At 39.0% G+C, this 72,089-nt stretch overlaps 1 protein-coding gene and 1 pseudogene across 3 annotated transcripts; both read right to left on the bottom strand.

Moving 5' to 3' along the window:
• Positions 1-17,142: 17,142 nt before the first annotated feature.
• SEPSECS (Sep (O-phosphoserine) tRNA:Sec (selenocysteine) tRNA synthase) lies at positions 17,143-52,120 on the bottom strand. Of its 2 annotated transcripts, XM_082462059.1 has the most exons (11): positions 51,770-52,120; positions 50,787-50,941; positions 48,821-48,939; positions 48,313-48,471; positions 45,866-46,019; positions 41,924-42,026; positions 35,624-35,753; positions 35,399-35,490; positions 22,419-22,512; positions 20,882-20,972; positions 17,143-19,153 (listed from the first exon to the last, which is right to left on the bottom strand). In XM_082462059.1, the coding sequence occupies exons 1-11, from the start codon at positions 51,881-51,883 to the stop codon at positions 18,850-18,852; spliced, it is 1,515 nt and encodes a 504-aa protein (XP_082318185.1). In that variant the 5' UTR covers positions 51,884-52,120; the 3' UTR covers positions 17,143-18,849. The 2 variants fall into 2 exon arrangements, with proteins under 2 accessions (XP_082318185.1, XP_082318186.1); XM_082462060.1 differs by lacking the exons at positions 48,821-48,939; positions 51,770-52,120 and having other exon boundaries at positions 50,787-50,852.
• Positions 52,121-54,154: 2,034 nt separating this feature from the next.
• LOC309660939 (tumor suppressor candidate 2 pseudogene) lies at positions 54,155-68,316 on the bottom strand (annotated as a pseudogene). The gene is made up of 2 exons (XR_014268398.1): positions 54,668-68,316; positions 54,155-54,603 (listed from the first exon to the last, which is right to left on the bottom strand). The product of XR_014268398.1 is annotated as a tumor suppressor candidate 2 pseudogene (transcript).
• Positions 68,317-72,089: the final 3,773 nt, after the last annotated feature.

Genomic DNA, 72,089 nt, shown 5'->3' with positions numbered 1-72,089 from the left:
ATTTAATTGAGCCTTGGGAATGGCACTAATCTAAAGTAGCTCAATATACTCTCTCTGTCCTCCTGCCTGTAAGGATCCTTTCACTCCTTTCCTGAACACTTGTTTAAAGGTGAGCCTTTCTGAAGAAGCTAGAAGTAAACTAAGTGTGGTCATGGTCTGTTCAGGGCTCCCACACATGCTAACATTCTATATAATAACAGCTACATTTACTGAAGAACATACTGTGTGTTCAACATTGTTCCAAGGGCTTTACTCACAGACTCACAGTGATTCTTGGAACAACTCGATGAAGTAGCTATTAACCACCTTGTGTGGATGAGAAAACTGAAGCACAGAAAGGGTGAGTAATTTCTCCAAGGTCACACAGCTAAGTGGCAGAGCTGGCATTCAAACCCATGTCCTGAATCACTGTACTACACTGATCTGTCCATTCTTTGTCACTTTTTCTGAACTTAACTTTAAAGACCCTTTGTAACATTATGGAATATGGGAGATTATTTTCAGTTTTCTGTTAATATTTTTTGCATCAGACGAGTAGTTGTTTTTAAAGCCCATTTACGTCACTCTAGCACCACTGTTTGGTCCTGACTTTATGGAAACTTAGCCTTCCTCCCACCAGCCCCCTGGTTTCCCTGCCTCTTTCGAGGTCCTCCTGGCCAAAGCCCCATCCCTGCTTTGCCCATCTCAGCTCATCACAGGCAAGGCTGCTGCCCTTCTCCATCCTTCACCAGGAAAGCCAGTCAGGCTCCTTTCCTGCCTCCTGATTCATTCCCCATCAGTCTTTTCAGGAGTCATAAGCCCAGACTAAGACGATGGTAGAGACGGAAATCTCTTCCCTGGAAGCATCATCCACAAGGAAAGACTTGGTGTTTGTTATGTGTTGAATTGTGTCATCCAAGTTCATATGTTGAAGTCCTAACCTCCAGTACCTCAGAATGTGACTTTATCTGGAAACAGGGTCATTTCAGATGTAATTAGTTAAGATGAAGTCATACTGGAGTACTGTGGGCCCTAATAGATTGTGACTGGTGTGCTTATACAAAGAGAAAATTTGGACACAGACACACAGGAAGAATGCTGTAAGGAGGCATGATGATGAAGGCAGCGATCAGGGTGATGCAACAGAAGCCAAGGGATGCAAAACACTGCCAGCAGACCACCAGAGGCTGGGGGAGGGTCACGGAACAGTCTTCCTCAAAGCCCTCAGAAGGAACCAACCCAGCTGACACTTTGATCTGGGACTTCTAGCTTCCAGAATTGGGAGACAATAAATTTCTGTTGTTTAAGCCACCCAGTGTGTGGTACTTTGTTACAGTAGCCCTAGGCAGTGAATACACTGAATATCAAATAATAAAGGGGAAACATGGCCATCCCAGCTAATGAAAGCCTCCGACTCCCCACTTAGATGTCCCTCTCTCAAGAAGCCTTCACGGATCCCCTGACAGTGGTCTACAGAAGAGAGGATGGCCAGGGGATGGGGTTGAGAGACTACTGTGCTATAAGTACCTTTACTTGTGGTGCTTTTGGGTGGAAGGATTGTGAAGCCGGGAGGGAATAAAGTGGCTTACCAGGCTCCATCCTGCCCCCACCCCAGTCTGGGTGAGTTGCTCCTTATCCTTCCCCTGTCCTCACTTCCGGACTGAAGCAGGACCCCGCCCACGTGGTCACCGTTGTATCTGTACCATCAACTGCGGGCTTGGCCCACAATGCATTTCTGTCAGGTGGATGGATGGGCACCTGTGTGCACAGAGAGCCAAACAGCTAAGAAGATGCAAAGGTAGGAAGGCAAGGAAAAGAAGAAACAGAGTATCTTTAAAAGCAGGACTTTTTTAAGGGAGAGTGGTAAGAGGGGGGAGAGAGGAGGGAGGAGGACAGAGATAGAAGGATGAGAAGGGTGTTCTCATTTTTCTCAGGCGGCTCCACAGTTTCTTACCTGATCTTCCTGCAACCAGAGGTTCTCCATATTTGGGATTCTGGGGGGGTCTTAAGAAAGGTACGATGGGGCATAGTCGTATTGGGGCAGCATCTTGTACAAAAACACACTGATATTTCTGCAGCAAAAATAGATGACAAGTCACACAAAGTGGGGTAAAGGAAGATGAAGAAGAGCTCCACATAGTTCAAGTCAGATTTTTTTCAGCTTTAGGTTTTCCAAGGTTTTGGGGTTGAGGGTAATGTTCACGGAGTGTGGCTCTGTGATGGAGCAAAGCCAAGCTGAGACGCAAATCTCTGCTCACCCGTCTCATTTCTGGGAAGGGAAGTATTCAGACAGAGAGCCTTTCCCCAGCCGTTGTGTTCTAAGGTCACAGCCACGGTGAGTTTGGGGCGCGGGTTCCCAAGAACTGCTGGGGACAAACCATTTGTTCAACGTATGAAAAGATGATGCTTTGCTCTCAGTCAAAGCCTGTTGGAGAATGAGAGGCAGAGAGAGAAGTCTTCTCATTGAAACTCAAATCCTTCCTTTAGTTCCAGGCTCCTTTCCACCTTTTCCCCACTAATAAGCCACATTTTCCTTTGTTCTCCTTTTCTGGGAATAGTTCTACAGGCATCTCCCCAGCTGCCCAGAGCCCTGCTGTCCCAAGCTGCAGATGGTCTGGGCAGTGCCTGGGTGGAACCCGACCCGTGGGGCCTCCAGGGCAACACCTGGGACCTGCTGAGCACGGAGAATTCTCCCCTCCTGTAGGACGTGTCCTTGACCAGGCCAAGCTTACTCTTGAATAACTCAAGGCAGCTGCAGAGCTATATCCACTGTCACTTAAGGATCTCAAGCTCGTCCACGCCTAATTTTCCCTCTGCCTCATCAACGTGTGAGGGTTAGAATAAGGCAGAGGAAGAAAAATAAGACACAGAACCAGGCAGGTTTGACTTTCCATCTTGTCCTTGCCGCTTGCTTTGTGACCTTAGGCATGTGACTTACTTCTTTCTGAGTATCTGTATCCCCCTCTGTAGAAGGGGGCTAATGGTGGTCTCTTGCAGGGTTGCAGTGAAGATTAAGCCAGATAACATATGATAATATATTTTTATAATACATGATAATATATATAATACATATATAATGTGTAATATATGATATAATATATGATAATACATATTCATTCCTATGTTTGCTATTCCATGAACCATCTAGTGACACCTCTTGGGGCCAGTGGCTCACCGTCTCCGAGGTGATATGAGGGAGGTGGAGGTGATGGGGTGGGAGGACTTGGAAGACTTTTGGAGCAGGATCCCAAGCTTCTCCTGCACTGGTCCATATTCCCCAAACCTCAGGCAATTCCACAGCTTTGGGGACTCTCCAGGGACTTACCTTGGAAGGTTGTCCTGGATTTGAGGCTGATTCCTATAAAGACAGGTTGATTTCAAAACCACCACTTCCAAGATGTCAATGATTCAGAACAGTCCACTGATGCTCCCACCAGCTCATCTATAAATGGTCTTGCTTATCTGGCCCTGCCCTGGTACAGACACTCCCCTGCGTCTGGGCACATCTAAATTGGACACAGCCCCTGTTATTCCCAAGTCAGGTGGTGCAATGGTTGGCAGTTCACAGGGCCCTCAGGAGAGTGAGGGGAATTCTGCCAGCACTGATCACTGGAATTGATGCCTGGGGCAGCACAGAGGCCTCCTCAGCATCCCAGATTCCAGAACCTAGCCATGTTAGGTTAGGTCTGGAAAGACTGACTGCACGCAGTCCCTATTATCTGTGCTGTGCTCTTGGCTCCTGGTGTCTCTCTGTGGAGTCTTCATGGCCCAAGATGGTTGCTTGAGTTCCAGTCATCACATCTGTGCTCTCCTTTCTTCCCAGGGGCCTCTCCAACCAGAGTGGCCATTACTGAGTGCATGCCTTATTGATATGTGTGGTGGTTTTAAACATGTCCACAGAGTCTATGACACTCCTATATAGAAAGGTAGAGGTCTAAATTTGGGCCAGTATTTGTGACTCACCTGTAACCAATAATATGCAATGGAAGAGAGGCAGCGTGACTCAGGTCAGAAAGGTCATGCAGCTTCCAGATGGTACTCTAAGGATGCTGGTTCTTAAGAAGTCTCACACCCCAGGACCACCATGCTGAAAACAGTATTGATATAAAGACCATTGGACGGGAATAAGAGGGCCTAATGCCAGCTGAGTGGGTTTCTCTCTTTAGCCTCTCAGGGGGCAGCAAGGCCCACTGTTAGACGGTGTCGGCTCTGGAGGCTAAGTGCTGGGATTCACATGCTGCTTCGTCCACTCACTGGCTGTGTGTCCTTACACAGGCCACTGTACAATGGGAATATTAATAGCCCCTAGCTCATAGAATTGGCATGAAAATTAATTTGGCTAATACATGTGACAGGCTCAGAATCATGTTTCACTCAATATTACCTTGTTTTCTGTACTTCATAGCACTGATTATTTCCTGGAATTATTGTGTTTCATCATTTGTGCTTCTCTCTCCACTAGAATGGGAGTATACAGGGCAGGTACCACATGTACCATCCTCACTGCTGTGTCACCATCACCTGAAAGAGTATCTGGCACACAGCAGGGTCTTGTATCAGTTTAGCTGCATGTAACAAATGAACTCATGATAATAAGAGTTTTAAAAGGTAGCAGTTTATCTACCTCTCATGAAAAATGTCTGCAGGTGTGCAACCTAGGGAAAGTTTTGTGGCACTGCCATCATCAGAGGCTCAAACTCCTTCTACCTAGCTACTCCACTAGGCTTAGTGTGCCTACTTCATGGTCGAAGATGGTTGCTTGAGCTCCAGCTATCACGTCTGAATTCTGCATTCAGAACAAGAAAGCACAGACATGTGTATTACTCCTCCCTTCAGGAAACTTTCCAGCAGTCCCACACAATACCTCAGCTTACATTTCATTGGCCTGACCTTACTAAGTGGCTACACTTAACTCCAAGGCAAGCTGGGAAATTTAATCCATTGGAAAGGTGCCGTTATTCCCAGTTAAAGTCAGGGTTCTAGAGGAGAGGTGGGAATGCTGAGAAGAAACTAGCAGGGCTCAGTAAATCTCAGACAGATAAATGGTCCAGAGAGGGCCTCTGCCCTTTCTGACTGTGCCATGGGGAGTCCCCCTGAACTGAAAGGCCAGTTGACCTGTCATTTTTGCCAGCCCTGCCTATATAAGACTGACTGAGTGGGAGTGGGAAGGTGGGAGGCTGGCTCTGGAGAGATGGACGGCCAGCTCCATCTTCAGTCTGCAGCTCCTCTTCAGTCTGCAGCAGCCCCCACCCCGTTCCCCTATGCAGGCCCCAAATCACTGCCAGTGCAGCCCCCCAGCCAGAAGGCATGACTGGCCAGCAATGAAGCTGTCTGAAGGGATAGCCAAGGACAGGGCTGACCTTCCTCATTTGTACCTCCCAGGACTTCATCTGCTTGGTTACCAACGGTCCTCACCATCCGTCACCGCAGGATGCAAAAGGTCACCTTGCAGCATGGTCAGTGCAAATGTCAGGAGTCCTCTGGGTGCGGGCCGAGATTCCCACTGACGGGCAGGGAACTTCAGGCCCAAGAGGGCAGACACCCTACTCGGCCTCTTGGGTCTCGAGAGCCCTGCTCTCGCCTCCAGACCTACCCTTCCTGCCTCAAGGGTGTAGCATTATCTGAGAAGGTCTGTCTATGGAGGCTTCCAGAAGCAGATGCCAAGTCACAAGCTTCTGCTTCTGAAGAGGGAGAGCAGGGAGCCAGATTTGGGCAAATCTAGGCCAGGTTGGCACACGCTGAGCGGACAGACTCGGCATTTTTTCCTGGATTCAGCTCCTCAGCTGCTTTCTGGGCTCACGGGCGTCTTCTTCCTGCTGCCCTCCCAGCCTCCCGTGGTGATGCCGGGGCCCCGCAGAACCATGACCCTAGTCCTGGGGCTGAATCCTCTAGGTGCCTGGAGCAAAGGGTTGCCAAAGATCTCAGTTTCTTTAATGCTCAGGAATAAAAGGTGCATATTCAGCTAACAGGCAATTCCCTCCCCACTTCACCACCACCATCAGCATCAACATTGGTCTCTTCAGAACCTGAGCTTGGAGGGGGGCGCCAGTGAGGCACAGAACATGAAGTCCACCTGCCCTGGAGGAGAGCTGACCCCGGGCTAAGCACCATGCTATGCCCTTGACACCTATTATCCTATTTCATCTTCTCCTCCATCCTATGAGGTAGAGACCATTGTTATTATCCCTATTTTACAGATGAAGAAACTAAGGCCAGAAAGCAGAAGCTCCTTATCCTGATTCTGTCAGCAGGCCGAACATGCAGCCTGTTTTCATTTCGTTTGGGCCTTTCTTGTCACTACGAGTTATTATTTTTTAAAGGTTTATCTTTGGCTTAAAAAAAAAAAGTATTTCTGTCCTGTGGACATATCTGGATTTCCCTTTAATACACAAATTTTCATTAGGACCAGGTGTGGAAAAGGCTGAGGTCGTTTGAGAGAGAGCAGAATCCCCTATCAGTATATTTTGGGAGGACAAATGGTTCCCTAGAATGTAGCATCATCAAATTATGACACCTCCCATCCACTGAGGGCTAACCGTATAAGTGATTTGCTAAACACTTTACAATTATTGCATTTCATCCTGTAGTCCCTGCAGGTGGAAATCATTATGACTTTTCCAATCTTGTCATTGAGGACTCTGAGGCTTACCTAGCTAATCTGCCCCAAATTACATGCTTAATAAGTGGCAGAACCAGCTCTAAAAGAGAGTCAGCCCACCATGGCCCATGAGCAAAACCGAACCAGCCTCCTATTTTTGTGTGGCCCATGAGCTAAGAATAGTTTTCACACTTTTAATGATTGAAAAAAAATCAAAAGGCGAATATTTCACAACTCTTAAAATTATATGAAATTCAAATTTCAGTGTCCATAAATAAAGTGTTAATGGAACACAGCCATGCCCATTCATTTACATATTGTCTGCGCAGATTTTGAGTAGTTGCAACAGAGGCCGTGTGGCTCACAAAGCCTAAAATATTTACTACCTGGCTCTTTACAGGACAAGTTTGCCTATCCCTCCTCCAAAGCACAGGATCTTAATCCTTGTTCCAAAGTTTCCAAGAAAGCTCCAAGGCCAGCATCAGAGCCCTGAGTGCCAGGGTTTCTAGACCCTCCTACCCCTTGGAATGAGGCCAGACAAGCCATCTAAATCACCAAACCTCTCTGGGGCTTAAATGCAAAATACACATCATCATCACGCCCTGCCCAGCTCCAGAGACTGACAGCAGATGAAAACAAAATAGTGTATGTGAAAGCATTTTGTAATCCGGAAAGCACTCTATAGAAATGGGAAGGATTACTAAATTATTTGATGGAAAGAAAGGAGGTTGGCATGAGGAAAATAAGCCAGTTTGGGGGAGGGGGGAGTTCTGCTTTGCTTTTGCATGATTCGTTAATGAAACAGACCAAACCTGCTAGAAATGGCCTTTGGTGTAAACCCTGTGCCCCTCGCTCATCTAGCAGTTTCTTTGGCCCTGCAGAGAAGAATCATCCCTCAAGCATTCATATTCCTATTTGGCCAGTGCCTCTGCCCCAGAGAAGTGGCTTACCGGGCCTTCCCAAGTTTGACCCACTTCCCAAGGAGCGGGCTTCCTCCCCGGGGAATCTCAGGGTGCTAGGAAGACTTCCCTATCCCCACATCCGCCCTGTCCTTTCTGCTCACTGATTTGCAAAAGATCACAGAGATTCATTTCTATCTTTATTCCGAACTCTTTAAAACATTTGTTTAAATATTTCTGGAATAGGCTGCCATTAAACCCTACTGGTTTTTTCTATAGTGTGAACAAGTTAGTTGATCACTGGACCAACAGATATTTACTAAGGTCCTCCAACGTGCCAAGGGAGGAGAATATAGTACGTAGATCGATGACCCCCCAGGAAGGAGGCAATTTGAGGGACCAGCAGGGGAAGCTAGGAGGGTGAAATTAAAGCTGGTGCCATCACCACAGTACTGAACCAACTCCATTTTTCAAAGTGTCTAAGAAAGTGAAAGGTGGAGAGGAAGGTACAGCAAGAGTTCCTGAGGTATAGAACAGTTTTGTCTAACAGAGAAGATTAAAGGTGTGAGGCACATCTCGAGTAGGAAGGGATATTTGGAGCTGCCGCCTGGTAGTTCCGGGGTGGGGTCCACTGCCGCAATGAACCCCCTCAACCACTTACAGGAAACCTGCTGTCCTCGGGGCTCTCAACACAAAAGCCAATCTGGAACCCGACGGCAGCCCTGCTCGCCTATATCCCGACCCGCCCAAGAGTCCCTGCTGGCACCAAGGATGCCTGATGCTCAGCCGATCTTTTAAAAGTAAGAGGCAAACAAAACTGTGTGCAGAATTGGATGTTTATTTCCACCATCTGCGTGGCAATACAAGTTCAAGTTACAATGGCATCCGCTCTCCATCAGTATTAGGGAACCATTTAAACATCCACAGCCATTTACTGATTATAAACACACACTAAAAAAAAAGCGGCAAGTGGCATGTGGCCCCGCACCTGCTGCCTTTGTGTGTCAGTCAATTTCATGCCTAGGAAGCACTGGGCTCCGTGGGAATGGCTATACAAGCAGCTTGGTCGGTTGTGGGTTTTCTTTTTTTCTTTTTGTTTCCTGGGGAACAGCATAAACCAAGTTGGCCCCAAAATGCACTTATTGCAAATAGATGGGAATAAATGGAAAATAGACAATGATCATAAATGCAAACAAAAATGCTGAATTTCCTAATGTTAAAAGGTCCATTTGCTTATAATTAGTAGATTAAAACTAATGAGTATTTTTAGTGGCTTTCAAGAAAACTTAGCAGAGGTCACTGTGCAAAAGGCTCCTATCTCCCACCTGCCACCACCTCCACCCCAGAAGGTTTGAGTCACCAGGTGATGACAAATAGGGCATAAATTGAACATGGTGAGAGCAGGCGTGGGAAATGGAAGGCACAAAGAGAAACTGATGCATTTTACAGGGGGAAAAAAAGAAAGTTTACCCAAAATCTGTGACAATGTTTTCTGGATCAACTCTTTATCTTGCAAAGGGTTTCTTCACCTCCTTCAGACCTGCCCCTGCCCTGTCATAGGCCGGTAGGTGGCTCCTGCCTCAGTTCTGACCTTAATTAGCTGTGTGACTTTGGGTAGTCAGCCATTCTCAGAACTTGTGTTCTTACTGGGGAAAGCTTAAAAGGGGGAGTTTCATTTCCAGGTTAACTTCTTCAAGGAGAGGTTTTGCTTTTGTTTTGTTTTGTTCTGTTCTCTTTTTGTTTTTGTTTTTTGATAGCTTTCTAGCTAAAAGTACTTTCTGCCTTTATGGTGTAAAGGACCAATTTATTGCCTATGAACACATTTTTTGGAGGGGGAAGTGTGGAAAAAACACTCTCTCAGCTTTTTATCTGGTCAAAAGCCCCAAGTACTTCCTAAAAGTTCCTGTCTCTCTAAAGTGGTCCATGAGATACATCAGACATTCTTCCCATTGAGTACCACACTCAGCTCCTCTGATCCATCCCGGAAGGGGGCCCTGTCTGCCTCCCTTCTCTGAAAACTGGTTTTGAGATGGTACTCAACCTTCCACTGCTCATTAAACCTGGCTGGCTGGAGCCCAACACAATGACTCAATTAGCCTTCAACACATTTATTTAGAATAAGGGTTCCCTCTATATATCTAGAATGATTACCCCCACTGCCTTATAGGCTTAATCTAATTTGGGGTTCTAATTCGCAGCCTTATGTTAAGGAAGTTGGCATTGAAATTGAATTGTTATACACGACTATGGACTGAAGTCCATTTCTTATGATAACCAGTGAAACCTGGAGCAGGTCAAATGGGAATTTCTCCAGCACCCTGGAAGATCTTTAGGAGCCCATTTGGAGTATATCCTTCATAAATCCAGTATTATTAATCCATGGGAAAGTCGTTAGAAAAACACCATCTCAAGCCTTCTTCTCTCTGCACTTGTCTAATTTTCTCTGGTTCCTCAAGCCATCTGTTTCTCACCTCTTCTCCCTTTTCCACTAAAATCTACCCTTAGGGGATCTTATTTGGATCATGACTCAAATGTAAAAAAAAACAGTAATTAGAGAAATGAACAATGATAGCATATTTGATGATATCAAGATATTATGTTAATCTGGGGGGGTGATAATAGTATTGTGACTTTTTAAAAAATGAGTCCTTTACTTAGGAGATCCATATTGAGATGTGATCTACACCTTGAAATCTCTGAGATTTGCTTTCAAATAAGAGGGTGGTAGAGGTGACATGAAATTGGACTTGACAAGTGCCAAAGATGAGTGATGAATACTGGGCCTCATTATATGGTTTGCTCTACTTTTGTATATGTTTGAAATTTTCTATAATAAGTTTTCTTTAATAACCCACTCTTAGGGAAACATCTGATAAACTCATACAAACTAAGATGTCACTAACTGATAAGGATAAAGAGCAGTTATCTATTTCCTGATGTATCTACATTTTAACAGGAGAAAGAAAGACTTGAGACAAAGAAATGAATCCAACATGGCAAATAAGATGGGAGCAAAGGGGAGAGGAGGGAGGGAAGGGGCCACAAGGAAAACAGCCACTTGAACCAAGAACTCAATACAGTTCCAGTCTCAATTTTCTTTTTTTCATCTGACCTAATAGGATTTAATCACGATCAGGCCAATAAACACAGCTACATTTTTTAAAATTGAAGTATAGATGATTTACAATGTTGTGTTACTTTCAGGTATACAACAAAGTGATTCAGTTTTATATAATATATATATTCTTTTTCAGATTCTTTTCCCTGTACTCAAAATATTGAGTATAGTTCCCTGTGCTGTACAGTAGGTCCTTGTTGGTTTTTATAGTAGTATGTATATGTTAATACCAAACTCCTAATTTATCCCTCCCCCCCTTCCCCTTTAATAACCATAAGTTTGTTGTCTCTGTTTAACACAGCTATATTTTTAAAAGACTATTTCTGGAGCTACTTTATTGAAAGTCTTCTCCATTTTTTTTGTTGTAGCTAACTGCCATGTAGCAATAGCTACTATCAAAAGCACTTGCTGTTTATCAGACTCCTTGCTAGGTACTTCACACACATGATTACATTTGATCTTTATTTCAACTTTTTTAGATATTATTATTCCCATTTTACAGATGAGTCAAAAGTAACTTGTGTACTGTCACTCAGCCCAGGTGGAAGTCTGGCCTCTTAATTACGTCACGGTCGCTATAGTACCTGGAACAGAACTCTTCCTAAAAGTTCAGTGGATGATTTACTTCTCTCACAATATACGAACCACTTATCGAAGGTGTGCTAAATCATTGTCTTGCCCCGTATTTAAAATTTAGTAATTAGTAATTAGTATTTTAAATTCTGAAATGCTAAAAATCTACGCCAGACTAAAACCACATCATAATCTCTGATGGCCAACAAATGAAAGATTTATTAAGCTAATGAGCAACTATAAATTAGATTTAAACATTATTATTTAAATAGTAGTAAGTGGGTGCACTCTGGGGTTTGGCGGGTCTGTTTGGAGCAAGGGAGAAGAGGCGTGGGAGATAAAGGAGACTAGAAAGGTAGGCAGGGGAGTGCAGCCCACCTCGGAGGCCACGAGTGTCGTAGGCTAGATTCTCCGGGAAGCAGATGCTGAGACAAGGTTAAGGGTTCACAAAGTTTACGGGGGAATAACGCTTGTAAAAGAAAAGGAAGGAAGCAGCCTGAGGCAGGGGAGCCATCAGGCTGCGATGCAGACACCACAAAGTTCAGCCAGCCCCGTCGTGGGCCCTGAAGCAAAGAGTGGCTTTTAGAGGAGTCCTGATTGGGGTGGAAATAGCCAGGTCCCTGAGCTTACCGCCTTGCTCAGAAATTGTCCAAAGGGTGTGACTTTGTCTCAAAAACTGAGGTTAGAGCTAACCTTGAAGGAGCAAACAGCAGGGAGGTTGTTCGCTAAGCACACTCCTGCAGCTGGGTAGCAAATCTTTTCTTGACGGCGAGATTGGAGCAGGACCTCTTTGTGTCTGCCACACCAAGTAGGGTTTTTGGAGTTTGTACTAGAAGCAACAGAAAACCACTGAATAGATTCAATCAGACATGATGGGATTTCACACATAGTTACATATTTAATAATGCCTACTGATTCATTCATACAACAAATATCTTGTCTGTCATGTGCCAGGTGCCGCGTAGGTACTTGGGAATACGTGAGAGGACAAAGACCCTGCCCTGGGGGAGCTTATGTTCTAGCCAGAGGGAGAGACATCAACAGTTGAACGTTAATAAATATGTAAGTTACATAGTATGCTAGATCTTCACTCTTCCGTGTGGTCCATGGGCCAATAGTATCTGTAACACCTGTGGGTTGGCTATAAATGCCAGCCTCACCCCAGATCTACTGAACTCAAATCTGCATTTTAACAAGAACCCCATGTGATTCTTAGGCAGAGTAAAATTGAGGCTCCACTTTCAACTTTAAGAAAAATTTTAAACAACGCTAAAGTGGGGGAGGTAACTAACAGTATGAAAAAGGGAGGGTAGTCTGGGTAGACCTCATCGGAAAGGGTAACTTTGGTTAAAACCGTGAAGGAGGTGAGTTAACCAAGCATCTGGGTTGAGATGTTCCCAGGCAGAGGGAATAGCTGGAACCAAGGCTCCGAGGCAAAGTGTGGCTAGCGTGTTTGAGGAACAGCAAGATGGCCAGTTTGGCTGGAGGAGGCAAGGGTGAAGAGTAGGAAGAAAAGAGTCAGATAAAGGGGGTGGGAGTAGGATAGCCAGATGCTGTAGGGCCTCTGGAGACATAGCAAGGACTTTGGCTTATACTCAATGATACGAGGAGTCACTGCAAGAGTTTGAGCAGATAAGAGACCACGATACATGTCTCAAAAGGATCACCCTGGCTGTTGTGTTGAGAATACACTGTAATGGGGCATGAGGAGAAAGCAGGGAGACTTCTTGTGGGGGGCAGGTGGAGGTGAAGTACCAAAATAATCCAGACAAGAAACATTGGTGGTTGCGATTTGGCTGGTAGCAGCGGAGGAGGTGAGAAGTGGTTTGATCCTAGATAACTTTTTAAGGTGGCTCTTTCTTGATGGATTAGATGTAGGATGTGAGGAAGAGAGGAAAAGAGGAGAATTCCAAGGTGTGGAGTTCAGGAAAGAGGTCTGCTAAAGATGTAAACTTGGGAGCCATGATGTCATTCTACTATAAAGTCATTTAAGAATAGGGCTAAATATAATAAACTGCTATGCTTGCGGGTCTGCTGACTATACCAAAAACTTTGGTCAGATAATACAATTGATGTGGAAGTCACAATGAATGAACTTTCTCTGTACATTTTTGCTGGGTTGTGATCGGAAATTTCAGGTACATAAAATAGTTAATGCACTTTAAATATGTTTCTTAAAAAGAATACTCAGGTGTAAACACAAACCAAAAAGAAACTCATAAAAAGAAAAGTAGAAAAATTCTGGAAAAAGAAAAAAAAAGATCGTCATCTAAAATCAAGTACATACTTTTTAATTTCCACTGGAGATAAACAAAATTCATTGATGACTCCCTCTCAAAAAACATTCTACTAATAAACTAATGAAATTTTAATTTTTGAAATTTAATTTAAATCTAGTACAAATTGGTACATTATAGCTTTATGCAGACCACCATAGCAGTTATTAATGGCAAGTGCTATGTTTTAGGCACTGAGTTAATCACTTTACTTGTTATCTCATTTAACTCTCAATCCTATAGGATTGTACCCATTTCACATATGATGAGACTGAGGTTCAGAGAGGTTAAATATGTGAACTCACATGGTCAATAAGTACCAGCGCAGAGATCTAATTCCAAATCAAATGAGAACTACATGTAAAATTCAGATAGTACAATTTAAAAATGAAATTTGCTGAAGAAGGAAGTGACACTATTTTATTTTTAATTAAGGTGTTTCCTTTAGAAAAGATTCAATACTTCTAAGCCTCCAACTTTCTATAGTCAATAGATCCTTTGGGAAATGGTTGCTGGGTTTTGTTTTGTTTTGTTTTTTAAATAATCTAGCCTCCACCCCCGTGACTCATGATTCTCATTATAAAGTATGCCTTTTCTTGCTGATTTATGGGCAAGTCAATACTGTTGACTGAATCAAAAAATGGGCAAGTAATTTAATGTTAGTTATCTGTACTTTCAAATTGTATCTGGAGCAGTGATTAGGTAAAATAACATAATGCACTATCAATGATTTATTACAAATTTATTTCATGTAATAAATTATACAATTTAGTTTTATTTATACATAGTCTACACCAAAAATACTTTTGGAAACATCTTTTTCTTTTAGTATAACATACAGGTTAGCAGGCTGACACCAGCTTCAATTCTAATAGCTAAAATCCCCCACAATTATACATTTATATGTATAAATATGAAGAACATAGCCTTTCCCCACATTTCTCTAAAAGTTCAAGTTGATACCACTTGATAAAAACAAGACCATATAAACATTTCCAGATTTTGCTTAAGGTCTTAGATTGAACTGTAGAATATTAGGTGGAAAATTATAAAGATATATTCATTAGCCTTGAACTCATCATCTTACGTGTGTATATTACCATAATGGCCAACAAAGAGCATGCAAGTAAAAAGGAAGGCACGAAAGGAAGCAGCGGGTAAGTCTTAGACCTGTAGGCTGAGCGGCCACAAGAGACAAATAATCAACACAATTGACAGACAAGGAAAAGAACTGTTCGATGGATTTCTTTATGTTATATGTTAACAGCATATTCAATTGTTTTTATCAGATTATTCAGAGGGTATCAAACTTCTGAAATGATCAAACTTCTGTGTATGCAAACTCAGTTACAAAATAAGGTCAGCCTCATGAATGCAAAACATAACAAAACCATTTAAGGGCTTGGCAGAAATCAGCACATCTTAGACAGTGGGAAAGAAAACCCAACTTTCATATGCACCAAATGTGGATGTATTCAAAAAAATTTCTCTGAGTGTATTATCAATGAGACTCATCAGGGTTTGTCATTGTTGTCAATTGTTGGCTATTTTCCTCTATGAAAGAACACAAGAATTTAACTCACGATGAGCTACTAATTCAATATTAAAGTAACATTGCTGGTTAAAAAAATTATCTTTGTTTTAATTTTAATTTTACTAAAACGTATCATAGCCATATAGTCTAAAAATAAAAGCACATCCCGTACCTTAGACCTCAATTACAGTTCTTATTATAGTGGTTAGAGAAACAGAACCACAATAGAGGTATGTGCTACAGCAAAACATTAGAAAAAACTTAAAGTTATCATTCTGCATATCAAGTGCCTATTGGCTGAACATAACTGTATTCAATAGTTCATATTCGGTCAACTTGTCAACTAATGCAAAAAGCTAAATAAAAAGATTTATAGTTGAACACAGAGTTCCTAAGGCTACTATCACATAGAGGGAGAATCTGTCAGCAGAGAACTTAAGAGCCAAATTGAGAATTGGATTTAAAATACCTTTCCCTGCTGTGTGTATAATTAGTAATACGTTCGGTGACCTAAAGAATATTTCATGTTATTCAATTTTCTTTTCTGGGCAGACTACCACAGCCCAATGACTTTAAAAACCAAACTCCAAAATTCTACCTGATAGTCTTAATAAGGGCAGTTGGATCATAAAGACAGAAAAGGACATCTTAGTCACTGACTGGAAAAGATATCATCCGTTGCCCCTCTGCCCCAGTACGAGAATAACTGAGGCCAATTATGAGGCTTACCAATCATTGCTAGCAGGTTAAAATAAATAACTGTATGTAAATGCTTTTTTATACTCATATGTGGAGATGAGAGACAGCAAGTCAAAGGACACTGGGGTGGTAGCAAAGGAAAGCCTCAATATGCAGAACCTACAACATCCCTTCAAAAATTCTTGTGACTTCTCCAACCTCAAGGTCAAATTGAAACCAGCAGGAATAGAGCTGGAATTCCAAAACCTCTGAAAAGAAAGGACTAATAATAAAAACTGCAGCTGATTTTTATGCACCAGGAATGAAATGTTATAACATATCTATCATTCACATGTGGGTTCATGTAATTTTTCTTCAATTAGAATTATTATCTATTCAGCAGCTGAAGCCCAAGAACTGCTGATACACTGCAGATGAGAAAACATTTGCTGGTCTCTCGGCTCTGGCCTTTCTTAAACTAAATGATGATCACACAATATAGATCACTCGTTCTATAAAACAATCTTGGCTTAACGTGGACGGTACGCTGCACTGCCAGCATCTACATCTGCAACATCACTTCATTCCCTTTCACAGATTCGAGAGGGTCTACAGCAACTCTTCAGCTTTGTTAGTTCTACAATTCAGTCTCAAATTCACATAAAAAAATTATACAATTTTTTAATCCAGGATTTACTCCTTTGAAAGAAGTTATTATAGCTATTTAAAGAACCCAGCCACTTCAAATATCTGAACCCCAAAGACACAATAATTTTAAAGTAATCTTTACAATATTTGTAATTAAGTACTTTATCTCAACACAGCTGACTTCCAAGGTTGTCAAGCCAGTGTCCAAAATATTCTAACTTACCCGTGGGAGTGGCAGCTGTCTGAGCTCACATTTAACATAGTTTACAATGCCAAAACAATAGAGAAAAACACCATCCAGAAAGCAATGTGGCATTCTCTACTGTAGTGTTTTCAAAAGTACGTTCAATGGGATGTCGGTAAGTATTTAATTAAAAAAACGGGTTCCATCTTTAGGATGTCGGTAAGTATTTAATTAAAAAAACGGGTTCCATCTTTAGATAAGGATACATTCAAACTGGAATAGAAGGAATTCTTAGAGACTTTAATATGCCAATAGGCAGGTTTGCAAAGTCCCCAACTTACTTGTCCGTGGAACCTTTTATACCCATGAGCCTCTCTTAGGAATAAATGCTCCACAGAGCAAGTCTTGAGAAATACAGCTTTGACATTTTGATGCATTCAGAGGCTTCACTAACTCCTTAGGCTATGAGACATCAGTCTATTTCTTAAAATTAACAACAAACGTAATAGTTATAGCCAGTAAGTCTGGAATTTCAGACTTCATACTCCATCATTTTCACCTCCCCAGCAAAAATATGTTCAGAATCCCCATGTTAACCACTCTTGACGACAGCTGTGCAAAACACCTGAACAAACCAACCAAATATATAGACTCCTTGAAGCAAAACAATGGAATAAAGTTTTTACTTTCCCAAATGGAAGAATGCACACATGCCATATTAACAATTTATAATTACATATTTAGAAATGGTAACCTCAGTTTTCACTTAAGAATCTACATGCTGTGGAAGCAACCTAAGTGTCCACTGAGAGATGAATGGATAAGGAAGATGTGGCACATATATACAATGGAATATTACTCAATCATAAAAAGAAACGAAATTGAACTATCTGTAGTGAGGTGGATGGACCTAAAGTCTGTCATACAGAGTGAAGTAAGTCAGGAAGAGAAAAACAAATACCGTATGCTAACACATATATATGGAATCTAAAAAAAAAAAATGGTTCTGATGAACCTAGGGTCAGGATAGGAATAAAGACACAATGTAGAGAATGGACTTGAGGACACGGGGAGGGGGAAGGGTAAGCTGGGACGAAGTGATAGAGTAGCACTGACATATATACACTACCATATGTAAAACAGATAGCTAGTGGGAAGCAGCTGCATAGCACAGGGAGATTGGCTTGGTGCTTTGTGACCACCTAGAGGGGTGGGATAGGGAGGGTGGGAGGGAGACGCAAGAGGGAGGAGATATGGGGATATATGTATACATACAGCTGATTCACTTTGTGATACAGCAGAAACTAACACAACACTGTAAAGCAATTATACTCCAATAAAGATGTTAAAAAAAAAAAAAGAATCTATATGCTGTGTAGTTGGTAACATTTATAGAGCCACCATCTTTGAAGTACTACTGAATAATTAAAGTTGCTATGGAAAACTTCTCTTTGCTGAGGAGTTCTTTTACTTTAGAGCAGTTTTTATCAACCTCAGCACTACCGACATTTTGGGCTGGATAATTCTTTGTTTTGAGAAGTTGTCTTGTCCATCGTAGGATGTTGAACAGCACCCCTGGCCTCCCCTCACTAGATGTCAATAGCATCCTACTAGGTTTGACAATCAAAAAAGATCCCCAGAGAATTCCCTGGTGGTCCAATGGTTAGGACTCCACGCTTTCACTGCTGAGGGCGAGGGTTCAATCCCTGGTCGAGGAACTAAGATCCCACAAGCTGTGTGGCATGGCCGAAAAAACAAACAAACAAACAAAAAACCCAAAAAAATCTCCAGATGTTACTTAGATATAAGAAGCCAATCATCCCCAGGTGAGATCCATTTCTGCTGAGCAAAAATTAAAGCTTACACCTTGACCTTGACTCTGCTTTCCTGGAAAATGTCCATTTTACAGGCATACTGTGACTTACACACATCAACAAACATCTAATTAGTAGCATTAGAGATCTTTCTTAATTCTGTGTGGTCAGAAACGTAAGTAATTTGTGAATGATAGAGAATGGTCAGAAGGAAGCAGTCTACACATTTCAAAGAGAATTAGAGTAATGTGCAATTTTACTATCATTATATTAGTAAGAATTATCTGAATCATAATATTTGGCAAATATTTAACAATTAGAAAAACGCTAATTGCACATTATAACCTGTTAAGGATAATGATTGAGGCAATCTAAGAACAACAAATATAACAATTGTCAATGGCTAGCTCAGACCATGTTCTATTCCTTGACCAAATATTCTCCATGAAATTCTCAATTCAAAAATCTCAAGTCTTCTCTTTGAACTGCTAGCTTATACTGTAGCCTCATCACTTTTTTTAAATTATCACAAAGAAACCCTTCACATGTCAGGAAGAATCCTGGCATGTGCCAAGAAGTACATTATCTATTTTTAAAGCCATTTCTTCTATATCCACATCTTCAGTTTTATCATAATTGTCAACTCCAGATACATCACTCTCTTTATTTTGTTCTTTTCTTACTGTCTTTAAACACTTGTCAAGTCTCTTTATGAACAAGTCCACATCCTGTGTCTTCATACCGATGGCTGATGCGGCATTGAGGTAAGCACAAGGGTAATTATTTGTATGTGACATAAAGCCTCTGAAAGTGTAGCCACTCACCGTCTGCAAAGACCCAAGAGGCACAACCCTGAAAGGGAAAAGATTTACCAATTTAGTATGTCTGGTGATGTTAACAGAGTATCACCCATAAACAAACGAAAGCTGTGTTACTAAGCCTTACACCTACTTAGTAAGAAGTTTAATAACAGCCATAAATCGTAGCCTATGAAAACAGACTGCAGCCTTAAAATAAAATTATACAATGCACTTCACATAGGAAAGTACTACCTGATGCTTACCATTTACTTATCTTCTATTAAAGAGCTACAAGCTCTAGGAATCAAAAACACCTTTACATCTTCAAAAAGGTGAAAAGAGGGCTTCCCTGGCGGCGCAGTGGTTGAGAATCTGCCTGTTAATGCAGGGGACATGGGTTCGAGCCCTGGTCTGGGAAGATCCCACCTGCCGTGGAGCAACTGGGCCCGTGAGCCACAACTACTGAGCCTGCGCGTCTGGAGCTTGTGCTCCGCAACAAAAGAGGCCGCGACAGTGAGAGGCCCGCGCACCGCGATGAAGAGTGGCCCCCGCTCGCCGCAACTAGAGAAAGCCGTCGCACAGAAACGAAGACCCAACACAGCCAAAAATAAAAATAAATAAAAAGGTAAAAAGAAAGTTATTTCTGTTTTTGTATCAAATACCAGAATCTGACTTCACATATACACACTTTAATGGAATATTTAAGTTTGTAAATCAAACCCCTTTGATTAACTGCCGTGTATTGTCTCAAGTAATCAATGGACTAGAATCACACCTATCTGATCATGTTATGCAATGGAGGGTTTTAAAGCCAGGATCCAGCAGAAATTACATAACTGCTTACAGTGGGTTGATGGTCAGCAATCAGTAATATTCAGCAATGGTACATGCATTTTTAAAGCTTGATTTCACTGTCATACTTGATATAAGCAGATTTCTAACAGCACCTTTTTTTTTTAAGAACTTTTAAATTTTTAATTAAGATCTAAGATTTAATTAAGATTTTTTAATTAAGATCAACCTAAACATAAAGACAAATAGTGGCAACACTAAAAAGCAAGGCCAAGAAAACCATTTTAGAAGCGTCAAAACTATGCTGCATATAGATATAGCTCATCAAGGTAAAAGATGAATTAATCTAAGATTTTTTTCCTTTTAAAAAGTTGTTCTTTGATGTGAAATCTCTAACCTCTGGTAGTCAGAGAGAAATTCTTTAGCAGAAGCACGTAAAGAAGAGTACTTAGAGCAAGGTACTTTTCAAGCCATTTTTCTCTGACCTCATCAAACATAAAATGAAAAATGAAATTCATCTTAAGCTATGTACATATAAAAGCAAAAAGTAGATTTTTCAAAGGCAGTACTTAGACAAGAACTGCATAGCGTTTTCAGTTTAGGAAATGGACTTTTCCTTGAAAACATTTTCACTTAAACTTAGTAATGAAGACAACTTATTTCTAACACCATAATGTGACACCACTGAAGATTATCTAACAAAGGAAAATAAAGACAAAAATTTGTACAGAGGGGTAATGAACTTTGTTTTTGTATGTCTATTAAAGCAAACAAAATTCATATCTTTCCTGTGACTATTTCACGTTCCACAGGTGACTGACTGTGTGACAGCCTTACAGATTCTCTACCTCATCCTTCCTTTCCTCCACGATGAATTCTCAGGTGCAGTTCAGCACATACTTGGGGGACTTATTGTTAAAGAAAGGTGCTTTATTAGTGTTAATTTTGAAAAGAGAAATAAATCCAATCCTCTTTTAAACATACTTACCTGGCTCCAGAAACCTGTCTGGTAAAAAGCATGGAGCCAAGCTGAGTGACAGCTTTGTCATAGTGTTTATCTAGTGTTTTAAGTGTCATAGCTGAAAAAGAAAAAAGTATTCCAGTAAGCCTTGGTTCACCAGCACAAAACCACTTAAGAAACAATCATGGAGACATCACTTTTTTTATTGTGCTAATAAACATATAACATAAAATTTACCATCTTACCCAATTTTTAGGTATACAGTTCAGTGGTACTAAATACATTCAATCTTGTTACACAACCATCACCACCATCCATCCCCATAACTTTATCTTATAAAACTGACACTCTATACCTATTAAACAACAATTCCCCATTCTCCCCTCCCCCTGGCAACCAGCATTACACTTTCTGTCTATGATTTTGAGTACTCTAAGTACCTCATATAGGTGGAATCATACAGCATTTGTCTTTTTGTGACTGTCTTATTTCATGGAGATATCACTCTTTATTCATTGTCACATGGCACCATTTCACTTTAATGCATTTAATAAATTATAGTAAGGATTTGTTTCCATATCAGATAAAAATATGTTAACATAAAAATGCTCAGAATCAGAAGAGAATTTCCGTATTACCCTTCCAAAAAGTGAATTTTCCAATTATATAAATGGAACAATGACATGGATAATATGACTTACCATACTAGATACTTTAGAAATATAATCTCAACCATTTTTAACAATTTTGTATGTGAGGGATCATTATCTCTACTTAGGGAAAAGGAAGTTAGAGGCTAGTACATGGCAGAACTGGGATTCAAATCATACCATATCACCTTCTATAACATCTACATAGATTATAAACTAACAAAGGACTGATTGGGGTGATTTTATTACTATCAGTGGCCAAATGGTTTTCCAAGGAAGCCCATTCCTGAAAAAGGCTTCAATTACAAATTATTATTTCCTTACTTTCCTCAGATATACATGAAATATGAACCATATTATACTATATATATTCACAAATTAAAAGGGGTAATCATGAAGTTTAAAAGTTAGTTAAATGCATAAAAGTCAACATTCTTTTTATCCTGTTTAGTAGCTCTTGTACTACATGACAAAATGAAATGATCATAAACACAGATTTCTCTAACACAGGCATACTCAAGAAAATAAATAATAATAGCATTAAAAATTTTAAGAATATCTTTAATGTTATGGTGTTTTGTTAACTGCTAGAAATTTTAAAATATTTATATAGAATCCTTATCAGTGACCAAGTTATTTTGGTGAGAAGCAAGAGTTAAAAGTATTATTTTCCATATATTCAGTATAACACTTAACATAGATTTGAATTCTTTCTTCAGCGTATAGGTTTTATCTTAGAAATACATTACAGCATTTATAAAGGCTGACTAAACTTTTAAAATTTACAAATTAGCACTGTAATGAAATTAGAAACATCACTGTAACCAGAAAGAATTCATACTCTTTCTAGAAACACCAGCTTCCCACTGGGGATGGTTCAGAAGTACTATCTTTTTCTTAAGAAAAAAAATTACCTAAAGATATGGGATTGTGAGGTGTATGCAACACTCTTTCATTGTAGGCTTCTGACAGCTTCTTTAGTTGGTTGGACAAATATGAAAACATTTCCTGCAACAACAAAATGTTACATTTAAAGAAAATCAAATAAATACTCACGTGCAACTTGTTAGATTTAATAAAACAACCCTGATTGGTGTACAGTCTATGCTGTAAATTAAGTCATTCATATGCCCTAGGAGCAATTCTTTTCCTTTGCCACAATATAGAAAGATTTAAAGCTGCCAGAATTACCAGAAACCACAGGATTTAAAGGTAAAGAACCAGCACATTTCCTGCTCTGGGGCCATCACATATCTATCACAAATCCTTCCTCTTTTCAGAACCTCCAGGGCTACCACTCTAGTCCAAGCAGCCATCAACCTCTCCCCTGGACTACAGCAATAGATTCTAAATGACTTCTCTGCCTACTTTCCCACCCCTCCAGACAGAGGCCACAGTGGTCTCTCAAAAACATGAATCAGATCATGTTCCTCCCAACAACTTCCTCCTGTTAAGTGTTAAAAAAAACCAAACTCTTCATCCACGTGACCCACCCCAGCCAACACACCCAACTCAGTGACAGTCATTCCCTCCGCTCACTACATGCTAGCCACATCAGCCTCCTTTCCAATCCCTGAACATGTCAGAACCTTTGTGCCTGCTTCCCCTGGACTTGGAAAGCTCTTCTCCCAGATGATTCCATGAGTGGTCCCTTTTGTCACAATGTAAGGAGACCTTTCTTTATTACTTCCCTATTAAAGTAGCTCTCCGACTCTGCCCACCCCCAACTCCCAATCTCCCTCCAACACCATTACCTATTTTGGTTCCTTCACTATACTTATCACAGTCTGAAATTTCTCTTTTATTTGCTTAAGTAAATATTGCCTATGACTACCTATTAGAATGGAAAAACTCCTTGAAAGCAGGGACTTTCTATCTTCTTCACCACTGCTTTCCCAACACCAAGAAAAACGTGCCAGACTTTTAGTATGTGCCACACTTAGGAAGAGGCAGTTTAAAAATGTATTTCCTTTAAATATTATAAACTTAAAATTAACAATTCCCTTAACTCAATTAAAAGAATACAGCAACTAAAAACTTGTATTTGCTGTAAATACAAGTTTACAGCATACTGTAAAATTGTTTCTTGATCCTACTCTGAAAAATAGTGTATACCCAGTAGTAAAAAATAAAAATACATATTTTACAAGTACAAAATCTCATGTGCACATGTATGTGAGAATTTAATGAAGCTACAAATAAATATTAAGTTGGCAACTGTTTGACCTAAAATTGTATTTTCTTCTCCTAGTAAGCACTTTAAAAAGTGTTGAAATGAAAATCTGCCCAAGTGAGTCTGCAGCTGAACAAAACCCATTTGCAGTGACCTCCTCCAGCCACAGTCAAAACATATAAACTCTAATGATGCACCAAAGAGCCAAGGGCCAACAGAGTACCCAAGTGGAGACATGAGGAAATGATACTTCAACTTCAAAGGCCACATAAGCGGCTTCAGTTTTCTCTAAGGTGAGGGTTGGATAGTCTGATCCCACACTGAGACCCAGAGTAGCTTTTTCATGTCTAAAGTACGTAGTAGATGACTAACTCCATCTTTTGTTAGGTAAAGATTTAAAAAAGAGGAAAATTCTTACCAGGTTTATGAATTATTAATGAGTCTCCTTAAGACCACAAACATTTTTATCCTTGTCAACACAGTATATTTTATATTCTGAACTAAAAAAACTTTAACTAATAGTCATTCTTAAATTTTTAGGATATTTTATAAGATCAATTCTCAGCATGCCAGAATGATGAAATCTTAGATCACTAAAATGTACTGATTCTTTTTATATTCAAAAAGTTAACGCCCACATCTGTCATGCCAAATGAAGCTATAAGTAAACACACTGTTATATGTAATAAGTCTTTCTCTTTTGTCATTAAAAAAAGTGTATAGAAATACTTAAGGATGCATATGTTATCACCATTTGCAGAAACAGAAAAAAGAGTGGGCATCTTTTCTTAGACATATAAAGATTTCCTGGCCCCTCCTTCTTAAAGTAATATCGATGTTCACTTCAGAAGGTGAAACAAATAGAAAATCAAATGAAATTTAAAAATCAAGAGTTTTTCCTGCAACTGAAACAATTCATAATCTTTTAGTACCACACCAGAGTTAATGAAGAGTAGAATTCCTAGGTTTCATTTATATATTTTCATCTACTCTGAAGTAACTAGGTCATAATTTAAATGCTCAGTGTTGGGAATTCCTTGGCAGTCCAGTGGTTAGGACTTGGTACTTTCACTGCCGAAGGCCTGGGTTCAATCTCTGGTCGGAGATCTAAGATCCCACAAGCCGCGTGGCGAGGCCAAAAAGAAAAGAAAATAAATGCTCAGTGTTGTTTAAAAAAGAAAAAAGGAGTCACATATTTTAATTTAGATATTAACTGTTGATTCTTTTTCATTATATTATACACCAGTCTTAATCTGCATCTAATTCTCTCTTACTCTCAAATTCATTAACCTCTCATAAGCAGAAACAAATCTGATAGCCAGGAAATGCCTTTTACAGACTCTTACATTTTCCCCCCTAACAACAAAAAAACTTATTTCAATTGTGAGGGCCAATTTAGAATATTATTCTATCTAGTCATGGCTCACAGTAATCACCAATGCGGTTACACTTGTAGAGTGAAAGGAACCTGATGAGTAGTTAATTTGTCCTTAGCTATTTCTAAAAAAAAAAAAAAAAAAAAAAAGAAATGTTTCCTTAGTAACACCCCTGGAGGGTGCTTTTAAATTTACTAATGTATATGTGGCTATTAAAAAACAAATTTTCCCAATGTTCAATTTCTAATATTTAACAAATTAGTTCTAACCAGTTCTATCAATGACTTGCTAATGCCACTAGAACTGTAGCTAACATTAGGATAAAAATCTTCAGACTATGAACGTAATACTAACTCAATCACATATCACTAGTATGGGAGTAATTAAACAAAAAAGAATATATTAGTGAGTCAAGTTCACATCCATCTGCAAATATTTTTAGTATCTCTACTCCATATAAAGGGTTATGATAGGTAATCCAATAAGCAAAGCAGTTTACAATATCTTAAAGCTCAATGTACTGAATCCTACAGTATTTCTCATATTAAGGTCCTAAATGCTCTCCCATTGATATCACTACATTTTAAAAATATCATTTAAGAGACTGTACCACTATTTCCTACACTAATACTTAGCTAAGCAGTTTTTATCTGATATATCAAAGGTATTCCAGAACCTGCACTATTTTTTGCTACAGTTAGATCTATAACTGACATTTATTATAAAATACTTCCGTAAAGGGAGAAATTTATAAGCACCCCAAGCAAATGTATACAGAAAGATCTTACTTAAAAGAAATGAAATATTATCGATTTTCTATGTCTCTTGTGCTGTATTTAACTTAATTTTAAAAGACTCTTCACTAGAGATAAACTGAACTGTATACCTGAATGCTAATGTCAGCTACATTTCTAGAATAAAAATACAAAACTTTACACCATAATTCAAGATGTTAATGGAAGAGAAGTTGAATTATATTAAGCATTACCTTTCGTACAGTCTTTTGCAAATTGATTTGCAGTTGTGAAGCCCAGCATCTAGCTTATCCCTTCCCAGAACCCAAAGATGTGCATAATTCACTAAATTTTAAAGAAAAAGGTCTTATGCTTATACTGCTTCATATTACAGGATAAGATAAAAGAGAACTTCACATATTACTACAATATGCCTCATAAGGTGGGTAATACAAAAAAAAGGAACCATAACAAGTAGTCTGGTATTTCATTGATAACATGAAGGATGGATGGACAACGGACTGTTGGTACGTATCCACACACACAGATGTCCTTAAGTGAAGACAACAGTACTAAATGAGGGATGCTGCTATCTATGACTGTGGCCAGGCCACAGTGTCCAGGCATACTCCTTGCATCACAGGCTAAAGCACTGCTTTCAAACTCTTCTGTTGAAGCCCCATATCCAGGCCTGAAATCTGACACTTTTGTTGAGATTCAACTACTCTACTTTTACGGCTGCAAATCTTCTAAGTTCCCAACTTAGATTTATTATAGGACACCGTTTGAAGCTGTATGTCTTACGTTCTCCAAGTTGCAGCTAACAAAGTCCAGCCACTGAAGCAGCCAGTCCTCTGTCATTCCTCTCCTGTGCTGGTCCAATTCAGCAGATATTTGCAACAATGAATGATTATCTGCCTGCCCTGTTCAGCAAAGCACTCTTCTAAAAGTAAAGCTAAGCAGAATTATAATGATCTTCTCCAGAACCAAATGTGAAGTAAGGATGAACGTCTAAGACTGATCTTTCCTTCTACATAGAGCAACTCAAAGAAACAGTTTCTTCAATTTTCACCCCTTTTCTTAAAGGCCTCTTCGGTTAAACTTCCTGGTCACTTCTCCCCTCAATGAAGCAGATGTGTTGATCAGGAAGGGGCTAAGAGCAAAGAGGTTCAATTCACACCCAGAGTTCCACTCTCTTTGATCCTTTCACCCTTCAAAAAAAAAAACAAGGCTTGAGAAGGAATGGCTTCAAGCTGAGTTCTTGTCTGCCTCTACTGTGAAAAAGATAAACCCTTTTTGGAAGATGCAGAGCTAGATGAAATAAACTCTAAAAATATCATTGTGGTGAATAAGGGCAAGGAATAAAAAAAAAAAATCCTAAGTTGTCTTTTAACGTTCCTTTTTTAGTAGGCAATAACACCAATAATATAAAGAGGAACTCTCAGTGATGGTATATAAATAGCTCTGGCTGGAGCAAAATAGCTTTGCCTCAGCTTCTCCACAGCTAAACCAATAAACTGTCACGATTAAATTTCCACAGTTCAAAAGCAAGTCCATTTAAACAAAAGAGGCCTTTACTTCTGCAACAACTCCAATAAAAAAACAATATTTATGCTGCATATATGCAATTATGGTTTATGGAGGACATCCACATTTTTCAACAAAAAGACTTTTCTGTTGAATGAAGTTGTTAAAAAGCAAACTTTATGCTCTTACAATGATAGAGTTCTCAAAATTCTCAAATGAGCATTTTTATACTCTGACAATTACTACTATAGACAGTCTCTGTTCTAAGTAAATTCTATACAAAGAATTTTAAATAAAACCAATGAATACATTAGAGCCTTTGGGGTTTTACACACCTCCACTAGATAAGAATAGAGGTCAGGAGATTATCATTCTGATGGCTCAAATGCTTAGCACACAGCAGGTAAACACTTCCACAACAGTGGATGGGTGACTGGAAGCAGTGGGAAGAGTGGGAAGACAGGAAGTGCAGAGGCTTTAGCATCACCTAGACTTGGGTTTCAATGGCAGTTCTGGCACTTACATGTGATCCTTGGGTAAGTATACTTGTTCTAGCCTCAATTTCATCTGTAAAATGGGGATAATACCTACCTCAGAAACTTGCTCTGAGTAGTACATGAAATGAATAATGAATTCATTATAATGAATATAATGAACCTAGCAGAATTCCCGGCATACAGCAGACATTCATAAAAATATTAGTTTCCTACCCACCTACTTTTCCCTTAGCCTAAAATAGTTTTCAGGTTGAAATAACTAACATTAGCTAGCAGGACTCCTACAGACACATGCTAATACCCTGCAGCTATAATCCCATTCTTGTCCTGTCCCTGTTCATTCCACTCCACACTATCTAGAAAAAGGAAAAGAACAAAGTTCTGGATGTTACAAAGAGAGTTACCGCTTGACATCTAAAATGGAGTCATCCAATTCATAACACTAAAAACATAAAATATCCCCACAAAATATTTACCCAATGATTCATAAAGGACAAAGTCACAATGAAAAGCAGAGCTGGGCTGCCTACTGGATCCATTCACCAGCTGAGCTACATATTGCTGCAGGCCAGTCTCAAAGAAGGTGGATTTTCATCCTTGCTAAGCAAAATGTACACCTGCATGGGCCTTTGGTATCACCTAAAAGTAGCTGAAAATTTTAAAGTCAAACCCTAAATGTCAATGGTCAGAAGAAGCATGGCATAAAAGAAATTCTTAGATTCCAAAAAGATGACAGAACACCCCTAATATCAACAATTCCAAAATCCTTAGGGGTAAGAAAAGTACTTTTGGAAGAGGAGTATCCACTAGGGAGGAAGCCCTACTCCCAGAAGTACAGTGCCTGTTACATACAACAGGTAATCACCATTTTAACTTACTCCTTTTCACAAGTTTTCAACTATATCCATATGGAGAAATGTCTCTATAAGAACATCTAAGTCACAACGGAAGTCAGTATCAAAATGTTATTTGCTTTCTGCCTAATTTTATAGAAAGATACTTACTCTGTGTAAAACAAGAAAAGACTGTACAACAGTGGACCTATGTGTTCCCAAATGCCCTGCATTAGTTCATTCTATAAACATCTGATGAGCATCTACTATATAACAAGCAAAGGATGCTAAGAATAGAGGGATCGATCGGCAAACTCCAAAGTAGGCAGTAATCTACTAGACTACCCAAAATCAAGGACCAAGTTTCACTTCAGACACCTGATGGTAATTTTTCAGGGATGTGCATTCAGACAGTCAGTTTAATTTGCTAATTAAATAAGTTTACTATAAAATTACTCAAGACTTATATTAGTTTATACAGCAAATATTTAATATTATTAGCTATTATTATTTACAGTTTCAATTCACGAAGACCAAAAACAGGAAAAACTAAATAGTATGTTTATTTGATATTATAATAACAGCATATAAAAATTTAAAAAATTTGTATCTATATAATAAAGTATCGTTTTAAAATGTCTAACTTAAAACTCTGTGTAATGGTTTTATTGTTTGAGCTACAACATATTCTATTTATTTAGTTTAAAAATGAAATTTTAGCCAGATCTGCAGACTGATCAATATAAGGTAAAAAGTAGCTACGGTATAAGAAAAGATTATAACTATGACAACTAAAACTACCAGAAATAAATAGAAAACTAACAAGTTATATTTTCAAGCTTTGATATTTGCGATATTTGTGCAGTTCATCTCAAACTCCATGAAATATTATCTATGTATAAGTATTAAAATGCTATGACATTATATATTTCCTCTCCAAGTTTCCGATATAGATACAAGTGACCTGTGTGCCCCAAAATGATGGGTTTTAAACTTGGGTGTACATCAGATTTATCAGGGAAGTTTGGTTAAAATGCAGTGTCTAAGCCCCACTCCAGACCTACTGAGTCTGAACTTACCCTAAAGGAAAGCGATCTAAATCACAAAATCTCCAATAACTGCACAATACTTTGCTTTCCAGACTCAGTCTAAAATACCCTTTAAGAATTCTACAGTTATGCTAGTCATCAATTCTAGCCTACAATTAAACCATGGGGGGCCACTTAATAAGTGCACGAGTTGCATTCTCATAGAATAGATGTCACTTCTCCTGGTGACACTTGACCCTGTGAGAGCTGGGCTAGGTGCCCCAGCTGGGTTAGGTGATATATGCTCTCAAATACTCTGCTTGTTCTTTCATAACTCTCATCAGACTTGTAATTATTTATTTAATATGTAGACTTCCCTGACTATAATTTCCTTAAGGGTAACGACTATGTCAGTCTTGTTTGTAAATTTAACCTTAGGGCTTATGCATAAACATTTCTTTGCTTGAATGAATGAACAAGCAGGGGCCAATGCTGCTCAGGTAATGTGGGACCAGAGCACAAAGGATCATGATGGATCATAATGGGAGGCTAAGGAGTTTGGATTTTGCCTTACAGGCAACCAAAACCCAAAGTGGAATAACTTGAAGAAAGGTGCATTTTTAGAATATAATTTTTTTTTTTTTTTGGTCACACTGAGCGGCTTGTGGGATCTTAGTTCCCTGACCTGGGATTGAATCCGCACCCTCGGCAGTGAAAGCACACAGTCTTAACCACTGGACCAAAAGGGATTTCCCCATTTTTAGAATATAATCTGGCACTGCTCTACAACATGACAAATTAGAGTAGACCAAGACTGGGGATCAGGAGAAGAGTTAGTAAGTTATTGTAACCATCCAGGTGTGATATGGTAAGGGCTTTAGTTAGGGAGTCATGGCAGGGACAATGGAAAAGAAGAAATGAATCTTTGAAACATTATGAAGGGTATAAGAGGTATCGAAAGTACCAGCATTAGACAAACTATTATATACAGAATGGATAAACAACAAGGTCCTATTGTATAGCACAAGGAACTATATTCAATATCCTGCAATAAACCATAATGGAAAAAATATGAAAAAGAATATAATATATGTATAACTGAATCACTCTGCTGTACATCAGAAACTAATATAACATTGTAAGTTAACTATACTTCAATGAAAAAAAAAAAAGAAGTATCAGCATTAGAAATCTAGTTTAAAACAAAAGAGGTAATTTATTGGTCATCTAACAGCCAGTTCTACAAGCAGGTAAGGCTGGATCCAGAGACTCAAATGACTCTCAGTTCTGTTTTCCCTCTTATGTTCTCTACTCTAAAGAAGGCTTTCTTGGCATGGCCAGAAATTTGGCAGCTGAGAGTCATAAGATTACATCCTTACAGTTTACTATCTGCAAAGCAACATACACAACATCTCTAAATGAACTATCAAATCTGCTGGAAGGACTCTATCTCCACATGTCCACCTGCAAATGAGGCTAGCCAGATCACACGTCCACCCCTAAGAAAGAGGAGAAGGGACCCTGTGATTGACAGCCTCACCAGGACCACCTGGAGTCAGAGAGGGAGTTCCCCAGCAACAGTGGTTCTGCACAAGCAAATAGTGTATATCTAAAATACAACTGAGCTTTTTTGGCCAAAGCAGCTAAATGTATTATTGTTTTTGCATCCTCTGGATATTAGTAGACCTAGGTCTTCAGATTTATAGCTATTTAAAGTAGCTACATTGCTACCAAACTAGATTATTTACCTGTATTTTAAAAAAAAAAGTACAGTTTAGAGGTTTCAAGATAGAGGATCAGAAGCCCAACTGCCTAGATTTAAATCCATGTCCCACAATTTACCTCATACATATTACTTCTCTGTCAAATGAGGATAACACTTCACAGGGCTGCTGTGAGGATTAAATGAATACATGACAAAGTGCTTCAAGGAGAGCCTGCCACATGGTTAACTGCTCAGTATTAGGGGTTATAACTTCATATATATACCTAAGTGTATTTACACATATATGGTATCTGCTAGATAACACAAGCCCTGCATTGAAAGACTATGTTAAGAATGATTTTACATGAAACTTTTCTACCCAGTAGTCAAACCTTAGTGCTCACTCTACCTGACCTAGCAGTGGCACTGGGCAATCACACTTCCCTCCTTGATACACTTCCTTCACTTGGCTTCTAGGACTCCACTCCTGCTTTCCCTCCTTTTCAGTCTCCTTTTCTGGTCTCTTTCCTTCTCCCAGACCTCTTAATGTTGGAGTGCCCCAGAGCTCAGTCCCTGCACTTCTTTTCTGTTTAGACTCATTCTCTTAAAATCTCAGCTAATCTCTTAGCCAATTAACTCCCCCAACTTTTTATGTCCAGCTCAGCTCTCTCTCTTAACACTAGACTCGTATCGCGCTCCATACCTACATCTCTACCTAGATGTCAGAGGACATCCTGATTTCAACTTTGTCTGAAACTGAACTCTTGGCCTTCCCCTCCAACCCACGGGCTTCCCCATCTCAGTTAATGGCTCCTCCATTCTTCCAACTGCTCAGGTCAAAAATCTCAGAATTATTCTTGATGTCTCTCTTTCACTCACAATACATTCATCTGGAATTTCTGTTGGCTCAATCTTCAAAAGAGAGCTAGAATCCAACCACTTCCATCACCTCCACTGGCGCCATCTAGATCCAAGTCAACATCACTTCTTGATTTCTGCAAAAGCTGAACTTCTACCCTTGCCCCCCTCATTTATTCTCAACACGGCAACCAGAGCGATCCTTCGACATACAAATCAGATCACATTACTCCTCTATTCAAAACCCTCCAATGGTTCTCTATCTAAGTCACTCAGAATATGAGGCAAAGACCTTATATGGCCTAGAAAGCCCTCCATGACGGGCCCCACCCCCAATACCATCCTGACCTCAACTCTCACAACTCTCCTTGATCACGCTGCTCCAACCATACTGGCCTCTTCCCTGCTTCTCAAACACACTGACTCGGCCCTGATTCCTGGTGCTGGCTTTTTGCCTGAAACACTCTTCTCCATCATACATGTATACTCCCTCAAACTTCTTCAAGCCAACCCAAATGTCATGTTCTCAACGAGGCCTGCACTAACCACTGCATTTAAAGAATCAATTCTCACCACTTCCCCACACACATCATCCCCAACCCCCCCTTGTTTTACTCTATTCTTTTCTTCCATAGCGCTTTCAGCTTTATAATTTATGTATTAAACAAACATTTATATTTTATGTGAATATAAATAAACATTTATGTTTTTGTGATTTGTTATGTGATTTGCTGGTGTCCTCCCTATGAAATGCAAGCTGCACAAGAGCAGGTATCTTTGTCTGTTTTATTGATTGCTCTATCAATATTATGTGCCTGACACATAACAGATGCTCAACATATATTTAGTAAATTAAGTATTTACTCAATGAAACCTATCCTACACTCAACTTTATCTACTTTGAGTTTCAGAGAAATACTAGTCCATACTGTAGACCATGCTATTTTAAATGGGCTTGTCATTGTTCAGATGGGGGGTGGGAGGGGTCAAGACAGCCTAATGGGGGCGGAAATGGATAGGAGGTACCATGAAACTGAAGAGACCATCATCTTAAAAATTTCAAACTTAAAAAAGTTTGATTTATAAATTACCCATATGATTTGTGCTGGATTACTAAATTACAGGCCAATTCCCATGATTACAATGCTCAAGGCCCAGAAAGTAGCTGTTTTATTTCAGGAAATATTCTATAATCTTTTAGAACTAGAAGTGGCCTGAGATAGCAATTGTTTCTTTCACAAGTAATGAAATAAAATCTGTGAGTTCAAGAACCTTTTCCATAGTGAAACAACTAGTGAGAGGAGAGCTAAGACCCACTGACATCGGATACAACTCAACTCTCATACAGAGAGATGACGGTTTTCCGCATCTATAAACAGTCTTCACCTGTCATACGGAGAAGGGCCCTTGAAAGATTCTGCTGAGGTTTTCTCCTGGCCAGAACAAGATGATTACTTCTTGGAGTTTATCAAACTGGAGTGTTAGTCTAATCATTTAAAATTTCTTTTCAGGCATAATTTACAAATAGTACAATTTCAGGTGTCCACTTCTATGAATTTTGACAAACATACAGTCATGAAACTACTCCCACTATCAAGATACAAAACATTTCACTACCATTAACAGCCCCCTCCCCCAGCCCAAGCCTCTAGCATCCAGTGATCTTTTCTCTGTCCTGATATTTTTTTGCCTTTTCCAGGATGGCATATAAATAAAACCATATAATATGTAGCCTTTCAAGCCTGGCTTATTTCATTTAGCATAATGCATCTGAGAGTTGTTACGGTATTGCATATATCAGTAGTTTGTGTTCCTTTTTATTGCTGAGTAGTACGTACCACAGTTTGTTTATACCCCAGATGATGGACATTTGAGTTGTTTCCAGGTTTTCACAATTATGAATAAAATCACCATGAACATTCACATAAAGGTTTTTGTACAGATACAAATTTTCATTTCTCTTGAGTAAACAGCTAAGAGTGGGACAGCTAGTTTATGTGGTAAGTAAATGTTTATAAGAAACTGCCAAAGTGTTTTCCAAAGTTGCTGTACCATTTTGCATTCCTATCAGCAACATCTGAGAGTTCTACTTGCTTGAGATCCTTGCCAGTGTTGTCTGTTTTTATTGTTTGTTTGTTTGTTTAATATTAGCCCTTCTCCTAGGTGGGTAGTGGTATCTCACTGTGGTTTTAATCTGCATTCCCCTAATGACTGAGGTTGAGCATCTTTTTCTATACCACGTAAATCTTAAGAGATGTCCTAACAATGGAAAGTAAATAATTACTTTCCTATGCGTTGAATTAGTGGAGAGAAAGGGACTAGGGTAAAACAGGGCACAGAAAATGTTAAACTTCTGTTACATATTCATAAGGCTGCTGAGAGGATCCATCAGATGACGTACATGAAAATACTTTAAAATATGTAAATTACTATTATAAATCTAAGGGACTGTAATTGCTACTAAGTGTTAGAAAGTTATACAGACACAAAAACTGCACCAGGGGCCTCTAGCTCTCCCAGATGGGAGATGAATACAACACCTTAGTCTGACCTGCCCTACCAACATTGTCTCTGTCTACAATTTTGGAGTTGTCCCTGAATTAAGTTAGTTTTTAGTGCTGGAGACAAAGTCCAATTTTTAAGCACAAATGTCACTTTTCTTTTCATAACCGACATAATCAATGAGTTCATCAGCATTCCAATAATGCCAAGGGATGGATTTATTATTTTAGAATGAGAAGCTGGCCAACATCTGACCTGGTTCTTCCTCCTGCAACTGACATGTCACAACTAAACAAATCTTCAGGCTTCCAAAACTAAAAAGAAAAAATTTGTCCATTTGTCTTTTAAGAGCCTCTACCTATAAGTGATAAATGAATTAAATTTTACCAAAATAATAAGAATCCCTGATGCAGGAGTTTCTTAAGACAAAAACAAACACAAAAGCAAAAATCACTTTTCCAAGATTCCTCAGGATATCTGAATAGACAGGATAACAATGATTTATTGAAAACCACATAGGGAGGGTCCAGATCAAAGTAAATCCCCTAGGACTTTGCTAGGTATCTACATCCCAATGTGATAAACCAATAGACAAAAACACCAATACTTTGGAGTACTGTTTTAGTCAACGGTATTGTTTACACCTAACAGGAAAGCTTACCTTTCTTTCTTTTAATAGCTTCTTGTAGCCATTCGATCCAAGTGATAATAAAGTAATAAGGACATCTAAAGTAGGTGAAGCTGAAGCTCTTCCTGAAATAAGGATGATAAGTTACATTCAGAAGGGGAAAAAAGCTTTGTAAATTAAGATTTATTACAGTAGCCTATGTACAAATGGATTTTTGTTTGTTAGTTACTTTTTCTGAAGAGCAACTGATTTATTTACCTGGATACATCTTGCTGATTTCCTGAATGAAGGAATCATTAAAGCCAGCAATTATAGCGCCACCTACTGGAACCATAAAATTTTTGTCCAAGCTCTGAACGAAAGCGTCTATTCTACCAACCCGAGCCCCCTAGAATGGAATAAGATGTAGTATTACATATTAGTTTCTAGAAGAAGAGACAGCAACTGCTATTAATAAATACCATTAAAACAATGCAGAAATAAAAAACAGATGAAAGATTTTTATTTTCTTTGTACCGATGTCAGTAAAATATTTTTAAGCATTAAACTGAGTTTTTAAATGCTGCTCCTTATATGTGGAAGAGCACTTTATAGTTACAAGCTGCTTTCACACATAAATCATTTAATCTTCACACCAAGCCTGTGAGGAAGGCAGAGTTTCAGCATCAGTTCAGGTGGGAACTACATTGGAACAGAACTTTTCACCTTAAAATTGGGTAAGAGAGAGTGAATTCCTCCCATGCCTCTCATCTGTGATCTTCTATTTGACAGTAAACAACAACAGTGGGTCCTACAACTATTAAGTAATTTTAAACACCCTCTGTGAGTTCAAGAGTGGTCACCATAATCTAATGGACTGTAGCCACCGATGCTGCCAATCAGTAAGTTACACATTAAGTGCCTCTCTTTGAGCTTGGATAATCTACTAACCTGCGTGACCACTTTAAGCAACAAGCTCTGCTCCTACCACCACTTGGATAATAAAGGAGAAAAGAAAAATTTTATTTTTAACTTCAACTAATGGAATTTTTTTGGTATACTCTTGGCATAAGAGTTTCTACATAAGAGTTTCTACATAACTTATGTTTCCTAATGTTATAATCTTAGATGATCTCATTCCACTGCAAATGAACTTCAAGTGAAAATCTCGTATTCTGGTGAAAAATGGAATACTTGCTAGAAATGTAACACTAACTTCTAGTCCCATGCGACACAGTCTATAACCTTCTGCCTAATGTGCTTCAATTTCCTCCTCTTAAAAACTGAGATACTATCTAAATTTCAACTAAGATAGTTTTTTTCTTTATCTGTAGCCACAGATTTTCAATCTGTATTCACAATCTACATTCCTATTAATATTGTAACCATATTTGACCTTCATCCTCCCACTTTATATCCACATCCATAGCTGAGGGAGAATAGAAGGAGCAGATAGAAGAGAACAGAAGTAGCCTAATCTAAGAGGTCAGATCCAGGCAATAGGTAGAAGCAGCAAAAGCAGAAAAGGGAAGGGGCACAGACAACTTTGGAGGCTATTGTATGATTGTTTAAATCTTAACCTTCCCCTGTCATTCTCCTTTCTAACTTCCTCATAAACTATGATCAGAGAAAATCTCACCTTATCACAGGAAAACAGAGAGAAGCATATGAGACTAATTGAATAAATAACTGAAAACCATGCAAAGTAGCACATAAAAATAAAGTGGAACAGTCAGAGTTGCCTTTTTATTAACATTTAAGTAGTGCCCAAGGTCTCCTGAGAGAAATCTGAACCTAAATTAGGAGGAGTACTAAGAGAGCAATCAGTGCACCAGACTTTGCTAGAACCCCTTCATCACTAAAACACAGAAAGCATACAAAGGGTAGCAAATTCTGTGGCAAGAAAACAGACAGGCTGGACCCAATCTCAGGAATGGTGTATAGACCTCATTCTCCACACTAAAGTCTGGGGCCATTAATGAGGAGGAGAGAAAAACACCAGAAGGCTGGAAGGGCTTAAACAGAATAGGAAACACAGGAGCATGTCCTATGAAGTGAACGGCTGCCATTTATCAGTTCATCCATTTACTCATTTATTCAGGGAATAAATACTTGGGCACCTATCATCTGCCAAACATTGTTCCAGGTTCTGGGCATAGCAGCAGTGAATAAAACAGATCATTGTTCATATAATAATTACGGCCAGAATTTACTAAGAACTTACTATGCATCAGGCACTGTTCTAAGCACTTTACATTCTTAACTCAGTTAACCCATGCAGTAGCTATCTGGGCAGATGCCACAGTAATAGCTATTTTACAGATGAGAATATTAAGACTCAGTGAAATTAAAGTGACGTGCCCAAGGTCAGAAATGTAGTTAACAGCACAGCTGGGATTCAAATCCAGGCAGTTAAAGCACCTTACTGAAAGTCACCCAGGCAAAAACCTAGGTAATCAGGATGAAGAGCCCATGTTTAAAAAGTAAAATATTATTCCTATGGCATTTGCATCCTTCCAGCAACTCAGGCCAAAAGTCTTGGTGTCCCTGAATCCTCATTTCCTCATTCCTTGCATCGGGTTCATCCGCATACCATGTAAGATCGACTCTCAAAATACATCTGAATCCAACCATTTCCTAACACCTTAACAGCAACCACCCTGGCCCATGCCACCAACGCATCTCACGTGGGCTGCTGCAACAGCGTTCCCCGCTTGCCTTCCTACAGGCCATTCCCCACAGCGCAGCCGTCACACGTCACTCTCCTGCTCAAAACCCTCCAATGGCTGATGACCATACCAAGAATAAAATCTCAAATCTTTAACACACCTCAAATCTCTTTACGACCACTGCTGCCCTCATTTGCCCTGGTCCGGCCACGCTGGCCTCCTTGCTATTCCTCATGCATTCCAAGCACACCCCCGCCTCAATGTCTTGGCACTTGCTGTTACCTTCTGTCCAGAATCTCTCCAGAGAGCTGCCCAGCTCACTCCTTCATAACACTCGGGGCTCTGCTCAAATGTTACCTCTCAGAGAGGACCTCCTCGATCACGCCATCTGATACTCCTCCCCCACAAATACTAGAGCATTTATCAAGACCTGTCATCCTTATTGTTTACTGTCTGCTTCTGTTCCAAGAGGATAAAGATTTTGTTGTATTTACTACTGCATCCCCAGTGCCTACCCTGCCTGGCACATCCATGGGGACACTGCAAATATCTGTTGAATGAACTGACAATTAGGTCTGTGAATAACTAGTATAACACCTACTTCTCTCAAATTCTCAATAAACAAAGTTGCTGCTTCCCACACTTGGGGAGCTTTACAATCCTTAATTCTATGTATTTTTGTGACTCTACTACAACCCTCTCTGTTAATGTGTCCTCACATCCATATTCCATGAGTCTCCTAAATTAGTCAGTTTAGTATATGTCAGAAGTATAGGTTCTGCAAAGCTAATTTCCTGGGGACAACATATGCATATCAGAATGCTCTATATGCTCAGCACTGAGTCATTCTGGGGCACTGCCCTAAAAAAAAAAAAATTCTGAAACATTTTAGTTATACCTCTTTCTTCAGTATTTGCTTGATTATTACAATACTATCTTCTCAAGAAAGCTTCCCAGTTTTAGTACTTTGTTTTTTAGAGGAAGATAAAGGGATTTGGAGTCACACTGAACTATATGGGCCATTTTGCAGCTTGGGACCTTAGGCAAGTCACTTAATACTTCCGAGTTTGTTTCCTCACTTGTAGGACGGAAACAATGAGAAGTACACCTCAAACTGTTAGGATTAAGTTAATAAACTTTAAAAGTCTAGCAGGATGCCTGACACATGGTGGGTATGGGCACTCAGTAAATGGTATGTATAACTGATAAAAACTACTGAGATAAATTAAAGCTAATTTTAATTTTTTAGAATGTCATGAAACAGCTAGCACTGAGTAAGACCCAAGTATTTATTTGGCTGAAAGCAATAGGGACACCACCTCTTTTTGTGAGGGCCAATGTTTATGTACTGCTTTTTTTTTTTTTTAAAGAAATGTCAATTCTAGAAGGTAATACAGTATCTGCAACAATACAACAGCTACCTTATAAAAATTCATTCACCATCTTATAGTGTTATTTTCTGGTTAAAATTTTAGTAAAACCACCTCACGAATGAAGAGAGGTGATGACAAAGTAGGGTATTCGTCATGCACAACTCCACGGGCAGCTTTCATATTGTATCCTGGAGCTTGTTTTCATTTAAGAGTCTTAATCTCTTCAATTACACCACCAAATTTTCTAGTATTCAAAAATATGTCATGAGCACCAAAACAATGAGCACTGCTGAGTTAAGTACATAACATTTGGGTAAATGCTAAGGAGCCATTAAACTGATCATTATGAAGACTTTATAAGCATGTGGAGAGTATAGAAATATAATCTAAGTTTATATTTAAGTTTAAAAATTAAATATGCTTTTGACTATATTTTAAAAAGTTAATACTAAATGTACACAATGGCTATAACCATGTAAAAAGCAATACGTATATGTATTAAAGAAAGAGAAAAAAGGGATACACAAATTATTAAGAGTAATTGTTAGGGTAACAGGGTTATGAGTGATCTTCTACCCCTTCCTCACTTTTCTAAACTTTTAGGAGTGTTACAATATCTGACTTTTAAAAGAATTAAGGCTGCTAAAAATTAAAGAGGAGGAGAAAGGAAAAAGGGGAGGAGGAATAAAAATGAATCACTGAAATAGTATGTTTTTCAAGATTTCCAGCATAGATAACTGTACAACCTTCCTCTGCTACCATTCAAATTAGATATAATCTAGTCTGAAACTGTAATAAGCCTTAAAAAGTTAAGGAATAATGCAATGCAAAAGGATACCAAGGAAACAGTAAATGGTCTTCCACAAAGGTTTTAAGAAACCCTCGCATACCATGCATACAACCACTCCACCTCTGGACTTCTTTTGTTATGTAAACTAATCTATTTCCTCATTGATTAAGCTAATTTGGGTTGGGTTTTTGTTACTTGCAGTCAATTACATTCTAACTGGTACAAACTTTGAGTAAAGAAATTAAGCAAATCAGCTAATACTATTGTATAAACCATATTTATATCAGAGATAATACTAGTACTCAAAATAACAAAAAAGAAAACAAAAAAATTTATGAGATAGGATCTACAGGGCTAAGGAGCATTCACCACCACATGGCAGAAGGCCACAGATAAGCTGTGAATAACTCTTATCCACATAACACAAATCACATGTGTGTCAAAACTGAATATTTGACTAACATCACTATGCACGCAAATCATAAAATTCGTATCATACCTAGATAATATCTATCCATATCCTGATATAGTGTGAATAATTAATCACTGTAAGTAAATATAATACATCATTTATTCATTCAGTTGTTTGAGTAACCAATTATTGAGTGTCAATTATGTACTAGGTACTGTCCTAAGTATTGAGGACATAACAGTGAACAAAACAAAGTCCTTTCCCTAACAGAACCTTAATTCTAATCACTACCAATAAGTAGACAGTAAACAAACATCATATCAAATGGTGACAAGTGCTATGGCGAAAAAGAGCAAGAGGCCATCAATTTCAAGAAGCACCATTACTTTACATACCACTAGGTAAGAATAAACATTGCCAATTAACATTATAAGACACCTCAATTTCAGAGATATAACATGGAAAAATGTGTACTTTAAAATCAATGAATATGGCAAAACAGAAAAAGAGGGATAGAAAATGCTGGCAAGGAAGAAGGTGTTATTTTAGATAAGGCGTCTGAGAAAGTCTCATCAACCTAAAGAAAGTCAGGTAAGAAGCCACGCAACTCTCCAGAAAAGCAACCTAACAAGCGGTATGAGCAGGAGTGGGGTGCACACGGGTAGCACAAGAGAGGAAGAGAAAGGAGGCAAATGTGCCAGGAGGGTGGGTAAGAGGGAGAGCAGCAGGAAATGAAATCAGGGAAGCTGCAGACGCCTGAGGACACAGAGCCGTGGCTGTGACTCTTACTCTGAATGGGATGGGAAGCTCAGACATGTTTTAAAAATAAGAATCTAAAACAGATGACTGGGATCTAGGTGATGCTTATAAAAATAAAATAAAATAAAATCAGTTTTTAAAAACCTGCCAACTCCATAGCTATACGCTAGAATGTTTATAAATGAAGTCATTTTCAGTCTAGGATATAAAGGTAAAGTGATTCCTTAAATACTAAATATAGAATATAGAACAAGTAATCAATATAGTTTTTAAAACACTATAATCCAGTATATTAGAAAAATGAAAACACTGGCAATGGAACAGTCTCAGAAAGTTAAAAAAATAAGCTACTAAAGTATTTCCATGTTGGTTCTGACCAAAACTATAGTCCAATGACACTAGCAAAGAATAATGACTTTTACTGAGTGACTACTGGATGCAAATTTCTAATGCTCCATGAATGAGAAGATGCTAGATTAACTGTTTTTCTGTATTAGGTTGTAAGAAAAACAAAGTAATAATCCCAAATATGTTAAAATCCATTTTTTCCTGACATATCTTTTGACACTCTCTTACCTGCTGAATGAGGTGCATGCACTTTGAAGACTGCACTCCATAAGCATTGTTAACTATATGTGGAATGCCATAATTAGCACAAATCACAGCCAGTTCTTCTAATCTGTAAACATATTCAATAGAAAGACATATTCATACTCTGCCTTAATAAATTACGAGAAAAGTTTTTTAATTTAATAGTTATCCTTAAAGTATACTAGGGAAAAAAAAGACAAACTGAAATTTCTACAGCAGTATTTTAGCATATAGTTTGGCACCTTGGAAATGCACAGCAGGCATTTAAGGATAAACCTGAAAAAGCTTTTAAATTAATGTCACCAATAAATAAGAAAATGTGTATTTAGAAATATCTTACATAGATGGTAGCTTTTAAATCACTTGAAAATTTCCTATATAAAAAGCAAGAAGCAGATTATTTATAAAGACCTCTTACAAGGTTGATATGCTCATTTTTAAATGCTTTCGGTTGCTTATCATCCTAAGATAATATCTGCAAAATAATCAGCATATCTTGAAATCTTAAGAAATCTCACATTAAGCATCTCATAAAGTAAAAAATACATTTTCAAATAGACTTTAATGTGTTAAAAAATACAGAACATTAAAATATTTCAGTACCAAGATAACATTTTCCAACAACTTGGATACTAAAGAATCTTTTAAATAGCTGCTGGTTTTAAATTCACTCGTACTCCTTCATTTGACACTCCCCATATTAAAACAATCTGAGAGTCTAACTTTATGCAAAGTAAGGTAATAAATTTCAATTAGAGTATAATAAATGATGTTCCTTTGCAAAACCAAATAATACTTGTGACTGAAGTCATCTCTAACAGAAATGTCTTCACGCTATGAAGCTAAAACTAAATCCTATGGTTTGATAAAATTAATTTTTTAAAAATGTTCTCTCTACAATATAAAAAATTTGGAAGCAAAGCATTTTGAGAGAATAAAAATTATTTCTCAGATAAATGTACTACAAATATATATTATATGGTTTAATTATCAACTTACATATAATACATTTTCCTTTTATAGTAGCTGTGCATTAATGTTTTTAAACTACAAACAGAACTAACATTATTCTATTCAACTGTCAGAAGTTTTCAATTTACTTCCCTAAAAGTTTTATGAATTAAAAACTTATTTTATCACTCATTTTCATAAACCTCACAAATCAAGGCAGAAAACTAATCAGATTTTGTTTTTAACAAAATGGACCTTCTGGGATACACACAAGTATTTTCTTCATAAAAGGCACTTTCACATGTTTGTGTTCTAATATTCCTTAATAACAAGCTTCCTTGAGAGTAAGGCACTATAATAACATAAAGCACTTTTTTTTTTAAAAATCACTTGAGTAGTTTTAAATATTCTGAATTGATCAAATTTGCTAATATTTTCAATGTGTATGAGAAAGGCAAAGAGAAGGAGAAAAAATATTTTCCATGTGAAATCAGATTGTATTCTAACTTAGAAGCCAATTTAAGGTGTTTCTCAATTTGAAGAAATGATACTCTTCTTTTTTTTTAACATTTTCTTTGATTTTGCCCCACAATACTCTCTGTCCAGTTAACTAATAAAGACAATATATACGTTCAAATTAAGACTATAAAGGAATTAAACTTAAAGAAATCAAAATGTATTTTTAAATTTAATAAAATCAGAAATTCAAACATATTACTAATAACTGAGCATCACCATTTTCCTAAAGTTCACTCTAATCAGAAACATTCATTATGTAACACCACCAAAAACAGTATACGAGAATTCTACTGACTGAAAAAAAACCTTTTTGACTTTTTCCAAAGGAGACAATGCATGTAAAATGTACTTAGCACTATACCAGGCATACTGTAAACATTCCAAAACAGGTATTCAAAATGATACAGATGGCCAATGGGCACATGAAGAGATGCTCAACATCGCTAATTATTAGAGAGATGCAAATCAAAACTACAATGAGGTATCACCTCACACCAGTCAGAATGGCCATCATTAAAAAGTCTACAAATAATAAATGCTGGAGAGGGTGTGGAGAAAAGGGAACCCTCCTACACTGTTGGTGGGAATGTAAACTGGTACAGCTACTATGGAAAAGACTATGGACGTTCCTTAAAAAAACTGAAAATAGAGTTGCCATACAATCCCAATCCTGGGCATATACACAGACAAAATTCTAATTCGAAAAGATACATGCACCCCTATATTCATAACAGCACTAGGTACAATAGCCGAGATATGGAAGCAACCTAAATGTGCATCTACAGATAAATGGATAAGTATGTGGTCTGTATATATAATGGAATACTACTCAGCCATAAAAAAAAATGAAATAATGACATCTGCAGTAACATGGACAGACCTAGAGATTACCATACTAAGTGAAGTCAGACAGAGAAAAACAAATACCATTTGATATCACTTATATGTGGAATGTAAAATATGATACAAATGAACTTACAAAACAGAAACAGACTCACAGACACAGAAAACAAATTTATGGTTACCAAAAGGGAAAGGGGGTAGGGGAGGGATAAATTAGGAGTCTGGGATTAGCAGATACAAACTACTGTATATAAAATAAACAAACCACAAGGTCATACTGTATAGCACAGGTAATTATATTCAATACCCTATAATAAACCATAATGAAAAAGATACGAAAAAGAATATACATATATATGCATGTGTATATATATGTTATATATACATATAGACATATACATATGTATCTATAGGTATAACTGAATCACTTTGCTGTACACCAGAAACTAACACAACATTGCAAATCAACTATACATCAATTAAAAATACGTCAATTAAAAAAAAAGTTAGTCAAAATGAAACAAAAACAAAGATATCCTCAAGGATAAATAATTTAACTAATACAAATATCCATATGGTGTTTTTGGAAATGTAATTTATTTCAATCACATTAAAATTTTTCTAGATAGCAAAAACATCAATGAAGAAAGACTAAAGATGCTTATTTAATATTTAAATATAAATTTAAAATTTGATAGATAAGTAATGAATAAACAACTAAAGCATATGCAACATGATCTGAAAATAGAATCCAGACTTGTGAATGAAGCAAGGTAAATTTTCAAGAGCAGGGTTTTAAAATTGTCTCTTAAAATCTGCCTATAGTAAAAGCTAACATGCATTCATTACTGCCAAATTATATAACTCCATGAATTAAAATCAAAGTATAACTTGATGCTATGAAAATAGTCCAAAGTCAATATAGTTTTTTTTACAAATTATTAGCACTTCTGTTCAAAATGTTAAAATGAAACCAACAGTTGCTGTCAAAACTAGAAATATGTATTACTATACCTAAGCCTACCACTTTTTCAGAATAAAAATTTGTGGCCATCCTTTAGAAAAGCAAACGTTTGCCTTCTTAAAAAAAATTTTCTTAAATATCTGCATTTTTCTCAAAATGCAAAGACAATTATATACCTAACTGTATATCTGGGTTACTCTTGCAATTAAAAAAAAGTTAGAGGACAATAATCCTAAAATTTTCTATTTAAAATCTGTTAATACTGATAGTTCCTATATATGAAAACTAATTGTAAGATCAAAGTGGAGATGGCAATAAAAACAAGTATGTAAATCCAAAATTTAGCTTAGAAATTTCTATTAAACAATATGAAAAAAGATGCAAGATGCCCAGAAACATAAAGAAGAGCAAGAAAACAGAGACGCTCTGCATGTACTCAGTTGATAAAAGGATCTCCACTTGGTACTAGTTGTTTTTCCTTCTTCTATATCTAATTTTTATTTTCCCAAGCCATTATGTTGTTTCTTCAACAGTCCATTCACGTAGTATTTACTGCCAAATGTTATTTAGGCATCTTTGAGAATTAGTATAAGTGCATTTTATGTAAAAGACTGATGAACACTGAAGGACAATATTCACAAATCATTTACCTATCAGGCACCCTTGGAGCAAAACAGGATGTAGTAGAATGAACACAAAGAACGTAATCAGGCCCAAGTTCCTGGACTTTAGCCTCCACTGCTTTCAGGTCTGTGCGTAGTTCGTCACCTTCTAAAACGTTCTCTATCACCACAGGCTCAAAACCTAACCAAGCCAACCAGAAACCAAAATGTTAGTATAAACTAAAATAAGGGGAGATTGTGAACTCTAGGAAGCACTGCTATTCTACACAAAAACTCTTAAACATTTATTCTAGTCAATGAACCCTTCTCTAATAACAAAGACCTGGCTTAATACCAGCATGAGTCAAAGGCAGGTCAAAATACTGTGAAGGACATCTAGACCACAATTAGGACCACAAATCTACTTAACATTTTGATATGATACGAAAGACTAATTCTGGGAAGTAAGGAAGCAAATGTTAAATAGATGCCTACAAAAGTAATAAAAGAGTCACTGATGACAAAAAGGGTCACTTAGCCCAGTTCAATTTCAGTCCATAGAAAAGTAAATCTACTCATTCTCTGGCAACATTTAAGTTTTATTTTAAATTTCTCTTTATTTCAGAGATGAACAAAAATAATAATTAAAGTATTGAAACAAATCACAATCATCAACTTAATGTTTTACCTCTAAAGAAAAATACAAGACATTTTAGTAGACCCATCTCATAGCTTACAAAAGCCTTCTATAATTTAAATATGAAAATTGTTTTGCGCGCAAGTTATTATGTACTCACATCTTCAGCCTTCTCAAATACCAGACCTAGCAGCAGGCTAGATTTGTGGATTTAAGAGCTATGAGGGATTCAGAAACCATTTAGCTCAACTCACTCACTTCAAAGATAAGGGAGCCAAAGTTTAGGAAGATTAAGTGCCTTCCCCAAGGTCACACAGCAATTTAAAGCAAAGTTACAGGCAAGCAGTCTTCTGTTTTAGAATCCACATCAAGTTGTCCGCATTCTATCTACAGAAATATAAAACTTCAGCCACTATAAAATCATCAATTCATATACGGTGGTCCACAGAACTCTAGGTTTCATATCTCTACAGCTATTAAAACAAAGAAAACTTTACTTAAATAAGTAACTTCCTAAGCACAGTTAATTCTCTATTATTTCTCAAATTCTCTACACTGAACCCTATTTTTGCTTTCAAACAACTATGATGCAAGTTTTTGGTTTTTTTTAAGAATACAACCATCTTGCTTCCTAAGAACATAACATAGTCCAAGTCATAACATCATCTGGAAAAAGCTTCCAGTTTTTCAATATGCCAATCTTTCTATAAGTTTGGTTATCAGTTCTTTGGTTAACAGTTTGCAAATTAACAGACTTGACAGCTTTATGCCACTTAAAATAAACCTTTAAAAAGTCTACCCATTTCTGCTATATGTCCTTATTATGAATCCCTTTACACGAGTTTCTTTAGGATTATTTAGGTAGTTTAATTACAGCCCAATACTGTTCATTTCATACAACAGACTGAGGCCATTCAAAAAATAACTTTAAATTCTCAAATTCAACTTGACCTAAGCAAGCCAAATACTAAAATACCAACTTAAAGTTTTTGTCTCATCTATACTCAATGATGCCTGTATCCTTGTACTTTGATTCATGGTAATTATTTATGTGTATTCCACTCATGTATACAGAACAAACATTCCTGAAGCACCTCTTATGCTCCAGGGATTATTGCTGGGCATTTCACATGTCATCCCACTTAATTCTGAACAGTCTTCTGAGGCAGGTAATCATATCCCCATTTTAACGAATAGGGACATACGACATAGCACTTCCATTTCTTAGTGTGTACTGAAAAGAATCCAAAGCAGGGTCTCAAACAGGTATTTGTACCCCCATGTTCATAGCAGCATTATTCACCACAGCCAAAAGCTGGAAGCAACCCAAGTGTGCACCAGTGAATGAATGAATGAATAAACAAAATGTGTGATATATATACAATGGGAGTCTTAAAAAAGGAAAGAAATTCTGGCACATGCTGTAACATGGATGAACCTTAAAGACATTATGCTAAGTCAAATAAACCAGTCACAAAAGGACAAATATTCTATAATTCCACCTATATGAAGGACAAATTTATAGAGACAGAAAGTAGAATAGTGATTGCTAGGGACTGAGGGTGGTGGGGAGGGGAGAGTTATTGTTTAATAGGTAGAGTTTCAGTTTCAGAGGATGAAAAAGTTCTGTAGAGAGATGGCAGTGATGGTCCACAACAAGAGGAATGCACTTAATGTCAAGGAACTATACATTTAAAAATGTTTGTTAAAAGGGTAAATTTTGTTATGTATATTTTTACCACAATAAAAAGAAGGAATAGGAACAGGTTTAGTTTCTTTTTCATTTATCTAGCTCTATATAAAAAGTTTGAATTTTCTGTGACATTGAAAAACATATATGTTACTTCTCTTCTTTTACCTGCAGTGATCATGGATTTAAAGCAGGACTTCTGGTCTATTCGTGGCCATATAATGTACTTTGCTTTTGGTCTTTTGTGTCGTAATGTTAAGAAACACAGGGTTAGACTCATACCAGTTGCCATCGGAACTACAAAGCAGTTGGTCACTGTATGGACACCTACAAATAAGAAGAAAAACAGAAATTAGTTATTCCACTGAAAAAACAGCATCCTTAAAGAAATTATATACTTCTATCAAATAAAAAGAGTTAACAGACTTAGTGCTTATTCTTCTGTACTCACACTCAGGAAGCTCACTGCTAAATTCATCCTCCAGGCTTATGGCTCTGATTTTCTATCTTATTCTAAAAGTTTTATATATATATATATATACATACACATATATATATGTATTTGTCTTTTCAAAAGCCATTTATACTCTTTTTGGAGAGAAGCATAATAAAAGAAATTAGGCAAAGGTTTGTGTGACTGGTCAGCCAAAAGTATTATGATTAACACAGTACATACCAGCCAACTTTATGATGTCCAGGACCAAAGAATTGGTAATTTTGTTCAAAAGGCTAGAACCTGCAGCTTTGGGTTGCACAGCAGAAATATCACCCGATCGTCCAATTCCATGAATGAACCTAAGCAAAAAATGGCCAACAACTGGACAAAAATATTCAGTGTTCTAAGTAATCCACTGTATAAGTATACAAATACAATAACCAAATAAACACTATACTTGACTATTAATAATGTGAAAATATCTAGTTAAATCAAAACAAATTCATCAAGTATGCTGTGGTAGCTAGTCTTCATGATGGCCACCATCAATTCCAATTTCTCCCTGTGCCCATATGCCACTGCCACACCAAGAGATGGGGTCTAATTCCTCTCTACCTGAAGCTAGGCTGGCCTTAGTGACTTGCTTGGTCTGGAAGAATCTAGCAGGAGTGATGGTCTGGAAACTTCTGAGCTAGGTCATAAGAAGCCTTATATCTTCTATCTGGCCTCTTGAAGGGTTTGCTCAAGGGGAGGTGGGGGGCAGGGGGTCCTCTCTTCAAAGCCAGCTGCTATGCTGGGGAAAGCCCAAGCCAAGCCACTTGGAGAGGCCATCTGAGCTCCCAGCCATCTGAGTGACTCAACTTGGATAAACTGCCCAGTTGAACCTTCAGATGACTAAACTCTCAGCCAACACCTGACTGTACTTCATGAGAGACCTGAAGCAATAATCACCTGCTGAGTCCAGGTAACCTGTCAGAGACAACAATAAATGACTGTTTTAAGCCACTTTGTTTTGAGGTGGTTTGTTATACAGCAATAGAAAACCAGGACTTATGCAACATTAAATTCTCTTCTTTCTTCCCATTTCCCTAATCAGAGCAGTGAGCTAACTTCTAACACGGATGAGCTGATGTTTCAAATACTGCCTTAAGTTTAGAAGAAGTACAGGCTCCTTGAAAATTAGTCTGCAAATCCACTCATTTTAAATTTGGTCATGTAATACACTATTTAAAGACACCTCTGAACATACTTCAAAATCAAAAATCTGTTTGTCATTTATAGTTGCCTAGATCAGAAATTCTGCACACTGGAATTATCACAGAACACGTGTCACTCTCTATTACCACTGCAACCTCACATACAAAGCATTTTTTTACATATATTATCAACCATGTTATCACCTTATTTTTAACCACTAGTTTTTCATCCAGGTCATACATTCATTATCATTAGTTTTGACTGCAATAGTTTCGGTTGAAATAAAATTCTACTATTCCTAGGAAGATTTCATCATGATTTAAAATCATGGAAGACGGGAGTTTGAAAGAGTTTACCTATATTTCGCAGAAAGGTTGGAGAACAGAGAAATGATCATATTTGGAACCACTAACAACTAAATGGTTATCAGAATTGATGAAAAGCTTTCTGAATAATGCAAAAGAAAAAAGTTACTTAACAATCTAAAATTATAATATACCTTTCCTACATCTACTGCAACAAAGCAAGATATTTATAAAATGGGATTCAGTTTAGATGCAGATGAATGATGTTAAAGTTCTATAAATATACCATTCTCTAAAAAAACTTGCCATGTTAGAAAAGAAACATGGAAAACTATAAACAACCTTAGCATATTTTAAACTCATAACAACCAAATAGGTTTATTAGGTTAAACACTCTTAACAGAATGTATAGACAGTACAAACATTCTTAACAGGACGTACAGCCAGTATCCTTAATCACCCAGAAGCTGACAGGGTAAAACCACCTCATATTAGAACTTTTACCCTATTGTCCTGAAAAGCACCTACTCAGGTACATTGTTTCCATCTCCCTGTTGCATCTAGTTCACATGCCCATTTAAACAAGAAGTAGGTTACAAACGGACATTTTATAATTTAATATGATTAATACTGCCACCATTGTTTTTAACAAAAAAAAAAGGGGGGGGAGAGAAGGAAATGCTTTATACTTAAAAAAATCATACCTGTAATGTCGCCGAGCAACTAATGCAGATGCCACTCTCCCTTCCCTTTCTCCCACACCACAATTGCCCAGGAAATTGTTGCTATCCATAATTGCAAGTTCATGTAAAAAGAGTTCAAGTGTACTTTCATCCCAACCATCCTCTGGACACTTGCCCTTAAGAAAAGAAAAAAGAAAACAAAAAAAGGCTTATGACTATATTTAAGAAACCATCATTCCCCAGAACCCTACTTCAATGAACTTTAAAACTTTTCCATGCACATTTTGCCATGCTCCTTGTTTTCTAAAATTCAGACATAAATTCAGCACTCCGAAGAAACTCTGAATAGGCAAACTGTTTGTGTTACACTATTACAATTATCCACACGATGCTGCGAGAAGTGATGATAAATACATACAATGAGATTACTCAGGTTTAAAGTTGCAGTTAAAAGTAACTGAAAACGAATAAACCTTATCTTCAACTAGGATTTTTCACACCAGGGTGTTAGAACTAGGGTTGTCAAACTTTAGTGACATTAAAATACAGGATGCTGGCAAGAACGAGACCTGTGACGTTCCTCAGCAACACCTGCTTCGAGTTAGTATATCGTAGTTTATAAATATGTGTTCCCCAGGAGTAGTGAAAGATGGAAGACACGAACTTTGCCCTATCCGCAAACAAAAAAGTAAATCATGCCGGCCTTCCCCTCGCTTCCCCAACCCGAAGATAAGGGGGAAAAAGAAAAAAAAAAAGGGCTCAAAGTTCCGAACTCCCCACATCCCCTAATAACACTCTCTGGTTTTTGCCAGCATTGGCTAGGCTGAGAAGGAGCTGAGCGGCGCAAGCCGGCATATGGCATGCCCAGCTGCGAAAGACTCTGAGGACAGGGCTCAACCAGCAAATACGAGCGGGTGAGGCAGGTCCTGGAACTAACAGGGGTGCTGGGCGGAGCCGGAGCCTGGGGGGCGCGGCAGTTGGGGAGGGACCCGAAAGCTCTGTACCTTCTCCAGAAGCAGCCGTATGAGGTGCTCGTGCGAGCGGCGGGCCTCACAGCCCTGCCGCACGTAAGCCGGCGACACCAGCCGCTCGCCCGCCGCGAAGCTCTCGCGGTTCATGTCCGCAGTGGCGACTGCTGCCGGAGAACAACTGACACACGCCGGACACACTTCGAAACCAGGAGGCGACTCGCCGCCTGGACGGTACGGGAAGACCTTGGGACAAACATCTACGTCTCGTTCTCGCACATGCGCAAGCCGCTCCGAATAGCGTGCCAGGAGCGGAAGTATTTGAGCATGCGCAGAGGTGTCAGGGCGTTTGGCGGGCTTCAGGCTGTACAGAAAACGAGCCCCGCCTCCCTGAATCTGATTGGTCCAGTTAAACCCTAGTGTGCCTAAGACCGTCTTGAAGGAAGGACTTTTCTTCTGTGAGGAGGGGCTGAGGAGTCAGGGGCGAGTGCGTGGCCTCTCTGAAGAAAATATTTACGAAGTTATTCTGTGTTCCACTCCTGTTGAATGATGAGCTCTGGGAGTCTGTGCTTCAGCCTTACTCAGGTCGTGTTTCTCAGATCCCTGAACCGTTCATCCTTACCCTCATACATTTCAACATTTACAGTTGCCTGGCAACCCCATTTTTTTTTTTTTTTGACCGCACCACCTGGCATGGGGGATCTTAGTACCTACACCAGGGATTGAACCAGTGCCCCCTGCAGGGGAAGCGTGGAGTACTAACCACTGGACCGCCAGGCAATTCCCTGGCGACCCCATTTGAAATAGTGGTGCCCCACTCCTTTTCTCCTTTGCATTACAGAATTTTTGGCCATAGCACTTATCATTCACCTCCTGATATAACAGACATTTGTTTATACACACACACACACACACACACACACACACAAACACACACACACACACAAACACACACACACCCCTATGAATGTAAACTCTCTGAAAGGCCGGGCCTTGGTGTTTGCTGCTATACTCCACGAACACCTAGAAAACTGCCCAGAATATAGAAGGGGCTTAAAAAAATTTTTTAATACTGAATTAATGAATTAGTTTCACTATTCAACAACCCAGCACCAGGTGCCTGAGATACAGAAATGAAAAGGCAGATTCCCTGCCTTTGATTTCCTCCTAATCTTCCCTTTAGGTGAGCCTACAGTAATTCCTGAAATCACTCTTATCTAGCGGTATGCTAGGGCCCACTTGCACTGGTTCATACTTGCTTGCAAGAGCTGATTGCTAAAAAAACGTTCAGTAATTTTGTGGGCTGGTTTTTAAATACAGCTTCTCTTAATTGTAATTTTACAATTAAGCCAATTGTATTAAAAGCAAAAGTAGTAAATACTCAAAGTCATCATTTCCTAATTATTTTACTACATTTTACTATTATCTCTGCTCTTGAGATTATTTACATCTGTTGTACCTGAATAGTGGAAATAAGATATATTGGCATCCTACTGCCCATCTCTTTCCAACTCCCTTTTTTAGTGGCATCATGTTGGTAGCTTGAAACTGGCTGTGGTAGGAGTATTTACACCGAGGAAATCAGCAAACTCTACAAATCCAGCTCTTACCTTCCCCCCATACACCACTCCCCTAGGACTCAGTTGTTTAACATGTACCAACTCACCACTATTCCTACTGCATGTTCCCAGGGCATCCTGCCATTTATCAGCCATAGTGCTTGTCAAATTCCATTTCAACTGTTAATTTTTTGTCTTCCTCAACTAGACTGTGAGCTCCTGGTTGACAAGGACTATACTTGACGTCTGTGTTCAAAGCACAGCACAGAACACTGTGTAATAGATGTTCAACAGCTTCCCCTTGCCAACAGCCTCCAATCAGAACACACCTGAACCCTTCCTCTTTTTCACCGTAAAGCTTTTCCACTCCCCTCCCTGCCTTTGAGTCTGCCAAATGCCAAGTGGTAGTAACTAACTCTCTTGCACTACCAAGTTCTGAATAAATAGTCTCTGTTGGTTATTTGGATGGTCTTCATTACTTTCCACAGTTTTTCTGAAGACTCCACTGAGACACGGACTGCACTGTCCATCACCATGGACCCCAGCCTTCAGCCAGATGAGGTTCTCACAGAGACCGTAGCGCCTTGCTCCTTGTTGCTGTCAAGTCTGTGCCAACATGGTAAGTCAGTGCCGAATCTGAGCTCCACTATTTTTGTGTTGAATTCCTCAGCTATTTATTCTAAGTTTGGTACCCAGGTTTTGTTATTGGTTCCGATTTTGTTTGACATCCTTGGTGGAATCAGACCATTCCTTTTCATGCTTTTTGGTTCTCTTTTGTACTTCTATTTTGTATTGAGCTGTCGGAAAGTGTGGTCATAAGAAGAAGAATCATGGGGTAGAACACGGGCATAGGCCGTGAGCCAGCCTCACAGACTGATGAGTTTGCTGTTCCTACCAGACCGGCATACATTTGGACAAACTTCGTTGCGAGTCACCAGTAAAACTGGATGAGGTTCTCCTTTCCTCTTGATTTTTTGTTCTGAGAGCTTGCCTTTGATCAAGAGGGAGTTCACTCTAATTTTTTACCTGCCAAGGGGCACAGATTGTTGGGTCTGTGTTCAGAGGGGTCTTGAAACATGAAGAGAACAAACATCGCTTTTAACCAACCATTGCCAGCTCTCCTGAGGTCATCAAAGCTTAAAACCTCTCCTCCTCTGGGAAAAAATGGCTGCTTCTTATGTGTATTTTTATTACAATCCTAATACTGGTGCCTAGTTCTCTAAATGGTGTAACTTCAGCAGTGAGTATTTGGGCCTTCAGTGGCCACTCTGGGGAACATTTGACTTGAATACATATTTTATTGATAGGCACCTTAGAAAAGAAAGGGAATTAAGATTCCCTTTCTAAAATAATACATATTTTATTTGATAGACACCTTAGAAAAGAAAGGGAATTAAGATTTCTCAGGCCCAATGGGCAGCTGTGTTTGATTAGTATGCAGAAGCCTCCAAAGGAAATTCTCGTTCGAAAAGTATTTCACTAAAAGATTCTTTAGCCAAAGCCAACGAGCAATTTAACAAACTTCTTTTTTTTTTAAGATTTTATCTTTTTTCTAAATTTATTTATTTATGTATTTATTTTTGGCTGCGTTGGGTCTTTGTTGCTGTGCGTGGACTTTCTCTAGTTGCAGCGAGCAGGGGCCACTCTTCGTTGCGGTGAGCAGGCTTCTCATTGCGGTGGCTTCTCTTGTTGCAGAGCGTGGGCTCTAGACGCGCGGGCTTCAGTAGTTGTGGTACATGGGCTCAGTAGTTGTGGCTCGCGGGCTCTAGAGTGCAGGCTCAGTAGTTGTGGCGCACGGGCTTAGTTGCTCCGTGGCATGTGGCATCCTCCTGGACCAGGGCTCGAACCCGTGTCCCCTACATTGGCAGGCGGATTCCTAACCACTGTGCCACCAGGGAAGTCCCAATTTAACAAACTTAAGCAACAATAAACTAGACTCCTTTCCTAGTAAATCCTCCTCATCCTTGTTGCCTCCCTACATCCAGATGCCCCTCTTCTTCCTTGTCCTTGTGACCTCATCAACTCTTCCCTTCTCTTCCTCTTGTCCACACCCCCTCCCTACTCCCAGAAACTCTCCTAAGAGTACAAAATGCCAGTTGCCTCTAAAGATCCATCCCTCCTATGAGCCAGATATATGGGCAACTGCATAATTTAAACTTTGGCCCCAGGATGAATTAAGAGCTATAATTAAGCATCTCTGCTGCCATATAAGACCAACAACTATGCATAGGAGAATTTTAAATTAGTTTGGGTGTATATGATTCAGGGTTACCTAACCTATATCAACTTGTACACATGTTGGTCCGAACCTCAGAACCTCAGCTAAATCTTGGATGGCAAAGCTGATTGGATTGACCCAGAAAGGCATCTACAGAATCTCTCTTTCTACAATAAACCTGTCCAAAAAAAAGGATCTAATATATATATATATATATATATATACTTGAAAAGCAGGACAAAGTCTCCTAAAAGTACTGTAGTATCCCCAAACATTTCCAATAAAAATTTATTGGACCATAGTTGAACCATACAAACAGAAAAATGATGAAAATATAGGAGATTTCCTTGATTTTCTAGTAGAAAATACCTTCTGACAACATTCAGGAGTTAATGAAGGTGCCAGTTGTAAAAGTAGTCCTTACATCTCATTTTGTCAATGGGGTTAAACCTGAAACTGGAAGCCTAATTCAAGAGTAGAAATTAGAATGCGAAATAGCTCCTTTGCCTGAACTAAAACACCTGTCAGAACATTTTGAACAGCTTTAGATAAAAATAAGACAGAATCCAAAATAAACTATAATCATGCAGACTCAACAGCTAGGTGGCCCACTTCCCAAGCAACTATTTTTGTCAAGGTAGACATTGTAAACAAAAAGGACACTGGAGAAAAAGAATGTCCCATCCTATAAAAGAAAAACCAAGATGAAGAAAATCCCTCAATTCTGATCAATGGGGGTGCTCTGAAAAAGGAAAACACTTTCAATATCCTGACTTACCCTTAAACACTCAAGTTGAATAAATATAGATGGTCAACCTCATCAATTCCTGGTAGACAGGGATGCTACTCTTACTACATTAAACACCATCTTTGCTCAACCTCTTCCTCAGAGTAACCATACACACAAGTGACAATTCTTTCAAATAACCCACAGATATTTCCTATCTCCCAGCCCTTAGCTGTAACACTTGAGCCCTTGAATAAAAAACATTCCTTCCTGCTCTGTGATACCACCCTGCAAATTTAATAGAGAGAGGCTTACTTTGCAAATGGAATTGTAATATTAAATACACAACAGAACGACTATTAAAGTTCCAGAGGACTCTTCTATTCATAATCAAGTTGTGTCTGTTCTGGATATACCTTTGCCTTCTCTATTATATTTGATGTATACCCCAGATAAAGGTCTTGACATCATACATGACATTCTATGACCTTAAAAGTCTCCTGACATAGAAAACTAATTAGAGCAGTAAATAGATCCTACCAAATATCCCCAATATCCCTTGAAGCCAGAAACGAAGGAAGGTTTCAAAGCTGTAGTTGAATGCCTTATATCCAAAGGTCTTCTTATATCCTTCACTAGCCCTTGTAACACTCAGTAAAGACACCAAATGGTTAAGGATATCAATTTCTTCAAGACCTCAGGACAATCAACAAAACTTTTATCCCTCACTTCCCAGTGATACCTAACGCAAATACTATCTTGGCATCAATTCTACCTGAAGCTACTTGCTTTACTGTAGTGGACCTTTGCTTTTTCTTTTTTGATGTGCCTCTAGATCACATCTAGGACAGTCAATACTTTTTAGCCGCCACCTGAAGAAGATAACAGTATTCCTAGACAGTCATGCCCCAGAGGTTCACTGAAGCCCCCTCCTATTTTTCTCAGTTCCTCAAACAAGTCTTAACAGATCTAAATTTCCCGTGTTATTAAGTTCTGATACAATATGTAGATGATGCCTTACTTTATTCAAAGATTAAGAAAACTTGAAAAAGGATTCCATTTACTTGCTCTCAGTCTTAGAAGAAAAGGGACAAAGTTTCAACAGATAAACTGCAGTTTTTCCAAAGCACAGTCCATTATTTAGGTCATGGGATATCTAAGGAGGGGAAAATGCTCTCTCGATAGACTAACGACTATCCAAACTTACCTTAGACCTCTCACAAAATAACAGTACGACAGGATTTCTAGGTTTAACTGGATCTTGCAGACAAATTTTTATAAGATTGCAATGCCTCTTTATGAGTTGACTAAGTTCTCAGTAAGAGACCTTCTTTTCTGGGAACCCGGATATGGAACAGGCCTTCTGTAATATGAAGAAAGTTCTTCAGTAGATACATTCACGGGCATTCCTAACTACAAAATTCCCTTTTGTCTATATGTGCATAAGTGATCTGGACAAGCCCTTGGGATTTTAATTCAACTTCATGGGAACCATCAAAAACATATTGCCAGACCCTTCACCTGGTTGCAAAGATTTATTCCCCATGTCTTATAGTAATAGCTACTGCTAAAAATAAATAAATAAATAATTGTTGAGGTTTCTGCTGAGCTAGTTCTAGGCTCCTTGCTTGACATCACGGTTCCTCATACAGGACAGACATTACTACTGGCTAAGAACATGCAACACTTTTCAGCCAGCTGATTAACCTGCTATGACATTGTTACTCTTGTAGTCTTGCATTGCTAACTATTCACCACTCCAACACTGAATTTGCCACTTTGCCAGACGAATGTGAATCTCACAGTTGTCTTACCTTTGCTAGGGAATGTTGTGTACACATTCAAATGTATTAGAGAATGCCACGGAGAACCACAAACTAATATTATTTGTTGATGGCTCATACCTCAAAAAAACTGAAACTGGAGGTTATCAAGCAGGATATACTATCACTAATTTCAGCTCTCCTTTGGAATGCAGTCCTCTGCCCAAGGTAAAAATCAGCCCAGATGCCAGAACTTTTTGCACTTAATGGAGCTAGTCAATTAACCAAAGACCAGAGAGTAAGCATGTATAGAAAGATAGAATGTATGCTTTTGGAATAGTACATGACTTTGAAAACAATACTGGAAATCTCATTCAAAAAATGGACGAGTTAGGAAACTTTAGGTGCATTCCTACATCTTAGGGAGGTGGCTGTTATGAAAATGGAGGCTCATGCAAAAAGGGATAATATGGTAAAGAAAATGCTCTAGCAGATCATTGTGCCAAACAAGCAGCCTTAACCAATGTTATGATCCTATCTAAACCTCAATGCATCAATCTATGGAGGTATTCAAAGAGGCCATTATAAATATCAGTGTTTAACCCCTGATTTTGAAAGGTAAAAATGGAAAAACTCTGGTTGTACCTTTCACTCAGATAGTCTCTGGAACTCCCAAGATGGCTGCTTGGTGGCATCAGATGACTTCAAATGGAAATTAGCTAAATTTCTCCATGAAACTACTTACCACGTTAGAGACAAATCAGTTGCTCTCTTAAATCAGGACTGATCAGGAAACTCTAAAAGGTTAGCTGAGGTTATTTTCAGGTCATGTGTCACCAATCAACAACGTAATCCTGAAAAAAACCGTAAAGGTGGGACGTAGCCTGTAACCAAAGCCTCAATAGCCTTTTGAACACCTTCAATTTTTTTTTAGTTATTGTATGTCTATTTTAAAATATTTTTTAGTGATTGTATGTCTACTTTCAGGATGAGCTGCAGCATTTCCTTGCCAAAAGGCTATAGGCTTCACAGCTACTAAAAATCTGCTTGATTTTTATTTCTAACCTGGGGCATAGCAATTTGTACATCAGGTGACCAAGCACACACTTTATGGTAATCATTATAAAAGAATTCTGTAATGCATTACCCCTTACTCAAAAACTACATTGTCCTTACCACCTACAATGTTCTGGAAATGTTGAAAGAACTGATAGCATCCTTAAATTTAAATTAACAAAACTTTCAGAAATGTTTGCCATCACTTGGCCAAAGGTAATCCCACTCCCACTAGCCTTTATGGCCATATGGTCCATCCCCTTGGGGACACATCACACATCACACATCACATCAGTTATTCCCCTATGAATTGGCAACTGGAAGGCCCAAGCATTTAGGGATTTCACCTCTAATAATAGTCTCTGTCCTGCTGCACACAGACTTGAGAAAATATTGCAGGGACTCATGTACTATACCCCATCCTATCACCAAGATCATTTTGCCATTATTCCCACAACATCTTCCTAAGCAGCCTCTTTGTGATCTTCAGCCAGGAGATTTCAGCTATTGGAAGAGATATAAGAGACAAACTGTTCTTGAACCTCATTGGTAAGGACCTTATCAGGAACTGCTAACAACAAGTACAACAGTGTTACTCCAGAGAGTCAATCATGGGATTCAAGTTTCACAACTAAAGAATCAATTCAGAATTCCATGCAATTAGAAGATTACTCCAATAAGGCAGCTCAAAGTGAAGATTCTCAAGGATCTTCTAGAAGAAGCCAATCTTTGGAAGTTGACAGCTGACTCAAGACCTTCAGAAAAAGCAGATGACCTCAAATAGTAGACAGCTTCCTCCCAAGATATTGAACCAAGATCCCTGCCCTATTCCTGTTTTTTATCTGCTTGCTTATTCTCTACCTGGGAGAATTACTGATTCATTGCTCAGGCAGGGTCCCCAGTGGTGAGAATCATACAAAGAGAAAAGACTATAAGAAACTTGTTGCTAACTAAAGCAGAATTTTTCAATGATACCATTTCTGCCCTAGATGGAATACAAATTAGTTGCAATTCATTGGCATGAGTAGTAATGGACAAATGCATTTTTCTAGGTTTCTTATTGGCCAGTCATGGTGGCATCTGTGCCACTGCTAAAATTCTTGCTGTACTTAGATCAATAAAAAATCCAAGATAGAAAAGGCTATACATTGTTTTAAGGAAAAAGCTAATTAGCTGTCTTAAGTTGATACTCATGGCCTGTAGGATTTGCTGTCTTGGCCTGAGTTGGATCTATTGGGTTCCTGGTTCTAAAGCATCTTAAAAGAACTTCTACTTGTTTTTGTTTTTGTCATAATGGTCATGATGCTGGTCTTTGCATTCTATGTAGAGTCTTAAATTCTTCTGTACACTCACTCTTTCATCAGATTATTACCATAATAATAAAACAACAAAAAGTTTAAGAAGATCTCACAATAAAATTGACTATGAAGGCAACTGAGCAATCCCTAGGAGGTGAAGATCTGGATCTCTAGCCTTCCCTACATTGGCCAGCCTCTTTCAAGTGAGAAAATGACCCAAAAGGGCAGGGTCTGAGGAGCTGACTATACAAAGGAACACTAGCCAGACCATATATAATGATAGAACTCTGACCCAAAGCCTTGCAGCAACCAGCCCAGGAAGGCAAACCACAGTCTCTGCAGCAATCATCCTAGAATAGTCAGGATTGGTCAAGCACCAAAAGCATCCCTTTAATTTGCCTCCACTTCCAAAGCAGGACCGATTCGAAAAAGCTATTCTTCACACCAGTCACATAAGATACCTCATTTCTAGTTAACCCATCTCTAGCTTCCTCATGCCAACAGCCTACAACCGGAGCATACCTGACGCCTTCTCTTTTTTTCCATTTTAAAGCTTTCCCACTGCCCTGCCTGCCTCAATTGCGACTGAGAAGGGCACTTCAGCTCCACGATATTTTTCTCCAAAACCAATAACCCCATTATAACCATGGGAAAATATCAGACAAACCCTAACTGAGGAACATTCTAGGAAATACCTGACCAGTACTCCTCAAAACTGTCATAATCATGGAAAAAAATAAAATCTGAGAAATTATCATAGACCGAAGAAAACTAGGGAAGGCATGGTGACGGAATGCAGTGTGGTTTCCTGGATTGAATCCTGGAACAGAAAGAGGACATTTGTGAGAAAACCAGAAAAATCCAAATAACAGTCTGAAGTGTGGTCAACAATATGTGTCAGTATTAGTTTCTTAGTTTTGACAAATGTATTATGGTAATATTAGACATTAACATTAGGAGAAGCTAGGTGAAGGATATATGGGAAACTTTATCCATCTCTGACCATCTAAAATTGTTCCAAAATTTTAAAATTTATTTTTTTTTAAAAAAGGACACATTTTCAGGCAAAAACAGAGAGTTTTCAACAACAGAACACCACTCAAGAAAATGCTAAAGAGTGTCCTCAAGGCAAAAAGAAAAAGTTCCAGATGAGATAGCAAAGATGCAAGAAGGGATAAGGAGCAACAAAAATATATGGATGTAAATATATGGGTGAATCTAGGTTAATATTGTCTACATAAAAAACTACAGTAATGTGTTGAGGGATTTAACTATATATAGAATTAAAGTACATAGTTGGCATTTAAGTAGGGAGGAGATAAATAGAGTAAATACAGTTAAAGTGTTCTGAGGGTTTTGTAGTCATAGAGTGGCCCATGAACTTACTAGAAAGCAGAATCTTGGGCCTCTCCCCAGACTTACTAAATCATAATTTTCATTTTAACAAGCTCCCCTGTGATTCACATGCACATTAAAGTTTGGGAAATATTGTTCCAAAGGTGCTTGTATTATCTCAAAAAGAGAGTAAAACTACCAATTGATATTAGATTTTTGCAAATCTAGAATTTATTTTATAATCTCTAGGGTAACCAATAAAGGAATAGTTTTTTTTTTTTTTTTTGAAGGTTCCGGGCCAGTGGAGTTTATTCACGGTTGTGGCCCCACCCTAGGTTCCTCAATGGAAGCCACACCTTGAGCCTGGGGGGTTTCTTGCTGGGGCAGGGGGTGTTTATGCCTGCCACCCCCCAGGCTCACACCTCATAGAAGATCACAGGGAAAACCACGTGGATGCGGGGGGGGGATCCAGCTTCACCATGCCCTTAGGAATCAGGTTCTTATGTACCCACCTCAGCTTGGCCCGCTTCTGCCCGTTCTTGGTGACGATTATCTCCTCATAGAACTCGTGAGCCAGATCCCCAACCTTGTCATAGAACATGGAGCCGCGGCGCGTGAATACGAAGGGGGGCACGACTCGGCCTCGCGGTCGCACCAAAGCTTGCTCAGCGACAGCCGCCTCCGGGCCGCCGCCCCCCGCCGCCAAGACGAAGGGCCACAGGCCCTGAGCTTTGGAGCCGCTGGTGCCCATGTCAGGGCCGCCAGTGCATGGTGGGCCCCGCGACAGCTTTGCTCTCACAGGCCCGTCGGCGCCGCCATGCCCCGCCTAGGCCTCCGCTCGCAGGTGCTGCTGGCGCCGCCTTCCGCAGGCTCCTAGGAATAGTTTTTAAAAGTGTGTAATTTCCAATCTAACACGGGGGAAAAGTGGGATAACAAAAAATAATCGGTTCAAAATAAGGCAGAAAAGAGTGAAAAAGAAACAGAACAGGTAGGACACATAGAAACCATATTAAATATAAGTGAAGTAAATTATCAGACGATTTTTTTCAAACAATTATATGCTTTGTACTGAGAACACATCTAAAACAAAAGACTATACAAAGATTGAGAATTGAAAGTAAAAGAATGGGAAGAAATATAACATGCAAATACTAACAAAAAGAAAGCTGACATAGATTTTTAATATTAGATGAAGTAGACTTTAAGGTAAATGGCATTACTAAACATAGAGGAATACTTCATAATGATAAAAGACTCAGCTCACCAGGAAAATACAATAATTCTAAATCTGTATATACCAAATAACATAATTTCAAAATACATAAGTCAAAACTGATAAAAGGAAAAATAGATAAATCTATAGTCATTTTGAGATATTACAGAACACCTTTTAGGAACTAATAGGTCAAATTAACACAGAAAATTTGTAAAGATTAAGAAATACTATGTTTAGTAAACTTGACCTAATGGACGTTCATAGAGCCCTGTACCCAACAACTGCAGAGCCACACATTCTTTTCAAGGTCACGTGGAACATTTTCCAGAATTGACTACATCCTGGGTCATAAAACAAGTCACAACAGATCTCAAAGCAGTAAAATCATGCAGAGTACCTCATCTGACACAGTGCAACTAAGCTAAGAATCGATAACAAAAACAAGACTATTTGGAAATTAAGCAATATTGTAAGTACTCCATACATCAAAGAAAATGTTATAATAGAAATTAGAAAGTATTTTGAACTGAATGATAATAAAAATACCACATATCAAGGCTTATGGGAAGAAGCTAAAACCATGCTTGGGAGAAACATATGACTTTAAAAGCAAAAGAGGGAACTTCCCTGGTGGTCCAGTGGTTAAGACTCTGTGCTCCCAATGCAGGGGACACAACTAAGACCCGGCACAGCCAAAATAAATAATTTTTTTTTTTAAAGCAAAAGGGAGGGGGCATGGAAGGAAAAAAGCATATAGTAGAAAGGAAAAAAAAAAGCTAAACTTTTCTTAGCTTTTATCTCAAGAATTAGTAAAACAATAGAAAATAAACTTGAAGAAAATAGAAGGAAAGAAATAATAAAGGTAAGACTGGAAATTAAGGAAATAGAAAACAAAGAGAGGATTAGCAAAAGCAATAATGGTTTCTATGAAAAAACTAAGGATGAGGTGGGAAGCAGGGTCCAGGTCCAAAGACCAGGGAAACTACAAGAATGAAGTGTGAGGGGTAGCGGGGGAACGTAGATACACAGCAAGTGGCCAGGGAGGGAGAGAAAGGGCCAGATTTTCAACGGGGATTTTGAGGTGAAGTGCTGTACATTCTAGAGGAAACCCCCATCCTCCATCTCCCTATGAAACACTTAGTAAAATAGTCTTTTCTTGTTAATCCATTATGGGTTTGGATCTATTTTGGGGATGTCTTGAAGCACTAAATCCTGCTCTTAGTGTGGGTGCAGAGTGAAATAAAGGCAGTTCAAAAGCACCTGGTCCCTAGCTCTAAAAAGAGCTAACACTGAGCCCATGTGCCAGGTGCTGCTCTGAGGACTTCACCTGCAGTAGCTCATCCAATCTTCCCAGTGGCCCTATGAGGCAGGTATTATTATCCTCACCCCATTTTATAACTGAAAAAGCTAAGACTCAAAGAAGCCAGGTGAGATTGCACCAGTAGTCAAGGGAAATAGCCAGGATTCTGACCGTGCTGTCTGGCTCTGGAGACTGTGCTCTTAACCAACCACGCCCCCGTCCCCCCACAGTGTCAGAGCCAAGAGGCACTGCATGGTCCATGCTTTAGATAGGTAAATATGCAGCCTCAAAGATCTATCCAATGGGATGTGGATGGAGTAACAAAAATATTGCCAGAAGGGGAGAGAGGACAGGTTGCCAAAAGCATATGGTTAAGTCTTAAAGCCATTAAACCTTATGGGCAGAAAAGACCCCACCATATTGGTATCAGGAGTCCTTGATGCTGAGCCCTGATAGCCTCTGAAGACCCAGAAGGCACCATAGACTCTTCCACTCCACCACCACTCACAGTTCATCTATCAACAATCTTTTCATGCCTCACCCCAGCCCTTTCTCTCCATCTTCCCTCTGCCACCTATGCCAGGCATCTCATTAACCTTAGACAACTGCAAATACAATCCAGACTCCTTACCTTGACCTGTAAGGCCCCACAAAGTCTAGTCCCCACTAACATCAAGTGATATCTTTCCCCTCTAGCCTGTGGGCTCCCACCCCACTGACCTCCTTGCAGACCCTGGAACACACCAAATTTTTCCTTTCCGACCTCAGGACCTACCCACATGCTGTGCCTGCTGCCTTAAATGATCTTCCCCTCCTCCATTTGTATGGCTAGCTCCTACTTTTCCTTCAGTGTAAATGTCACCTCTTCTGAGAAACCTTCCCGGATCACCATATCTAAGTAAGAACCTAGTTTGAAGTAAATGCTCTATATATTCACTTAAAATTCTTTAATGAGTTGATTGCTTGGGTAATGTCTGGAATGGAAGCTCCTGGAAGACAGGAACCATGACTATCTATTCACCTACTCTTCCAGCACTTAGCATGGTGTCTGACACATAATAATCATTCACAAACATTTTTGAATGAATAAATGATAAAAATGGGTCCCAAAGATTGCTTATCATTTGGTGGTTGCTGAATGAACCCAGATATGAAGAGAGGGGAGAGAGCAGGGACCAGAGATGAGCAGGTGACACCTCATGTGATGAGGGTATTTCAAATTAAGGAGATACTTTCCAAAGGCAAATGCAAATAGGCAAATAATGACCACATCACTTTGTCATTCCACTCACATGTGTTCTAAAAATGTTTAGCGTGGGGGAAATGACAAGTCTCACGAAGCATGGCAGGATCTGGCTCTTGTCAACCTCATTAATGAGGCCTCTTAAGCAATTTGAAGCAAAATAACTTCCACACCAATGTCAAGCTTCAAAGAGCAGTTGGAAGGAGGAACTGAGGGAGTAGTAGAATCAGTAACTAGGTTGCTCAGAAAGTCTCCTGTGATTAGAAAAAGAAAAAAATGTAGTAATTACATTTTGCTAAGCCTCAGAATTCAGAGATCCTGGTTTCACCTTCATCTCTATTTCAGATGGAGAAAGATGAAATAAAAGTAGATGTGGATGTAGCAGAAGGTAATTGAAGACCTTCTCTGGGATGAGTAAAGCAATTCTCTCTCCAGAGGGAGGAGGGATGGGTAGAGAAAGCTTCTTGCAAGCAATAAAACTGCGAGATGGTTACAGTTCCTGCAAAAGCAGGAGCCAAGAGCAAAGCTGTGGGAGACTTGTCAGGAGTCTGTGAACTGGCCCAGAGCCTGGGGCTCGCTGACACTTGAAAGAGAGTGAGGAGAGTTTCAGAGGCCCTTGACTTAGAGTGATGGCGGGTGGGGGAGCAGTGATAAAGGGAAGTGAGTGGCTGGCGGTCAAGTAATGGTGAGGAAGTGGCCTCTGGAATCAGGCAGATGGAGTTCAGAGCCTGGTTCCTCCTTTTCCTCCAGCATAAATTTGTGCAAATTACCCAATCTCTCTAGACCCCAGCTCCCTCCTCTGTGAAAGGAATCTAATAATAGTGAGGGGAAGGCAATGACAGATGTGAAGGGCTCAGCCCAGCGCTGGCACCAAGGGAGCACTCAGCAACTGGGAGACCCTGATCTCTGCTGTTGCAGCTAGTAGTGGCCATGGTAGTGAGTCAGTCACTTGACCCTGGGTGTGGAGAGTGTGGACTGGCTCGTGCAGCCTCTTTCTCATGGGCCTTACCGGAAGCTGGACAATTATGAAATACATTCTCCAGACTCCCAACTAGCACTCTAGAAACAAACCAAGTTTAGCCAATTAGCTGTGCTTGTGTGAGACTTAGAAGATGGAGGGCATTTCCTGCTTCTTTTGACTGTTTCTTGTCACTGGCAAGCAAGGCAGTAGACACATGAAATTTCCGGCCTTTCAGAATCCATTCTTTAGCCTCCTGGGTGTCCAGAGGCAGTGTGACCTTGATACTAGGAACACAGTCTCAGCTTTGGGTTCTTGACATCAGTAACCATAGCAATGGCCCCAGAGGTGGTATCTTCCCTGGCAGGTCAGTTCTGCAGTATTCTGGAATGCATTTCTAGAGGCCCAGTCTAGGGACCACACCCCTAGAACTCCCGATGATTTTGTAAACACCTTATTCTCTATATTAAGTCCCTTCACAGTTAAAATATCTAGAGGCATGTCTGCTTCCTGCACTCAATCCTGACTAGTACACTAGGTGTTTGCATTTCTTTCTTTCACAATCTCAATTGTTATCACATTTTTCATGAGTGAAAAAAAATGTCTTTAAAGCATCATCCACTTTACCTGGTAATATTATTTTCCCTGAGTTATTCGCACCTACAGGAAGATTGACCAATTACCCCATCCCTATGTAACTAAGCCTGAGGCATTGTCATCCCCTGGTGACAGCTGCCCAGATTGCTACTGTGATGCTGGAGAGGGAGTAATCAGAGTCAGAAAATCGGAGTAGAGCAGACTTCACATTCCCAAACCAAGAAAGGGGAGCCCAATCCACACTGACGTGCTCATGGAATATTGAAAATGGAGACGCTGACAGAGGAGAATTTCTCCAGTATTGCCCAAGAGAGATGGAGCACTGATGACTCAATATGAGTCTTTCCGTCAGATTTAGCTTTTTCATCGAGAATGACTCACCATCCCTCATTGGTGACTGTATTACTTAAAAATAGCCACTCCCTTTGCAATGGACTCAAATCATTTACAGAAGAAGGCAGGAAATAAACACACTCTGCAACCCTTTCATCTTAACTAGGTTTCCCTATTGATGAAAGATCACGCTGCCCATCTGACACCTGTGCTGGTGTGGTTGTAACTTCTGTATCTCCCTCAACACTAATGAGTTAGCATTCTAGACTTTTTTTCAGCTTTTTGTGAGTCTGTAGTCATTTTATCAATGATTCAGTTTTACAGAGCCTGAAAACTGTTCTACAGAGAAGTGAGAATAGTTTGTGAACCTATAGATCTGAGTCAAAATCTGAGCTCATCTCTATGAGAAGCCCATTAACCCTGAGACCTTCTTCTACCCCCAAAGCCCGACTTGCATTCTCAAGTGGACAAACATACACTTTTTGTTCAATTCTTAATTATCTGCATGTGGCATATTCAACACCATTTATCTTCATTCCCTTAGGAGACTAACTGAAAAGGCCAGGCTCTTGAGTTCAAGAGATATGGGTTCAAATCCTGGTCTTTGGCTTCCTGGCTCTGTGATCTTGGACAAGTTACTTTACTTCTCTGCATTTCATTTTCCTAATTTGTAAAAGGAAGCAATAAGAATACCTACTTTTAATGCAGATGGCCAACAGACACCTGAAAAGATGTTCAACATCACTAATCATCAGGGAAATGCATATCAAAACCACCATGAGGTATCACCTCACACCTATCAGAATGGCTGTCATCAAAAAGAGTACAAATAACAAATGTTGGCAAGGATGTGAACAAAAGGGAACCCTCTTACACTGTTGGTGGGAATGTAAATTGGTGCAGCCACTGTGGAAAAAAGTATGGAGGTTTCTCAAAAAAACTAAAAATAGAACTACCATATGACCCAGCAATTCCACTCCTGGGTATATATCTGAAAAAAACCAAAAATACTAATTCAAAAAGATACATGCACTCCAGTGTACATAGCAGCATTATTTACAATTGCCAAGATATGGAAGCAACCTAAGTGTCCATCAACAGATGAATGGATAAGGAAAATGTGGTGTGTGTGTGTGTATATATGTACACACACACACACACACACACACACACACACACACAATGGAATACTACTCAGCCATAAAAAAGAATGAAATTTGCCATTTGCAGCAACATGAATAGACTTGAAATTGAAATTATTTGCTGGATGTCACAGGAATGCAAAGATGAGCAAGCCACAATCAAAACCCTTTAGAAATATCTGATCTAGTAAGGGAGGATGCAACCTGCATATAGGTAACATAAGAGTCTGAATGAGATGTGCCATATAACTCAAGATCCCATCCAATTTAGACAACAAGCTTAAGTGGCACGTATCATTTGAAAGTGGAACAGGTCTCTGTCCAAAGATAGGTAGAAAGAGTGTTCCAGGAGGAGGGCAGTAAAAGAGTAATAGTGTGGAGATAAAAATAAGCCTGATAGGCCTTTCGGTGGGTAGGGGAGTGGACCTTAAAGGCCAACTTGAACTTGAATAGTCAGATTGCAAAAGCAGCCACAAATACTTCCCCCTTCAGCATCCACAACTTAGGTAATTCTATCCCACACTGACACTGAACTTGATCATGCAGCTTGCTTTGACCAGTGGGATGGATGGTAGCAAATGTGATTCAGGTAGAGTCATGAAGAGAGCTTGCACATGTGGGCTGACCCATGCTGCACATGGAACCTTTCTGCTGCCATGTGAACAAGCCTGCTTTAGTCCTTTGGATGGTGATGAGAAACATGTGGTCCAGTTCTCTCCATTGCCCAAGTCAACAGTCAGCCCTGGCAGGGGAACAGCACCCTAGCTCCCTGCCGCTGGCCATAGATCCAAGAGCGAGCCCAGTCCATACCAGCAAGGGAATCACCCAGCTGGGCCCAAGCCAGAGAACTGTGAGCACAGTAATCGTTGTTGTTTTAAGCCACTGCATCTGGCGTAGTTTGTTAAACAGCAAAAGCCTGCTGATAATGGGAGCCATTCAAAGGTGGAGGCAGGTGAGCAAATATGACATGCTATCCAGATAGACATATAGTTAGGAAATTGTAGGTGCATCGTAAATACTAGATTAAGCAAAATAATTACTAATGTAAATTTGCTTCAAAATAAAAAAGTTGATGAGTGATTATCGAGTGTGGAAGATAGTAATTCATGATACTCCACACTCTTGCTACTTAAGGTGTTGTCTGTGGACCAGAGGCAGCAGCCTTACCTGGAGCTTATTGGAAATACAGAACTTCCTGTGGAGCTAGGCTCCCCACCAAACCTGTTAAATCAGATATGAATTCCAACATCACCCCCAGGTGATTCTTTGTCACTATTAAAGTTTGAGAACCACTAGCCTATCCTAAAAATGCAAACTGAATCCACATTGAGCACTCACCTAGTCTTTCCTATTCTGAAGGTATACTAAAGCATCTAAAGATATTTTTATTTCTTTAGATGCTTTAGTATACCTTCCTGGCTGCCTGCTTCCTACTGTAGCTTTAGTTAAAAACAAAACACACACATACACACACACAAAACCCCACCTTTATCCTTTGAAGTTGTATTATCAAAAAGCCGTGTGTGTATGTGTGTGTGTGTGCGTGTGTGTGTGTGTGAACTTTGAGTAGGGCCCAACGAATAAAACTGCATTCCCTATCCAGGTTTTGAACCAATTAAGAAATAAGACAAAGGATAAGGCAGATAAGGACCAAAATATCCTCTTTATCACTGATAAAGTCCAGGTTAGAGACACTGACAAATGGGCTTCCCCTACAGCATCCAGAATTAACCAGACTTGACCATAATGTGTGCTAGCCCAGGGCAGGCTCCCCAAAGGGAAGGAAAGGAAGTCCTGGCTGAGGGAAGGGGGAGGAGTGAGTGAGGGGCTGGAGAGAGCCAGGAGGGTTAGCTCCACATAAAAGAAACACTGGGAATGGAGATAGGTATGTGTGTGGAGGTGGTGAGAGAGATGTGTGCTATAAAATGTGGTCATCATAAATGCCTAGAAGTTTCTTAAGAGCTGAATTCTTTAGAAATGATCTTTAATGATGATTGATTGATGGTGCCAAAACAGAGGTGAAAGAAAAGCAATGTAGATTTGGGGGGAACAGGAATTTATTTATGAAGATCGATATTTGACCCAGGAGTGGAGAGAACCATCAATGACTTCCATGTTACCCCATGACCTTGAGTTGCCCTAAGACATTATTATTACTGTTAATAATGATCATGATAACAATGGTTAAGCTTTTTGAGCTCTTACTGTGTGCCAAGTACTGAACTGTAAGAACAATATTTTATTTAAGCCTCATAACAAGCCAGTGAGGTTGGTATTTTTATTACCAGTGCTCTCATTTTATGGATGAGGAAATCAGTACTTAGAAAGGTTAGTAACTCACCCAAGGTCATACAACTAGTAAGTGGTAGAGTGAGGATTCAAACCCAGGTCACCAGTTCTATGGTCATCTATATCTATTATTTTCTTTTTATTATTAAAAAGAAATTAAATTTTTATTATTTCTATTCAAGTGTAATACATATGTGGCATAGTCCCCCCAAATTAGAAAATACAGATTTTAAAAAAGAGAAGAAATTAAGAATCACCTATAATTTTCCAGAGAAGGATAACCACTATTAAAATTGTTGTATATACCCATCCTGTCTCTCTTCTGTGCACATATTTACTATTTTTGTTGATGTTTTACGAAAGAGGAAATATATTGTATAGGTTTCATTACCTGCTTTTCATACTTAACAATGCATTATAAACATTTTCCATGTAGTTCTAAGTCATGTTTTCTTCTACAATACTATTTTGAACATCGCATTTTATTCTGTTGTATGAATCCATCATAATGTATTATATTTAACCAATCTCCTATTATAGCTTATTTAGATTGTTAAAATATTTTCACTATTGTAAACAGCTCTGTGATGAACATTTTCATGGCATCATCTTTGCATGCATTCTTTTTTTAGTCACTAGTTTTGTTTATCCCAAAGCCATTTCTTCTCCCAGTTTTTCCTCCTAAGGAAACCTCCATTTTTAGAAGTTAGAAGAGAGATGTCCTTTGATCTAGACAACCTTCCTCAACCCCTGTTGCAGTTGAGTGTGGCCATGTGACTGAGTTCTAGCCAATGGGATGTAAGTGAAAGTGATCAGACTGTTTCCTAGTCAAATCTCAATGAAGTAGCTGTGCTTCTCCCATTCTCTCTGTACCCATCCTGTAGAGAGGTGCAACTGCAACTATGCACAGCCCTAGAGAGTGGCTGTATTATTTAGGGCTCTCCAGAGAAACAGAACCAATAAGATATATAGAGAGAAAGAGATTTACTATCAGGAATTGGCTCACATGATTATGGGAGCTGAAAATCCTGAGATCTGCAGATGGCAAGCTGGAGATCCAGGGGAACCAGTAGTACAGTTTTAGTCCAAGTCCAAAGGCCTAAGAACCAGGAGAGCCAATGGTGTAAATTTCAGTCCACATCTGGGTCCAAAGACAGGAGAAAACTGATGCCCTGGCTCAAAGATAGTCAGGCAGAGAGAAGGAATTCTTTCTTATTCAGCCTTTTATTTTGTTCAATCCTTCAACAGATTGGATAAGGCCTGACCACACTGGGGAGGGCAATCTGCTTTGCTCAGTCTCCTGATTCAAATGTAATCTCATC

The sequence above is a fragment of the Balaenoptera physalus genome (genome assembly GCF_965194825.1).
Source record: "Balaenoptera physalus genome assembly, chromosome: 5".
NCBI lineage: Eukaryota > Metazoa > Chordata > Mammalia > Artiodactyla > Balaenopteridae > Balaenoptera > Balaenoptera physalus.
The sequence above is the reverse complement of the archived record's forward strand: the minus strand, read 5'-3'. Positions and strand labels throughout refer to the sequence as shown.

Coding starts and splice junctions, on each gene's coding strand:
- SEPSECS (XM_082462059.1), bottom strand. CDS start 51,883: ATGAACCGCGAGAGCTTCGCGGCGGGCGAGCGGCTGGTGTCGCCGGCT. Junction 50,942..51,769: donor TACGGCTGCTTCTGGAGAAG/GTACAGAGCTTT, acceptor TCTTTTCTTAAG/GGCAAGTGTCCAGAGGATGG. Junction 46,020..48,312: donor TAAATCCATGATCACTGCAG/GTAAAAGAAGAG, acceptor TGGCTTGGTTAG/GTTTTGAGCCTGTGGTGATA.